Source organism: Pantherophis guttatus, chromosome 4 (genome assembly GCF_059756535.1).
Source record: "Pantherophis guttatus breed Tessera chromosome 4, ASM5975653v1, whole genome shotgun sequence".
In the NCBI taxonomy this organism is placed as follows: Eukaryota; Metazoa; Chordata; class Lepidosauria; order Squamata; family Colubridae; genus Pantherophis; species Pantherophis guttatus.
The window spans coordinates 25,445,566-25,513,655 of record NC_142066.1 but is presented as its reverse complement, the minus strand read 5'-3'; the positions used below and the strand labels follow the sequence as shown (position 1 = coordinate 25,513,655).

The 68,090-nt window shown below is 41.4% G+C and overlaps 2 protein-coding genes across 2 annotated transcripts; both read left to right on the top strand.

Annotated features, from left to right (window-relative positions):
* The first annotated feature begins 11,639 nt into the window (after window positions 1–11,639).
* LOC117666859 (integrin alpha-X-like) lies at window positions 11,640–57,699 on the top strand. Its single transcript, XM_034419863.3, has 27 exons — window positions 11,640–11,698; window positions 17,280–17,394; window positions 17,994–18,124; window positions 20,051–20,184; window positions 20,566–20,719; window positions 21,270–21,420; window positions 21,778–21,851; window positions 23,927–24,059; window positions 25,817–25,965; window positions 27,958–28,092; window positions 29,402–29,617; window positions 30,960–31,090; window positions 39,200–39,360; window positions 40,724–40,878; window positions 42,891–43,022; window positions 45,194–45,267; window positions 47,164–47,308; window positions 48,118–48,222; window positions 48,325–48,404; window positions 50,070–50,153; window positions 50,277–50,355; window positions 53,637–53,744; window positions 54,883–54,963; window positions 55,263–55,379; window positions 55,985–56,077; window positions 56,254–56,364; window positions 57,556–57,699. The coding sequence occupies exons 1-27, from the start codon at window positions 11,654–11,656 to the stop codon at window positions 57,676–57,678; spliced, it is 3,216 nt and encodes a 1,071-aa protein (XP_034275754.2). The 5' UTR covers window positions 11,640–11,653; the 3' UTR covers window positions 57,679–57,699.
* Window positions 57,700–63,754: 6,055 nt separating this feature from the next.
* COX6A2 (cytochrome c oxidase subunit 6A2) lies at window positions 63,755–67,790 on the top strand. The gene is made up of 3 exons (XM_034419799.3): window positions 63,755–63,942; window positions 66,053–66,195; window positions 67,572–67,790. Exons 1-3 carry the CDS (start codon window positions 63,855–63,857, stop codon window positions 67,665–67,667), a joined length of 327 nt encoding a protein of 108 aa, XP_034275690.2. The 5' UTR covers window positions 63,755–63,854; the 3' UTR covers window positions 67,668–67,790.
* The last annotated feature ends 300 nt before the right edge of the window (window positions 67,791–68,090 follow it).

Genomic DNA, 68,090 nt, shown 5'->3' with positions numbered 1-68,090 from the left:
GCAATATCCTTCCCCCAGGAGTGGGGAGGGAATGGGGATTTTGCAGTATTCTTCCCTTGGAGTGGGTGGGAATAGAGAGTTTGCGGTATCCTTCCCCTGCCATGCCCACCAAGCTACACCACACCCACCAAGCCATGTCCACAGAACCAGCAGTAAAAAAAAATTGGATTTCACCACTGGATCAGTGTTTCTTATCCTTGACAATTTTAAGATGGGTGGACTTCAACTCCCAGAATTCCCCAGTGCTGACTGGGGAATTCTGAGAGTTGAAGTTCAAACCACTTAAAGTTGTCAAGGTTGAGAAACACTGTCAAGCATTATCTGGGGGAAGTGCAGTGCATGTGTTTATTAACAAAGCATGTTGGTAGATCAAAGGGATGGGCAAATTGTATATTCCTCTAATGTTAACACAGGAGATAGAGCATCTATTTCTGCAGAAATGTCCTTGCGTTTACATCCCATGTTTTGCAACTTTATCTGCCTTCCCACCTGAATTGTTTCTCAAGCGTCAAACATCCCTGCTACTTAAGAATGAGGGGGAAATCTCCTTCCTCATGGAAATGCCAAATGTGGGAATCACCGAATTCCCAGATTAGCTATCATTCCAGCAGCCATGTTCATTTCAGGCTCATCTGCCTCCTCACTCATTTCCCCTCATGGTAAAGCAAAGGATGAAAGCTGCAATGCTAACCAACATCGGAAGCACACGATCAAAAACGAAGGTAGATCTACAGAGCTGGTCAATGGATATAGTCTAATTTTTCATGGGCAATTAATACTCTATATTAGATTCTAGGCTATGTTTTGACCAATTTTTGTTAACCTTGATAATTTTAAGGTTGGTAGACTTCAACTCCCAGAATTCCCCCATAAGAAGAGTGTGCTGGTTGGGGAATTCTGGGAGTTGAATGCCCAAAGCTAGTCTTGACCCAAAGCTCAATGCATAATCCCCGCACATATTCACTATCTCTCCAGTGTGGCATCTCTTGTGTTTCGTCAGGATAAAGCTGTCATAAAACCCTTTGTCACAATAAGGACATTTGTAAAGTCGCTCCCCTGCATGGAGTCTCTGGTGGATGACCAGTTAGGACCATTATAATGGAAAGACCAGCCACAACTGAAGCAGCCACAGTGTGAGTCTGGTGGTCATTCAGATAAACAGAATTTAGGACAAACCATACCACACATGTAGCATTTCTCCCCCACGTGGCTTCGCTGGTGGATAGTAAGGCATGATGCACAGTAGAACGTCTGGTCACGAACACTTCTGACCATGACCAAATTGGGTTCCAATCAAAAAAATTCATGATTTTTTTTTTCGCGGCCAATTTCCCCTTTCACGCCTTTTTTTTTTGTAAGTGCCAAATTTCCAAAATTAGGTCCAGGTCACGACCAGATGGATTTGCGACCAAAGTTATGGAACAAATTATGGTCGTGACCAGAGGTTCTACTGTCTCTGTGAATCCTTTGCCACAATCTGTACAGTCGCTGTCCTATGTGACTTCTCTGGGTGTCGCCAGGTGGGAGTTGAGACTAAAATTTTCACCACATCCCAGGCACCAGTGGGTTTCATCTCAAGTGTGGACTTGCTGGTGCATTTTCAGAGTTGAGTTCTCAATGAAGTTCTTCCCACAATCGAGGCATCTGGAAAACTGTTCTCCAATGTGGATATTTTTGGTGTTGAAAGAGATGGCCAAAACTTTTCTGACACAGAGAACTCATAAGGTTTTTCTGAGGCTGGGTAACTTTGATGAATAATAAATAAACAAAACCAGCACTTTGAACTGAGTCTGACAGACAGTGCAGATGGGGAGCGACTGGAATAGTATGTACCATAATTCCAATCCTTTCCTACCCCTTTCTCCCAAATATCTGTTTCTCCCACAGACATACCAGTAGTTTACTACTATGTAAAATTATTGCGTAGCTTCATCTTAAGTTTCTCACTAATTAACCTTGATTTATCCCTAAACTTCTGAACATTTTGTCTTATGGTAAAGGTTTGTATTGATCTTCCTATAAAAAGAAGAAACTACAAAAACTAGGAAAGGGCTCACCGGAAAAGAAGAAAATAAAAGAGAGGAAATTCTTCTCAGGACATAAACAGAGTGAGAATGTTGGGTTTTTTTGGCTAAGAGAATTAACTTCCAGTTCACATGGTCCTACTTTTCATGTCTTTTTCTGTCCTGTAAAAAATTGCCCAAATTCCTTCTCTGCAGGGAAGGGTCAAAAAAATTCAAGACAATGGTTGTCCTAGTGCAATCATAGGTGATACTGACAAAAGTCGGTGGTTTTTAACCATGTTACCATCTTAATTTTGTGTCCTCTGCAGCCAATGTCCCTGCTTCACATTTTAAGATGGCTACCCTGCTGTATTTCCTGAATTTCCATTCAACTTTTTTTTTTTTTGCATATGATACTGTAGAAAGTTAGCACCCACCCCTTTCCTAGGAAAATGAGATATTTAGGAACTATTAAAAGGGCAGAATATTTCCCCTAAAAGGGAGGAAGAAACTCAGCCCTCCCCCACCCTGCTCGACCTTTGTCAAAAGGCCATTAAGGCCTCGGCCAGTCTATTCTACATAACAAAGATCTACCTCCTTCAGGCAGAGCCATAATAGGAATTGCCCAAAGACCTTTCATTACATCATCACCCAGCAAGAGTCAACCAAGCCTGGGACTCAAAAGACAACCTACAAAGTTATCCCTGCATGGCCCCATGGGAGTCTGACAACCAATCAGAACACAAGCTCAAATTCAAAACCGAACAGAGGGTATAAATCTCTCTCTCTCTCATATCCATGTGCTTTTTGCACAGAATCTCAAACCATGTGGTCCTGTCCACCATTAAAAACCATCTTTCCAAGCAGTCTCCATGTTTGCAGTGTCTTTCTCCCCACTTGATACTGAACCCAGATGGAGATTTCTTCCAACAATACATACAAAAATTACAAGAAGTTGCGTTCACCATAGTGATAAACTAAGGTTGCAACCCTTCAGAGAGAAATCTCTTTCAGAAAATAAGAGGAAGCCAATATCAGCTTCCCCAAATTATCCTGTCACAAGTCATGGCTTTTGAAATGTTGGACTAAATTCTGTTGTGCACTTCAGTTGGGAGCTGGGACTTTTTTTAAAAAAATGGTTATTTTTCTACCCCCGCTTTCGGCTAAAATATTGAGATAGTGTGCATCATACTCCTTTCAACAAATGTTAATACCACAGTGACCACTTTGTCACCTATGCTGAGTGAGAAAAAAAACAAAAAGCTGAGTCTTTCAGCACTTTTCTTCACAGCTAAATTACAGGAAAGGCAAAATTTTTATTTTAAAAAGTGTCACCAGTGAGAGAAACAGAGTCAGCATACTTGAGTTCACCACATCTATGGTTGTGAGCAAGCTGTAAAATGACAGAATGGTTTCTTTCTTGACATGAGTGCTTCCTTTCAGATCAATTCGACGCCATTTCGTTTTGTGAAAAATAAAAATTCATTTCAAGGGTCCCTTAGGATAATTTCAGCCCAGCTGTAATAAATGTACTGCACCGATGATGAGGACCCAGATTTTAGTATACTGTCTTTGATGTAAGCCGCCCAGAGTCCTCGGAGAGTGGGCGGCATAGAAATATGACAAATAAATAAATAAATAAATACATACATACATATATACATACATACATACATACATACATACATACATACATACATACTTGGTTTGGTAATGAAATGTCTGCACAAAAGTCAGAGAGCAACAAGGACCCCACACTTTGACCCTAAACTACACATATTCTCTATTAATAAACATATTGTATGGTAGGAGTGAATTTAAACATTTCTTTCTATGTATCTAAAGTATTGGAGGAATACAGTAAATGCTCCAATTAAAATTTCTTCTACTAAATACTTCACTGTGTGGACCACAGTTATTCAGTCAATACATATATTCGAATTTTGATGTGAGAGAAGTCTCTGAAATTAACATGGACAATTAAGAAAATAAAGAAGTGGATCATCAAACAAATCAACCTACAATTTTGGGCTCCTTTGTCTCTCTGAGGTAGTTCATGATGATGTTACCTAGTTGGGTAATGAAATGTCTGCAAGAAAACAACCAAGCTCAACAAGTAGTAAAGAGCCCTCATTTCAACCCTGTGTCAGGCCTGGAAGCCATCTTTTGCATGGGATCTTCAGGCCTGCCACATTTAGTGCTGTGGAAAACTGGGAGGGGGGGGGATTGTATGGAGCAGGGGAGATATATAGTCATAATAACATTCCTTTCTCTGAGAGTCAAGGACATTCTGCCCTGCATCTGGAGTGGCGTGGCTGGGAGGCATCTCCAGTTGGGATGATGGAGTGATGTCCATGTGATGGACATGTCGGTGCAGGGGAAGGGACTTTGACTTTCTTTTGGGTGGGGAAAACCCGGAAGATTTCAGATTCGGGTTTTCCCAGATGTGCCAATATGACATCTCTAATAAAACGGAACTTTGAGGAACTTCTAGCCTCGGAGTCTTCTTTCATTGGGGGTGTTACTTGGAACGCTAGAGTTCTCATTCAAAGCACAGATAATAATTTGTGAAGCACAAGTTCACAAATTGTGAAACACAAGTTCAAATTACCATACTTTGGGCATATTATGGGAAGACCATATGATTCTCTCGAGAAGGCTCTAATACAGGGGTGGCCAGTGGGCCAGATCTGGCCCCTGGGGTGCTTAGAGCTGGCCTGTGGGGCCACTCTGGAAACAGTGAAGGACTGGCGGTGCCTCTTCCAGTGAAAGTGGAGCTTGCAAGGTTGTGTACGGCCCTCCCGACCTCCATTTTCGCTGGCAGAGGGTTGCAGGAGGCCGTCACAGCCAAAACAGAGCTTGGGAGCCTGTTTTCGCTGACAGAGTACTCAGGCCACCACAGGTGCCCCTGACATGAGTGACGTTGAATTGGCCACACCCACCCTGGCCCCCGGAGGTCAAACACAACCCTGATGTGGCCCTCAATGAAATCAAGTTTGACACCCCTGCTCAGTGGTGAAATGTAAAATTTGTTGCTACCGGTTCTGTGGGTGTGGCTTGGTGGGTGTGGCTTGGTGGTGGGAGTCATGTGACTGGGTGGGCGTGGCCAACTTTAAGAAAAACTTTTTTAAAGCATTTTTTTACTACCGGTTTGGGCGAATAGGTAGTAAAAAAATGCTTTAAAAAAGTAAAGAATAGATTCCGACGATCACAGCTGTGCCACGTGATCATCGGACCCTTTTTAAAAGCTTTTTAAAATGCATTTTTTACTACTGGTTTGCCCGAACCGGTAGTTTTTATCACTACTGGTTCACCCGAACCGGAGTAAACCGGTAATATTTCACTCCTGCCCTTGCTCTAATAAATCGAACCAATAAATAAATAAATAAATAATACTAGAAAGCATAGAAATAAAGAGAAAAAGAAAATGATCAGCAGCAAGGTATAGTGGTGAGGGCATCACTGTTGGACGACCCAAGAACCAGCTTAGAGATAGGTTCCAAAAAATGAGAATATTAGTAGTTCAGGGTTGAATTTGGGAGTTTTTTATGTTCTCTGAGCATGTTTGTTTTTGCAATCATGTTTGCTTGCAACCATGACCACATCTGGAATGTTGTATGCAGTTCTGGTGACCACAATACAAAAAGAATATTTGAAACCTCAAAAGTATGCAGAGAAGAGCAGGAAAGAAGATTAAGGGTCTGGGGGCTAAATTGTATGACAAACGTTGAGGGACCTAGGTAGGTCTAGCCAATTGGAGAAAAGGAGGTGGGGGACACATGATAACTGCCTTCCAATATTTGAGGGGCCAACAAAAGAAGAGGGGATTGACTTATTTTCTAAGGAACCAAGGGACAGAACTAGAAGTAATATAGGTGGAAGCTTGTTAACATCCTAGAAGTAAGGACAATTTTTCTGACAGCTATGCGTTGTGGGTGCTCCATCACTGGAGGTTTTCAAGATGAGATTGGTCAACCATTTTATTGGGATGGTATGAGACTTAAGCAGGGAGTTAAACTAGAAGACATCCAAGGTCCAGCCTTATGATTCTATGATGATTCTATGATTCTATGATTATATTATTGCAGATGTTTCATAACCCAGCTAAGTCACGTCACCAGTGCTGACAATGTGACTAAATACTGTGTTTACACGTACAATGATAATAAAGTTGTTGTTGTTGTTGTTATTATTATTTTTTTCCTGGTTTATGATTCTGCTGGTAAGAAGATCAACACCACAGTGATTTGTGCTCTGCGCTGACAGTTTTGCAAGGATTTTCACTTGTTTTTAAATTTTGTTTTCCCTGATTACTTTTATTAAGGGTTTAGCTGCTTTGCTTGACTGCAATGAGTATGTCAAGGTTCCAAATAATACACCCAATGGAATCAAAACTCCAAGGCAGGCATGTCCCCCAAAGTATAGATTTATTAGGCATGTCATATTGGCACATCTGCAGAAACCTGACTCTAAACCCCCCTCAGGTTTCCCCCTAGTTAAAAGTAATGCTTTCTTTCCCCCTCCCATTCAGTTCATCACATGGTCCAATCAGGTCACAGTCCAAGGATCATTTGGTCTCAGATCCCACCTCCTTGCACCTGGTGGAAAAGCCCTTGGTTCTCAGAGGAAAGAATTTTATTTTTGCTACAATCCCTTAGCTATCTCTACCTCCCCCCACTCCCATTCCCACAGCTTGACTCATCTCCGCTGTGGCAGCCCTGAAGGTAGAGGGGGGAAATGGTTCCAGGGCTGACAGAGCAGGGGTGAAATGCTCCCGGTTTGGACCAGATCGTCCCATCCGGTAGCGATGGCGGCAGGTGGTTCGGAGAACCGGTAGCAAAAATCCCTGCCCCCCCCATGCCCAGCTGAGCCATGCGATCATCAGAGGCTTTTTTTTTTTTACATTTAAAAGCATTTTTTCTGCAACCTCTTCGGCCGAAAAAATGGTTTTAAAAGTAAAAAAAAAAAGCCTCTGATGATCACGCAGCTCAGCTGGGATCGTCAGAAGCTTTTAAAAGCATTTTTTAACAACCTCTTCAGCTGAAGGTTGTAGAAAAAATGCTTTTAAAAATCTTTTTTTTTAAAGTTGGCCACGCCCACCCAGTCACATTAACCCCACCAAGCCATGCCCACAGAACCAGTAGTAACAAATTTGACATTTCACCACTGTGACAGAGTAATCATAAAATTAATCAGCTAAAAAAAGTAATCAGCTAAAAAAATTAAAATAAGCAAAGTTTGTGAGAATGTTGCAATGACATTCTCATAAAATTAAGATTGCCATACAGTATTTGCACTGAAAACCTCATATTATCCATTAGATGGCAGTAAGGATTTATACTTTTATCAATCTCTTTGCTGCCATCTAGTGACCAGCATAATTATATAGCTCCAATCGGCAATTTTATTGTTACCTATTGGTAATATATTCAGTCTCTGCCTGGATGCAGTCCATGAAACCTTACATCATGAAACCTGTTAATCTTTAAGGTATTCCTGGACTTTCCATTGTTTTGGCTGCAACTGAAACAATTGAAACAAAGCACATCTATGCCTTTGCTTAAACAAAAACTAGTTTTAATATGAGTTAGATCTCTGGGGACAGGAAACAAAGAGTAGAGAAGAAGAAAGCTTCTGTCCTGTTTTAACTTAATCACACTAATTCTAAACCACATTTTGGTAATGAACCAAAATCGTCTAGTATGTCTCAGCTTCTCAATCTGCTTTAACACCTATTCCCACCCCTCTTTGTCCTTTGAGGGCTGGACTTCCTTCTCAACATAAAAATAAAACCTCTCTCATATTAGACCTGATTGCAAATCCCCTACAAAGGTCCCTCAAAGATTTCTCTTATCTTTCTTTCCTTTGGAACCAACCTGACTGCAAACTAATTTCTTATCCTCCCAGGCATGGATTTTCCATCGATGCTTTTCTACCTGGGCACAGGTGAGTGTCTCAAGCAAGGGAAATCCAATCCGGGCATTAATTGGGGACCCCCTCCCTTTCTCACCAATCCCTTTATCCTAATTAAGATCCTAAACATACAAAACATGTAAAGTCCAACTGCAAAATTCAGCGACTTTCAACCACAAAATCCGCATTTCTTTTCCTAAGTGTTGGTTTAAAAAGCTTCTTTAAAAGTCACTAGCTACAGTCTGGGGCAAATTGACTTGAGACTCAGTCACCAGCTTCGCAAACACACCTACTTGTGCTAACAATGTCACAGGGCAAAGCAATTTATAATAACCCTTTTTGCTTCTCCTTTCTAAAGGAGGGAATCATAATACCCCAGGCAGCTAAAGGATATTTCATCTGTGAAATGGGTAACATTGATTTTTTCTTTTAACAAGGTATCTTTATTTTGCCACTACTAGCCTACTCTGTCAGCAAAAAATATTCCTAATTTTGCAGTAGTGGTGAATATCGGTAGTTTGGGTGTAAAATGAGGGTCAGGGTTTGTTCTCCGAGCTTCTGGATGGCTTTTCAAGCATTTTGTTACCAGGCTAAGTAACATCATCAGTTATCCCTGGTTGGCTGTGTGGTTGATTTGGATTCTAGGGTTTGTAGGCTGGTTGTAGGTCAATGTGTTTGTTGCTGGAATTGCTTGTGGAGTGCCAGGCTTCAATGAACTCACGAATGTGGCGGATGGTAACATGGCTGATGATTTTTGTCTTGCTCCAATCAAACGGGTACTGTTTGGTGGTCAGTGAGGGTAGAGATTAAGGACTTGGGATCGTGGCGTTTGACTGCCAGCTGGTGTTTGTGGATCTTGGTTTTTAATTGACGTGGTGTTTGTCCCACGTAGAATTGGTGGCAATGGTTACAATTGATCTTGTCAATTGCATCATTTCTTTCATTCTTCAGTATTTTGTCTTTGGCTCTGGATAATTTCTGGCAGAATGTGGCTGTGGGTTTGTATGCTATTGTTATTCCTAGGGGTTGGAGGATTCTGGCTATCATTTCTGACACCCCTTTTGTGTACGGTAGGGTTAAAATAGGGAAATAGGGGACACTGATATCCCCTAAACGCCGCTGAAGATGTTACCTAGCCTGGTAATGAAACATTTGGAGACCAACCCACAAGCTCATATTCCTTATTCTGCCTCCTTGATAGCGGGGGGGGGGGGGAGGCGGGGATTATATTCCGTGTCTTCCTGAGGGAATATAATTTGAGGAAAAATGTGTGATTTTAAGAGGCTCAGTGAAAGTCTCTTTATCTCCAACAGCGTGGGTGCACTGGTGCTACGGATTCACTGTGGATGTGGATACCCCAACAATCTTTGAAGGCCGAAGTCAGAGTTTTGGCATAAGTATCGCCCAGATTAAGAATAAGTAAGAAGAAATTGATTTTTAATTTGGTTTTTACACTCATTGCAATGCTCAGACTGGCTTGTTTCAACTCTCGTTCTCTATCCTTACTTCTTCCTTGCCTGCAGTCCTGTTTCTTGGAGACAGTCACTGATTTGTTCCAGGCATTGCTCTTTGTAGAACAGAAACTGTACATATTAAGACATGATATTGATTCAGCTCAATTTCAGATCTTCTCTGAAGAATCTGACAATGGAGTTAGCAAAATATTAGTCTATGTTCATTGACTCACCAGGCAAATCCCTTGTTAATAAAATAATAGCTGTGAAAAATTTTGTATTTTTATATAACTTACTGTATTATTTCTAATTTCTCTCACTCTGATCTATCTATCTATCTATCTATCTATCTATCTATCTATCTATCTATCTATCATCTATCTTTATCTTTTTCTCTCTCTGTTTCTGTGTCTCTGTCTCATGTCTCTGTCTCTCTCTCTCTGTCTCTCTCTCTCTGTGTGTCTCTGTGACTCTGTCTTTGTCTCTGTGTCTCCCTCTCTGTCTCTGTCTCTGTCTCTGTCTCTCTGTCTCTTCTCTGTCTCTCTGTCTCTGTCTCTCTCTGTATCAGTCTATCTATCTATCTATCTATCTATCTATCTATCTATCTATCTATCATCTATCTTTATCTTTTTCTCTCTCTGTTTCTGTGTCTCTGTCTCTCTCTCTCTGTCTCTCTCTCTGTGTGTGTCTCTGTGACTCTGTCTTTGTCTCTGTGTCTCCCTCTCTGTCTCTGTCTCTGTCTCTCTGTCTCTTCTCTGTCTCTCTGTCTCTCTCTCTGTATCAGTCTATTATCTATCTATCTATCTATCTATCTATCTATCTATCTATCTATCTATCTATCATCTATCTTTATCTCTCTGTTTCTGTGTCTCTGTCTGATGTCTCTGTCTCTCTCTCTCTGTCTCTCTCTCTCTGTGTGTGTGTCTCTGTGACTCTGTCTTTGTCTATCTCTTTGTCTCTCTTTGTGTCTCCCTCTCTGTCTGTCTCCCTGTCTCTTCTCTGTCTATCTGTCTCTGTCTGTCTCTGTCTGTATCAATCTGTTATCTATCTATCTATCTATCTATCTATCTATCTATCTATCTATCTATCAATCATCTATCATCTATCATCTATCATCTATCATCTATCATCTATCTATCTATCTATCTATCTATCTATCTATCTATCTATGTCTTCTTAAGTTTTCACGGGTGTGTATATGCAAAAAATTAAAATCTCTGGTGTTTTCCCGCGTCATGTTAAATAAGTTAGTTAAAATGTTTAAAATTCTGGTTAAAATCCTAGCTTAAAATCTTCCAAAAATCCTTACAGAGCACTCTGCAAGGTCCTTTAAAACTTTAGCTAAAATTCTACCAGTACCTTAAAAGTTTTTCTTTCTAGCAACGTTTCAACAAGCTCACAACCCTGTCATCTTCAGGCTCTTGTTTAGTTTAGAAGCTATGGGTGTGTTGCGAGGTCGGATATCTATCTATCTATCTATCTATCTATCTATCTATCTATCTATCTATCTATCATCTCTCTATCTATCATCTATCATCAATTACCTATCCATCCATCTCTCATATTTTCCCCAGATCAGCATAATATTTTCTGCATATTTTGACAATTCATCAATATCACCCATTAACTGCTTTCTTTCCTCTTCTCTCTTGCTAGAGACTGCTACTCCTGCCTATACTGCTTTGTCAGCAGCCCACCATGTTAGAGGGGTTGTGCAAATATTAATCCTGTTCTCTTCCCTCCCTCCAGAGTGCTTGTTGGGGCCCCATTCGAGGCAGGACGGGTGAATGAAATGGGCAAACTCTACCAGTGCACCTACCCTTCGGGTGACTGCAAAGAAATTAGCATCCCAAGTAGGTTTCAAGAACCCTTCAATTTCCCAGCTGGATGGTTGCATTCAAGGCAAAGAGTGGAGTTGGGAATTCCAATTCTACCCCTTTGCAAGGACTGGAGAAGGATCTGGCCACAGAGGAACATTCCTGGGTATCTTTCAGAGGAAAGAAATTGCATTTCCAAAGAAATTCAGAAGAACAGGCGGTGAGACCAAAGGGTAGCAAGTTATAGTCAGCTGCTGAACCTAAGTTACAGCGAATACTTTAAACCTTAGGTGCCTTACACAAGGTTCTGTATCGAAATGAATTATTCAGAGTCCTTCCTGCATTTTTTTTTTAAAGTTGTACACTTGCAGGTAGGGATTTATGGTAGAGAAGCACTAGGTAAACTGGATAATGGCATAATCTTCATCCCTGCATATTTCTTATAGGACCAAGAGATGCTTTCAATATGTCCTTTGGCTTGACCTTGGCTACCCAGAATGATCAGGTCCTGGTAGGTATATAAATACACACTGCTCCCAAACTGTGAAATGAATTAGAGTATATCATTCCTACCACCAAATTATTTCTTTAATAGTGCAGAACATAGGAGGGACGCTCCTTTCCATCTCTGCTACTGTCACCTACGTTAAAGGATTAAAGCTGGAATAAGAAAAGATTATTCCCTTTGGGATTGTACATAGCAATAGCACTTAGACTTATAAAATGCTTTACAGTTCTTTACAGCCTTGCTAAGTGGTTTATAGAGTCAGCATATTGGCCCCAACAATCTGGGTCCTCATTTCACCGACCTCAGAAGGATGGAAGGCTGATTCAACCTGGAGTTGATTAGGATCGAACTGCTGGCATTGGCAGAATTAGCCTGCAATACTGCAATTCTAATCATTGTGGCTCCTTAAAATAATTACATGTAATTATAAGTATTGGGGAAATTGCTATGGTATAATTATACCATAGCATTTTTCCAATACTTTCTTCTGCTCTGTCATATTCCCATCATATGCTAAATAATAATAATTGTTTCCAAAGCCTTTTTGGTCCCCAAAAATACGGCAGCCCCAAAAACAAGCCCTAGACCCATTTTCACACCTGTGCTTACTCCAAAAATAAGCCCTAGTTAAGTCCTGTCCACTGTGTCCCACCGTCTAGTTTTATGAGGTAGGGTGAGGTACATGTACAAAAATCAGGCTAGGATGGGGTGCTGGGTAGAGCTGCCCCTCGCGCCCTGCACCCGCTTACCTTAGGACTGCCACTGCCAGGCCTCCCACACTCCAACACCTGTCACGCAGCTGCCCAATTTCTCCTGTGGCTGCTTGCAGAGCGGATGCCATGTGGCTCATCACACTGGTGCTGCCACTTGTGGCAAAAGGCCATGTGATACATTGTGCCGCTGCCGCAGCTCGCACACACAATGGCACTACACACCACAAAGCCTCCTGCCATGAGTGGTGGCATGGCACAATGAACCATGCGTAAGGTGACCAGATTTTAACATTGGTAAAGAGGGACATTGTGGGCGTGGCTTATTTTGTGGGCATGGCTAGCTGGTCATGTGACTGGGTGGACGTGGCTAGCTGGTCATGTGACCGGGTGGCCATGGCTATGTGTATAGGGTAAGGTGAACAGATTTTAACATTGGTAAGAAGGACACCATTGTGGGCGTGGCTTATTGTGTGGGCGTGGCTTGGAGGCATGTGACTGGGTGGGCGTGGCTAGCTGGTCATGTGACCCGGTGGCCATGGCTATGTGTATAGGGACTACTCAGAGGGCTGAAAAGTCATTTCTGACAGGTCCTCACACTTTTGACTGGTCCTCACACTTATGACCATCCTCACATTTATGCCCGTGCAGCATTCTTAACAACCATGTCACTCATTTCACAACTGCTTCTCTTCACCATGGTGACAAGATAGGGCAAAAACATAAAATGTGAGGACAGTCGTAAGTTCGAGGACTGGTCAAAAGTGCGAGGACCAGTCAAAAATAACTTTTTCAGCCCTCCGAGTAGTCCATATGCACAAAAGGACTAACCAGAGGGCTGAAAAAAGTCATTTCTGACAGGTCCTCGCACTTTTGACTGGTCCTCACACTTATGACCATCCTCACATTTATGCCCGTGCAGCATTCTTAACAACCATGTCACTCATTTCACAACTGCTTCTCTTCACCATGATGACAAGATAGGGCAAAAATGTAAAATGTGAGGACAGTCGTAAGTTCGAGGACTGGTCAAAAGTGCGAGGACCAGTCAAAAATAACTTTTTCAGCCCTCCGAGTAGTCCATATGCACAAAAGGACTAACCAGAGGGCTGAAAAAAGTCATTTCTGACAGGTCCTCGCACTTTTGACTGGTCCTCACACTTATGACCATCCTCACATTTATGCCCGTGCAGCATTCTTAACAACCATGTCACTCATTTCACAACTGCTTCTCTTCACCATGATGACAAGATAGGGCAAAAATGTAAAATGTGAGGACAGTCGTAAGTTCGAGGACTGGTCAAAAGTGTGAGGACCAGTCAAAAATAACTTTTTCAGCCCTCTGAGTAATCCATATGCATAAAAGGATACAGTAATAGAGAGGGATGAAGGAAGGGAAGGGAAATTAGAGTAGGAGTGACGGTAAGAGAGGGAGGAAGAGAGGAGGAGAAGGAGAAAGGAAGAGGAAATAGGGAGGAGAAGAAGAGGGTGGGGCGAAGAGAAAGTAAGAAGGAAAGAAAAGAGAGGTGGTAGGTTTGAGGAGAAAGATTGCTGTACAATAAAAAAGATGAAAGGGAAGAAAGCCAACCCCAAACAAATATAAAGATATTAAGATAAAGAATGAATGGTTAAACTTTAAAGAATAAAAGAGAACAAATATGAATAAATAGCAATAATTAGAAACACACATACAAACATACAATGTATTTTCTTTGAACAGAATATTTGGCTGGTTCACAAATTTAAACAGTGTTTAGTCATTTCAATTAAATTTACAATTTCTATATTTCCTTTTTGCCATATTTATTCCTCATCTATTTTTTTAAAAAAACAATATTACCCTTCATCCTCATCTCTAATCTTAATCAAATTCAATTTTCCCCTTATATTCTATATTATACCCCTTCCCATTGTCATCTATTTTTATATCCATCCTCACATTGGTTAATTATGTAATTATGTAATACAGTTGTTTAATACAAATTCAACATTTTAATATAAATCAATTAGTTATATAACTATCTTTTTTGTATATTAATCAATATGAACATGAATATTCCAATTATTTCCATGCAATCCAATTTCTTACAAATCAATTAATTATATTTACCAATAATAATAAACCAAATAATTTCCCCCATATATTCCTCCAAACCACAACTTAACCATTTCTGCTTTCAACACAGTATACAATTAATAGTATCTCAATTATTACAATTCCCTAGTTAAAAAGAGCTTTTTTTTCTTTTGTGTTTTAAAATCTTGAATCTAAAATCTTGAATTTAAAATCTCTTTTGCCCTAAATAATTTCCCATTGTTTGCACCTACCTTTTTTGGTGAGGAAAAGGAAAATAAATCTGCTGCCTAATTTTCCAACGTTGCAAGCAAACAGCAAAGCCAACAGCCTGTTTTACTTTCAGTTTCATTTTGAGCTTGGTTTGCACAAAGAGAAGAAAAAAACTGCTGAGCAATTTAGCAAGAGCAGAGCCTTGCGCAAATCAGCTGAGAGGGGGAAGCCGAGCTAATCAACTAGGGCGGCCCTTTGAAGCCCCACGGCAAGAGTTTAAACAGGTTTTTTCCCTCTAGCCATCAGCGGGGACTCAGGAGGCAGCCGGGACTCAGGAGGCAGAATGAAAAATCGGGACTTTTTTAAAACGCCACGGGACGCGGGACAAATTGCTCAAAAGCGGGACTGTCCCGCCAAAAGCGGGATGTCTGGTCACCTTAACCATGTGGCATCTGGTTGCGAGCGGCTGCAAGCAGCTGCAGAACAAATCAGCCAGCAATGCAACAGTTGTCGGGACGTGGGAGGCCTGGCTGCAGTGGTCCTAATATAAACAGGTAAGACATCCCCTGTAAATAAGACCTGGTGCTAATTTTGAGGCCCAAAAGAAAATAACACTGGGTCTTATTTTGGGGGGAACATGGTAGATAAGGAGAGACGGAGGGAGGGAGAGGGAGAGAGGGAGAGAGAGGGGGGAGGGAGAGAGGGAGGGGAGAGAGAGAGGGAAGAGATACAGATACAGATACACAGATACAGATACACAGATACAGATACAGATATTTTTGTATTTCTTCCTCTCCCTGTCTGCCTTTATTCTCTTTTGCCAAGTAACTATTTTTTAAAGGATTGCTCTGGTATTTAAATATCAAGCCATATTTTTGCTAGCTAGACTACATGCTGTATGTCCTTGCTTTGTTTTGGAAATAGGGCTGACGGAGTGTTTAATGGGGATAAACTAATTGGAAATTATCATAATTTGCGAAGACTTAAGATATTTTCAGTGAAGCTTTTTAAAATGAAGTATTAAGATTTTAACTACTGTTTTATATTATTTGACGGGAGAAGGGTTCAATCTTGATAGGAAGGAAGGAAGGAAAAAAGGAGGGAGGGAGGGAGGGAGGGAAGGAAGGAAGGAAGGAAGGAAGGAAGGAAGGAAGGAAGGAAGGAAGGAAGGATAATAATATTGTTACTGGGCCCTGAAAGATAAATATTATCAAGACAGCTAACAAAAGAGGCAATGATGGCTTTTAAATCTTACCTAAAAGCAAACCACCAGCTAAAATTCTTTTACCCAGCACCCCCAAATTTCAAAATCCACAGCTGTGGAAACCTATTGCCCCTTGTAGAAAATATTCCACCAATAGGACTCCTGCAGTGAAAATGTCCCCCCCCTTTCCCCCCCCCCAGAAGTGTGTTTTAAACCCAGGTCAAGAATAATAAAATTCTAGTCAGGAATGTATGTATGTACAGTATTATTTTTAAGTTGCCTTTTGGCAAGGAAAGGGATGTTAATATGACATACCATTACATAAGTCTCAAAAAAGCCCTAAAAGTTTATTCATAATGCCAAAACAAGAGGCAAAGCCATAATTTAGAAACAGAATGCAGAGCTAAAATTGGAATTAATGTACTTTCTCAGATAATGAATTAAGGGACTGACATGGTGTTTTGTTGACCACAAGTCAAAAAGAGAGCCATGAAAATATCTACAGACCCCTCACATCCTGGACATAAATTGTTTCAACTTCTACCCTCAAAATGACGCTAAAGAGCACTGCACACCAGAACAATTACACTCAAGGACAGTTTTTTTCCGAATGCCCTCGCTCTGCTAAACAATTAATTCCCACAACACTGTCAAGCTAATTACTAAGATAAATAGATAAATATTTACTGTCAAACTATTTACTATTATTCTTGTTATCTTTCCTAGTAACTACTGTATCTCTTCCCACTTATGACTATAACTATGTTGCTTGTATCTTTACGAATTATACTGTTTTGTTTACTAGTACGATTTGATTGCTTATTAGTAACCTATGACTATCACTAAGTGTTCTATTTTATGATTCTTGATGAATGTATTTTTTTTCTTTTATGTACACTGAGAGCATATGCACCAAAGATAAATTCCTTGTGTGTCCAATCCCACTTGGCCAATAAACTATTCTATTCTATTCTATTCTATTCTATTCTATTCTATTCTATTCTATTCTATTCTATTCTATTCTATTCTATTCTATTCTATTCTATTCTATTCTATTCTATTCTGTAACATGCCATCAGACACAAAGGCATTGCCCAAGTGAGAGCTTTTTCTGTAGGCTAAACTGTGAAGACCTCACATCCTGGAAGAAGACTGTTGCCTCTGTTGTTGCCAAAATAATAAGTTTGCCAGGAAGGGATCAAGCTCAGTTTGGGAACATCTTTATCTCCCTCCCTCTCTCTCCCCTCCTCCCTCCCTCCCTCTCCCTCTCTCTCTCCCTCTCTCTGTCTCTCCCCTCTTCCTTCCTCTCCTCCCTCTTCCTTTCTCTCCCTCTCTCCCACTCCCTTCTTCACTCACTCTGGTTTCCATCTCTGTTTATTTAAGGTCTGTGGCCCCACGGTGCACCGGGCCTGTGGGAGAAACCTGTATGTAAATGGCTACTGCTTTCTGTTGGACCAAAATCTTCAAGAAAAGGAACATTTTCCAGAATCATTGCAAGGTAAGATCTGGAGAATGGGAGGGAGAAAGTGGGGGGGGGGGAGAGGGAGGAAGGAGATAGGAAAGGAAAGAAAAAGGAATGAAGGAGGAAGGGAGGGAGGAAAGAGGAAGGAGGGAGATACGAATGAGGGAGGGAAGGAAGGAAGGAAGGAGGGAGGGAGGGAGGGAGGGAGGGAGATATGAATGAGGGAGGGAAAGAAGGAAGGAAGGAGGGAGGGAGATATGAATAAGGAAGGAAGGAAGGAGGGAGGGAGATATGAAGAAGGAAGGAAGGAAGGAAGGAAGGAAGGAAGGAAGGAAGGAAGGAAGGGAGATAGGAATGAGAAGAAGGAAAGGAAGGAGGAAGGGAGGGAGGGAGGGAAGAAGGACATGCAAGGCTAAATCTGGACTTGGATTCTACCTGGGGCACAGCAGCCACAATGTGCCAAAGTAAAGCAGAAGTGATTTTAAATAACATTAAAAAGTGTTACATGAGAGCCTTAACTGAACAACATCATGGCGGCCAGTGGAGGTTGCTATCATCGATGGGCCTGGAATGGGAATAGCGTGATGAGTCCTTTAAATATATGTCTGCCCCTCTCTCCATATATCTACCATCAGAGTGTACCCACCACCCAACTGATATTGCCTTCCTGATTGATGGCTCCTCCAGCATCAACGAAAAAAACTTTGAAAAGATGAAGCAATTTGTTTCTGAGGTCATCAGGAATCTCTCTGGCAGAGATACACTGGTAAGGGCCATGGAGAAAGGGCCATGGGGAGGGTCCACTTTGCCAAATTCTCCACTGACCTGGGCCAAGTCACATCCTGGTCCAATGCTATCCAAGTATCACTTGTTCTACTTGTTCCTATCATTTGCAATGGTTGCTAACAACATTTTCTGTTGTTAAAGAGCAATAGCAACAGCACTTAGACTTATATACATATTATATTCATAGTGCTTTACAGCACTCTCTCAGTGATTTTACAGAGTCAGCATATTGCCTCCAAGAATCTGGATGCTCATTTTACCCACCTCAGAAGGATGGAAGGATGAATCAACCTTGAGCCCATCAGGGATCAAACTCCTGGTTGTGGGCAGAGTCAGCCTGCAATACTGCATTCTAACCACTGCATCACCACAGCTCTTCTATTCTAATAAATACTATGAAACCATGGTGGCACAGTGCTTAGAATGCAGTATTGCAGGCTAATTCTGCTGACTGCCAGCAGTTTGATTCTGACTGGCTCAAAGTTGACTCATCCTTCCATCCTATCAAGGTCAGTAAAATGGGGATCCAGATTGTTGGGGGGGGGGGGAGGGATGTCAATATGCTGACCCTGTAAGAAAGGGCTGTAAAGCTCTGTGAAGCAGTATATAAGTCTAAGCGCTATTGTTATTGCTGAAGGGCTAGGGTAAAATGGTGGACGGAATCAAAAGAGGCAAGAGGAGAGATGGAATGTTGCGATGCAAACATTCCAACCCAGAATTAAGGACAAATTTCTGGACAGTTAGAACAATTAGTCCGTGGAATGACTTGCCTCCAGAAGTTGTGGGTGCTTCAACAAAGGAAGTTTTTAGAAAAAAAACTGGACAACTATTTGTCAGAAATGATATAGGACCACTTGCCTGAGCAAGGGGATGGATGAGAAGACTTCCAAGTCCCTTCCAATGCTGTTATTCTGTAAAGTGTGACAAGGGCCTGCTAAGCCCTTCTGAGTCTTTATTGCTCAGGTAACAGTTGTCTTTGCTATTTGGGGAAAAATTGATATATTTATACCATTTATAATACAGATGGCTCGGTAGTTAATAATGCCGAGTTTGTCAGCTGGAAAGCTGACAGCCGAGGTTCGAAACCCGAGTGCTGTGTAATGGAATGAGCTCCCATTCCTTGCTCCAGCTCCTGCACATTAGCAGTTTGAAAGCATGCGAGTAGATAAACAGGTACCACTTTGGTGGGAAGGTAACAGTGTTCTGTGCATCCTGGGGCATAGGCATGCTGGCCACATGACCATGGAACAGTGGTGGGTTGCCCCCAGTTCGCACCAGTTCTATAGAACTGGTAGTCAAACTGGCGGGAGGCTCCGCCCACCGACCTTGACGTCATCAAAATGTTTCTGCGCATGTGCAGAAGAATGTGCGTGCAAGTGAGCAAGCGAGCACACGTGCGCGGCCCCGTTGCGAACCGGTAGTAAAGGTAAGTAGAACTCACCCCTGCCATGGAAGTGTCTTTGGATAACACTGGCTCCTTTGGTTAAGTAATGGAGATAAGAACCGGACACAACTGGACAGGGGAAACCTTTACCTTTATAATAAAAATGGCAGGGCTTCAGTCAGGTTTAAGGTGACATTTACTCATAATCATCGTGAAATGTTATTTTATCTTGGTTTTTTAAAGCCTTAGATGATAGGTCTTTTAGAACAGCAAGCAGTACAGTACTGAATTGGCCCAGTCAATACAATTTCCTTTAAGCATCGAGAAGGGATAAGAATTCTTTTGCAAAGGATCCTCTTATGCTTCCATTGATATCTAAACTTGGAGAAGATGATTAAGTTTGTTGGTGACCTGGGTGGACCTGCAATAGTCAAAAGAAAAGTGCTACAAAACAGTATGTTTCCAGGGCACCATGCAGGCAGAACACAACATAATAACCATGTGCTTCTTTTCTTGCACCAGTTTGCTCTCATGCAGTTTTCAGGGAACTTCAGGGAACATTTTAATTTCAAAAGTCAAGACCCCGCACACCTTGTAATGGAAGTGGAGCAGCTTTATGGATGGACCAAAACAGCCACAGCCATCCGCAAAGTTGTGTATGTCCTGTCCCTCCCACTAAAATACTGTAATTCTTCTTCTTCTTCTTCTTCTTCTTCTTCTTCTTCTTCTTCTTCTTCTTCTTCTTCTTCTTCTTCTTCTTCTTCTTCTTCTTCTTCTTCTTCTTCTTCTTCTTCTTCTTCTTCTTCTCCCTCTCCCTCTCCCCCTCCTCCTCCTCCTCCTCCCTCTCCCTCTCCCTCTCCCTCTCCTTCTCCTTCTTCTTTCTCTTCCTCCTCCTCCTCCTCCTCCTCCTCCTCCTCCTCCTCCTCCTCCTCCTCCCTCTTTTCTTTTCCTCACCCTACTTTCCACTGGTCAATATTCTTTGAAAAATATTAAGTAACTGAATCATTGTTCATTCTTTCTTCCCTTTTCTTCTCAAGGAGGGAACTGTTTATTGCAGAAAAAGGATCCCGGAATGAGGCTACGAAGATCCTTATTGTGATAACAGATGGAAGCAAGCTGAATGATGCTGCTGAATATTGGGAGGTGATACCAGAGGCTGAACAAGCTGGGATCATCCGTTATGCCATTGGGGTGAGAATCTTCTTAGGAGCCTCAGTGACCAAATATGATAGTCTTGTATTTCAGTTACATTGACCACCAAAAGGTACCATGTTGCCTGTGTTGTCCTTATTGGAAACCGTCACATGCAGCTGGCCAGATGTCATTCTTTGGGGTTCAAACCTTCTACCCAAAACTGAACCCACAGCTCCTTGCAATTTAGATTACCAAAGTATGTACAATCCATTAGATTTAGGGATTATCCAAATCCTGGGCTCACTACCAGAATGAGTTTGATACAGTGGTGTTGCCCCTGGTTCACACCGGTTCTATAGAACTGGTAGTAAAACCAGCAGGAGGCTCCGCCCACCGACCCCGACGTCATCAAAACGCTTCTGTGCATGCGCGGAAACTTCTACACTTGCGCAGAAGAGTGTGTGCGCGCGTGAGCGAAGCAAACCAGTAGTAAAGGTAAGTAGAAATCACCCCTAGTTTGGTACACTTCATTTCTCTGCCATGCTTTATGGTTGCCAATTGCAAACAACTGTGTCTGAAATACCCTTCCTTCTTTTCCCACGTTAAGGTTGGCCACGCGTTTTCAACAATCAAAGTCCAGCAGGAACTGAAAGACATCGCTTCTGAGCCAGACGATGACCACGTTTTCAAAGTCAATAATTTTAATGCTTTGAAAAGCATCCAGGACCAGTTACAGAACAAAATCTTTGCAATTGAAGGTAACTTTGGGGCTTTTTAAGGATGCAATCCCAGGTCCATCTTTTTTGTATTTTCTAGCATTCCTCCCGAGGCAAGTTCATATGCAAATTTTTTCCTGAAACAAGGATGAAGGCAAGAGGTGTAATTTTGAGAATAGCAGAATGATCCACTTGCAATAGAACTGATCTGTTTCTTACATTTTTGTGTATACTGGTCTGAACAAGCTTCTGACTTGAAACTAGCAATTTGTACCTACATTGAAAATTCAATTAGCCATTTGTTGATTTTCTGGACTAAAGAAACAACATGCAATTTTACCCTATCCTTACTGAAGGCATTCTGTCCTGTTTCCCTTCTCCCGTTGTGTCTCCCCATAGGCACCCAGTTCCAGAGTAGCAGTTCCTTCCAGATGGAAATGTCCCAGGAAGGTTTGAGCGCCCTGCTGACCCCGGTGAGTGTTTTTGAGCCCAGCATGGATCATAGAAACATAGAAGGGACCTTGGAGGTCTTTTAGTCCAACCCCATTCCCAAAGCAGGAGTCTTTATACCATCCCCTACAAACGGTTGTTCAATTTTTTCCTTGAAAACCTCCAGTGATGGAGCACCCACAACTCTAGGAGGCAAAGTGTTCTATTGATTAATTATTTCCACTGTCAGGAAATTCTTCCTTATTTACAGGTTGGATCTCCCTCTGATGGACTTCCATTCTCTGCATTCTTGGAGACAATCTCTTAGTAGACCCTTAGTGGTGGGCAATGAATATCCCCCCTTTCCCCCCTTCCTGCTTTTCTCTCTCCTGCCCTCAATAACAATCTCTGTCTTCTCCAAGAAACCCCCCAGAAATCTTACAGTAATAAATTCTATATTGGAACATTGCAGTGGGGAAATGTAAAATTTGTTACTACCAGTTCTGTGGGCGTGGCTTGGTGGTGGTGGGAGTAATGTGACTGGGTGGGCGTGGCCAACTTTTTTTTTTTTTAACTTTTAAAAAGCATTTTTTCTACAACCTCTTTGGCTGAAGAGGTTGTAAAAGAAATGCTTTTAAAAGGGTCTGACGATCCCAGCTGAGTTGCCTGATCGTCAGAAGCTTTTTTTCTTTTAAAAGCATTTTTTCTACAAACTCCTGGGCCAAAGAGGTTGTAGAAGAAAATGCTTTTAAAAGCCTCTGATGATCCCAGCTGAGCAGCGCAATCATCAGAAGCTTTTTTTTAAACTTTTAAAAGTATTTTTTTGGCCGGAGAAGTTATAGAAAAAATGCTTTTAAAAGTAAAAAAAAAAGCCTCTGATGATCGCGCTGCTTAGCTGGGCATGGGGGGAGGGGGTGCACGGATTTTTGCTACTGGTTCTCTGAACCACCTGCCGCCATCGCTACTGGATTGGGCAATCCGGTCCGAACCGGGAGCATTTCACCCCTGGAACGTTGCTCAAAATGGCCAGTACCCGGATTGAACAATGCTGCTGAAATCACCAGAGATAGTTTAGCTTTGCAGAACTGTCTTATGAAATGCATCTTTTTCCAAAGTTTTTCAATGTTTTTTCTAGGAAAAAGTTATGTGAGAATGGAGCAATGGAGGGAAATTAGAGCCAGTTTGATCCAGGGGTTAATGCATCAAGTTAGAAAATGGGAGACAGGGAGTTCAGATTCTGTCTTAGCCATGGAAGGGTGACTTTGGGCCAGTCATAACTATCATAAATGGATCACCATGTGACTCGGCCTGTTTTGCAACCTTTTTTGCAGCGGTCGTTAAGCAAACACAGCAATTGTTAAGTGAACTCATGGGGTGTTTGTTAAGGGATGATTTTTGTCAGAAACCAGAAGTAAACACATTGACAAAAACATTGTAAATTGCAGTCACATGACTGTAGGATATTGCAAACAGTCATAAATGGAAATCTGTTGTCAAGTGCCCAAAATACGTGCTTTGCAGGGCGGGGGGTGTAGGTCTGGATATGAGAACTTCAAATCCAGGTCATAAGTCCATTTCGGGGGATCTGTCATAACTTCAAACAGTTGCTAAGCCACCAGTCTAAATTAAGAGCTATTTGTAGCAACCTGCAACCGTAAGAAGTTAATCTTTTCTTAAAGCTAACTTTTCTTTTTATTTGTCAGCTGCCATCTTATGCTTGCTTGTGCTTTGCTGCTATACAGTGACAGACTGCCATGAACTGTGGGGAGAGGGAATGAAGGGGGGAATGCTTGGGGAAATGAAAGTAAGTGCTACATCTCCTCAAGATGCTGCTTCAAGGTCACCCAGCTGGAAGTAGAAGGGTGCTGCATGCCAAACTGCGCTCAGGCTGACCATTATTAAAACATCTTGCCGAAGTAGAAATAGGGATTTTGGGGCGCAATTTTCAGTTCTGGCTTTGCATTACTGTAATACACTTGATCTCTAATAAACTATACCTTTCTCAACAAATGGAGCAAAGGTTCATTTTTGTTTAAAGGTTCAAGTTGTGGCAGGTCTGACATTATTTTTTCCCCCAGATGATCCTATAGTGCTATTCTAACTTTTTGCTGTGATTTAGCAAGGCCCTGTCATTGGAGCTGTGGGAGCCTACGACTGGTCTGGAGGATTACTTCTATATCAAACCAGCAACCGAGACCCAGTATTTATTAATATCTCCAGCACCCTCAAAGATATGAATAATTCCTATCTTGGTAAGAAATATAAGCCAAAATTCACTCCCTCCATCATGTTCTATCTCTCTTTCCAATAGGGCATTCTACTGAAATTACTATAATTAGACTCTTTTACCTCTGTTATTTTGGACAGTACAAGGCTTTCTTCTAACAAATTTGACGATTTTCAATTTAGTTCAGTGGCAGGAAGGAAGTTCACTACAGGTAATCCTTGATTTACGGCCATAATTGGGACAGAAATGTCTGTTGCTAAGCAAGGTGGTTGTTAAGAGAGTGGCACAAAACTTTTTTGCCACACTTGTTAATTTAATGACTGCAGTGGTTAACTTACTCATAAGGTTGTTAAGTGAATCTGGTTTCCCCCACTTGAGTTTGCTTGTCGGAAGCCACTTGGGAGGGTTACAAATGGTGATTATATGACCCTGGCATGTTGTAAATACATGCCAGCTGCCAAGCGTCCACGAGGATGCTGCAAGTGTGAAAAACGGTCATAAGTCACTTTTTTCGATGATGTTGTAACTTCAAACAGTCACTAAACAAGTGGTTGTAAATTGAGGACTACCTTATCTGAATTTTTAGATCATTATCCTCCACATTTTTTTTTTTATTTGATTTATATGCCGCCCTTCTCTGGAGACTCAAGGCAGCTTACAAAGCGTTAAGCAATAGCCTTCATGCTTTTGTATATTTATACAAAGTCAGTTTATTGCCCTCACAAACTGGGTCCTCAATTTACCTACCTTAGAAAGGATGGAAGGCTGAGTCAACCTTGAGCCTGGTGAGATTCGAACTTACAGTAATTGCAGACAGCTGGTGTTAATCACAATGCTATCAGTCTGCTGAGCCACCAGGCCCATGAACCTATCCCAAGCTTGACTGTAAATTTAAAGGGTTCTCTATCATCATGTGAGGTATTTTATTTATTATATCTCTCCATGTACCCTGTTTCCCCGAAAATAAGACACCCCCTGATAATAAGCCCAATTGGGCTTTTGAGCACATGCAGTAAAATAAGCCTTCCCCCGAAAATAAGCCTTTCCTGAAAATATTTAAATGTAATCAGGTAAGATGGCAAGAGGAACCCCATCTTGCTCCACGCGCCCCAAAATAATAAGACCTCCCTGAAAATACGGCTAAGCGCTTATTTCAGGGTTCAAAAAAATATAAGATAGGGTCTTATTTTTGGGGAAACATGGTACATATGTACATTCAAACTAAACTGTGTTGTTTCTCTATGTCATATAATATATGTGGGTATACTGTATGTATAATTTTGTATTCATTTATTTTGTCATGCTTATGTAATGTATATTGGAGATGGTGACCTTCTGAGAGCAGTAGGCAACGAAATTTCATTTTAATGTATGCTGATTAGAGTACATTTCAAAGTGACGATAAAGTTATTCTAAGTCAGTGATGGCTACCCTTTTCTGGACCGAGTGCCCAAAGCGCGCACATGTGAGCGCAAATGCACGCATGCGCATGTGCCCAAACCCCCCAGATGCAATGTGCACATGGCCCCTCTGCACGTACCCTGCCCCCCATGCGTGCTCATGCATCCCCCTGCATGCGCCCCACCCCCCGTGCAAGCACGACAGAGACTCAACGACCAGCTGGCTGGTGGGAGGTGCGCATGCATGCGTGGCGGAGCTGAATTGGGGCGACGGCTCACGTGCCCACAGAGAGGGCGCTGCATTTCCCCTGTGGCACGCGTGCCGAAGGTTCATCATCACGGTTCTAAGTCTAAGTCTTTAGTTGTCTCATCTCCCCTTTAGGCTATTCTTCTCAGCCTGTCCGGTTCCATGGGAGGAATGGTCTGGTTGTGGGAGCTCCTCGCTATGATCACATCGGCAAAGTTGTCTACTTTGAGAAAGAAGCCCTGAGTAGAGAATGGCGGCTGAAGATGGAGGCAGTTGGGGAACAGGTATGAACGGAGATAAAAGAACTCCGAAAGAATTGAAGAGAGCATGGATAAAACCTCTGAAGGAGGATGTGCATCAGGTTCCACCCAAAACATTACTCAAACATGAAGGCTATTGGGCAAAGATTCAAGGTCCCATACAGGTAGCCCTCGACTTATGACCACAATTGAGCCTGAAATTTCCAATGCTAAGTGAGACTTGCCACAATTGTTAAGTGAATCACTGCGCTTGTCTATGGAGATTCTCAGTTATCCAGGCCATGGTTGTCCGAGAGGTGCTTTTTTCAAGGGGCAACTGGACTTTCTTGTTTTTCTTTGAAGACGTTTCGCTTCTCATCCAAGAAGCTTCTTCAGCTCTGACTGGACAGTGGGGAATGGAAGGATTTATAGTAGCTTCTTGGATGAGAAGTGAAACGTCTTCAAAGAAAAACAAGAAAGTCCAGTTGCCCCTTGAAAAAAGCACCTTTGGAACAATCACTGTGCTTGTTATTTATTTATTTTATTTATTTATTAATTAAATTTATATGCTGCCCCTCTCCGGAGACTCAGGGCGGCTAAATGAGTAACATGGTTGTTAAGTGAATCTGGCTTCCCCCCTTTGCCGGTTAGACGGTCATAAAAGGTGTTTACATGACCCCAGGACAATGCAAATACATGCTAGTTGCCAAATGTCCAATTTGGATTACACGGCCATGGAGATGCTGCAACAGTTGTAAATGTGAAAAACGGTCATAAGTCACTTTTTTCAGCGCAGTTATAACTTTGAACAGTCACTAAACAAATGATTGTAAGTCAAGGACTACCTGTATAAACATGCATGTTTTCAGGTTCAAATCTTACATCTTTTTCCTGCCTCTGTCTCCCAATGGACCGAGAGTGGATTGGTTCTGAGAGGAAGAGGCCACTGACAATGTTCAAATGTTATTATGAAATGCATCTGTCTATCTCTGTCTCTCTGTACATCTGACTTTGGTTCTTCTGGCTAACACAGAAGTAAGATCATACTTTACAAGTTTTGTCTGATAGATAAATACTCCATATATCAGTGGTCGAACCGGTAGTGGCGGCGGCGGGGGGAGGCTCTGCCCCAGTGGTGGGCTCCACTGACCTTTACCACCGGTTCGCAATGGGAGCGTGCGCGCTTCTGCACATGTGCAGAAATTTCTGCACATGCGCAGATCGTCCATGATGACGTCTGGGCAGGTGGGTGGAGCCTCCCGCCACCATTACTACCAGTTTGCAAGAACCGGACCGAACCAGGAGCAATCTACCACTGCTCTGCCCATCTGCCCGGATGTCATCACGGACGCTCTACGCATGCGCTCACAGTTCTGAACAGGTAGGGAAGGTAAGTGGAAACCACTACTGCCATAGATGTTAAATCTTTCTGGCATGTCTCCTTAGATCACTCCTTTATAGCTTGAAAATATGTTGATATAAAAGTTCCATAATTCCAACAAAGATGAGGAGATGATGGGACTGGTAATCCCAAAATACCGGGACCTACCCGGGCTATTAAATACTTGCCATAGCTTAATTTTAGGTCTCAAAGATTGAAATTTTGATTCTTCTGCTGGTTAATCTCTTTCAGGAGAGGCGAGAATTCCTGCTAATGGGAAGAGGAACTTTTCATAGCTTTGTAGAGGGTTTCATAGCTGAAAGATAAACAAATCTTCACTTTGTTTCCGGTTGATCTGCCAGAAATAAATAAGTTCAGCTGCCAAGCGCTAATATAGCTGATTTTGCAGGGTTGCAAAGAACCAAGTAGAAGGGCACTAACTATCTGAAAATGTATCTTTTTCCTTTATTGCTGCATGCTTCACAACATATGGTTGCAGGCTTAAAGATTAGACTCTTCAAGTCTAATACTTCTTGCACCCAGCAGTAACATCTCTGCTTTTGCAATTAGAACATGAAACATGCAAATAATGGCCTTGCTCCGTTGTTTTTTTTAAAAGTAGAATGAAATTAAGAGGTGGTTATTTGATGCAACAGGTTGGTTCTTACTTTGGAGCAACTCTGTGCTCAGTGGACCTCAATCAAGACACAAGCACAGATTTAGTTTTGGTTGGAGCTCCCATGTACTACGATGCCACTGCAGGAGGAAGAGTTCACGTCTGTCTTTTTAAGGTAGGAAACTTCTGGATCTATGAAACACAGATGATGGTTAAAGATGGACAGCTCTAGAATTTCTATAATTTCCAACATCTGCTCAAAATTCCTAGATGTACACTGTAAATCAGGAGGAGGAGAAACTGAGGAGAAACTTTTATTTTTATTACAGGTAGTCCTCAATTTATAACTGGCCGCCTAGTGATTATTTGAAGTTACAATGGACCTCCCCAAAATTATTTGTAACTTGATTCTGGTCTGCATTTGGTTGATCAGCAACCATCTTGCATTCACAGCTCTCTGCAGCATCCTCTGGTCACATCACCACCTTTATCACACTTTTGCCGAAAACTGGCATTTTCTTCTGATTTTTGGCAAAACTGGCCCATGGAGAACGATTGGTTCCCTTGACATCTGTGTCAGTTGCTTTACAACCATGGCATTTGCTTAACAACCACTGTAAAAAAAAAAAGAAGTCATAAAATCAGGCCGGTGCCATGGGTAACCCACTTTTTGACTGTCACGACTTATGACCGTTAACGGGCAGGCTCCTTTACCATTGCATGTCGAGGACTACCTATATTTCTTGATATTTTTTGAAGGCTGAGCTCCAATACAGCAAACAAATATTTGGAATGAGTGTGACACTTGACATAAACATTTTAATTTGGCAGTGGAATCTTCCACTTGTTGCCTCTGGGGAAAACTCTGTTTTAAACACAGACTCCATCTTGAAAGAAAGAGAGAGGAAAAAACTGTGTATATGCCAGGAGATGTGAAATACTGAGGATCTATTTATGTAATCAACCCCAAATGGGTTGGGAACCATATTTATTTTCTCTGGGGAATTCTAGTAATGATGGCTTATTATGCAATACAAGGAAAGGCTAGGTGTGCAGAACTTTCACTACACTACAAGTCCCAAAATTTCTTGGGGAATTATGACAGTCCAGAATGGAATAAAATTGTATCCTAATGTAAATAATATGTTCACAGATGTTTAATAAAATGTACTAAAGTAGTATAAAAGCAGTAGGAAAAATTCGTAAAGACCATATTGTGGGGGCTGTTCTCTGAGAAATTCATCTGCATTCCAGAGGCCGTATTCAGCCGGTTCGAGCAAACTGGTAGTGGTGACTGCGGGCCCCTGCCCACCCACCCGGATGTAATGCCATCCTATTTAGCCACGTTTTTGAGGCTGAAGGTGCATGCGCAAGCAAAGCACATATGTGGAAGGCCAGGCATATGCACGGAAGGCAAACTGGTGGCAAAAACACGTAAAAACCACCACTGCTGCATTCCAGTGTATTTTTCTTAAATTTTGCAGAGTGAAGCATTTTCCTGCACAGAGAGCAACTCAGCTTTGAAAGGAGAGCCAGGACATTTGTTTGGTCGCTTTGGGGCCAGCATTGCAGAAGTGGGTGACATCACTGGGGATAAATGGACAGATGTAGCCATTGGTGCTCCGTTGGAAGATGAGAACGCAGGAGCTGTGTACATCTTTTCAGGGAAAAGGGCATCCATCAGGCACAGTTATGTTCAGGTGAGCTGACCCTCGGGCCCTCTCTTCCCTCTGGAAGCAAGACTTGGAGATGCCTTGAAGACACCCAGATGTGCCTTTGCACAACTCTTCTCAACAGTCATCATCTTTTGTTCACTCCCTCTTTGCAGAGTCTCAAAACCACGTCCTTACACATGACACAGACCTTTTTGTGTTGCCATTAAAAAACAAAAGCATGAACACCAGGGTGGGGTGATGCCCAGGTGCTGAGAATGCTCCAGGGTGTTTCCTATTGATTTACTGGGAAGACTCTACCCTGTACCACTCTACTCTGTATATGTGTGTGTGGGGAGCTCTGAGTACCTATGACTTCAATGAATCATTCTCCCATTCCCACCAGCACATGGCCTGCCTTTCAGCCACTACCACAGAAGGTGGTTGGAAGGAAGAGGCATCTAGATACACCCATTGTGTCTTCTAGCATCAGCACACCATTACTGGGTTAATAGTAATATGTCAAGATTCTGTATTGCAACAACCATGAATAGATGAAGAATATCTAAAGATGAATCTTTGATGATATTATCTATCTATCTATCTATCTATCTATCTATCTATCTATCTATCTATCTATCTGCTATTTAGTATACTGTCTTTGGTGTAAGCCGCCCAGAGTCCTCGGAGAGTGGGCGGCATAGAAATATGAACTAATAATAATATCTATCTATCTATCTATCTATCTATCTATCTATCTATCTATCTATATCTATTATCTATTAATCACCTGTCCCTCTATTATCTATTATCTTTCATATCCATCCATCCATCCATCCATATCTATCTATCTATCTATCTATCTATCTATCTATCTATCTATCTATCTCTATCATCTATCTATCTATCATCTATCTATCATCTATCTATGATTTATCTTTCACGTCTATCTATCTATCTATCTATCTATCTATCTATCTATCATCTCTATGATTTATTATTTTTCATATCTATCTATCTGTCTATCTATCTATCTATCTATCTATCTATCTATCTATCTATCTATCATCTATCTGTCTATCTAATATCTATCATCTATTATCTATTAACTTTCATCTCTATTTACTTGTTACCTCTGTCTCTCTCTATATATATAACATACATATATACATTCGAGATGGCAAATATACTTAACATCATTGCCCTGAAAAATTACTTATGACTGTCCTCACACTTATGACTAACACAGCATTCCCCTGGTTATGTGATCACAATCCTGGCAACTGGCAACTGGCTTGCATTTATGGCCGGGCCAGTATCCCAGCCCCATGTAATAGCCCTTTGCAACCCCCATTTTTTTCCTTGCTTACATTCCTTGATCTTTCCACAGCGCATTGAGGGACTGAAGTTTTCTGGAAGGTTTTCTTATTTTGGCCAAGCTATCAGTGGAGGAAGAGATCTTACGGGGGATGGTCTGAAGGACATTGCTGTGGGACAACAAGGAAGAGTTTTGTTGTTGAGGTGAGAAAGGGTAACAGCCCCATTTCCAGTTCTTCTGCTTTCTTAAATGTGCATAATCCTCAGTAAATAGAGATGTTTATATTAAGGCATGCTTATATTTATATATTGGTTTAATGTTTACATTTCTTATCTTCTAAACATAGAGACTCAGGATTCCTCCCATTCCTGTATTTGAATCAACTCATAATCTGCTGGATTGGTGAATGTAATGCTGAGCTGTCACATTGGAAAAAATGTTAGCATAAAAATAGGGGGTCTACAAGTTAGTCAGTTTCCCATTGGCAGGACCTCTCATTTATTCTGTCTTCTGGTTCCGTGGGCTCAGTCTCTTCTGTAGAAGTTGAGATCTCCAGGTCTTTGCTTTCTAAACTAGCAAATCTATTGTTTCTCACTAATCCAAAAACAATGAAACTGGAGGAGGGGGACATTGGCTTCAAGACAGTTTTTGAACCCTGTCATTGCTGCTGGAAGAACATGGTTTGACCCAGTGGAAGAAGTAAGGATAGTAAGAGTCTGGAGTCACGGGACTTCCGGCGGTGACGTAGGGCTGTGGCGGCACAGGAGAGAAGCGCTCTCTCTCTGTTGCCGGTTTCCTGAGCTTTTGGTGCCTTATTCGGCGAAGACCGATCTTGGAGAGATCGGGAATAGAGAGGGGAAACTTCGGGGGCGGCGAGGAGAGGTGCGATCTCCCGCCGTACCAAGAAGATCCCTCAATCCAGGCTCGGGAAGAAGTTAGCTTGCGAGCGCAGCTGGCCTGGAGGCCCGACAAGCCGATTAAGACCAGCGGGGGAAGCGGAGGAGTGAGCACAGTGCAAAACGGACGAGGGTGAGCAAGCGAGGATTGTCACTTTGGAGTATTTTGAAATACTTTGGCGCAAACCCGAGGAGGAAAAAATTGTTCCGGAGGGGCAGCACGGAGAAGAAGATCTCAGAGCACAAGGGGGCGGCAACTGAGGAGGTGAGCAGAAAGGAAGAGGACGAGACAGAGACAAGCGGAGAAGACTTTAAATAGTGAAGACGAAGGTGAGGAAAGGTGGATTTGAAGTACAGAGATTTAAAGACTTAGAGAGAACGAACATTTATTATATCCTCCTTTTTTTTTTGGCTGCTCTAACGGAAGGAGAGAGGTATTTTGGCAAAGAATAAATTGTGGACTGTGACTGTGCAGATTGGAGATTGCCATATTGGAACAGGAAAGACCTCTCTTTTGTTGGAATTACGACGAAAAAGACTTATAAAAGTCATAGAAAGTCATTGAAATATATTACTCTTATATAATCCTCTCCTCTTTTAAAACAACAACAACAACAACAACAATATATAGATAACTGCTTTGTTATTGATATTTATCGGAATTAAGAATCATAGTGGTATTTGGGTTTATTAACAAATAAATTAGCATATAGTATATAATAGTACATGCAATATATAGTATATAATAAATTAGGATTCATAATAATCGTACTGCTATAGAAGGAAATAGTGGGAACCAATTGAATTAATTGTTTTGTAAAGCCTGTGATTATTTACTTTTATATATTTATATTTATATCTATTTAAATTCTTTTATAGTGTTATAGAAGGAAATAGTGGGAATTAATTGAATTAATTGCTATAGCATACAATAGTACATGCAATATATAGTATATAATAAATTAGGATTCATAATAATTGTACTGCTATAGAAGGAAATAGTGGGAACCAATTGAATTAATTGTTTTGTAAAGCCTATGATTATCTACTTTCATATATTTATATTTATATCTATTTATATCTATTTATATCTATAATTAGCTATTTAGACTAACCTATATTAACATATTGTAATACCTATATTATATATTTTTACTGTATTTTTTATGAAGAATTTTATAAGAGACAATTAATTAGTTAAAGCAATCTTACTTAAAGAAAATAGATAAAGTAATGAGGGACCATTGAATTGCATTCTCTATAAGTGAAAAGGAAAGGGAAAGAAAGAAATTACATAAAAGTTGGATGGTGAGTTGGGAGAAAGTTGATAAAATACTGGTGGAACAATATAGAATTCTGAAAGAGATGACGAGCACCACCACGACAACGTTGAAGACTGCGAAAAAAACGACATCAATTTTAGCTGGACCATCGGCCTCACCAGTATCACAGAAAACTCTAGAGGGAATGTTTGCACCAGAGAAACAATCCAGCACATCCAGTTTGCCAACAATGCAAGCCACTTTAATCTCAATACAAGAAACAATGGTCAAAATGCAAGAGTGCATGACCAGAAACCATGAACAATCTAGGAAAGATATGGATGAGGTAAAGAAGGAAGTTAAAAATGACATCCAAAAAATTGATGAAAAAATGGACTTGATCCAAGAAATTATCCAAAGAAATGATCAAAAAATAAAAGAAATAGAGCAAAAAACTGAATTGACAGAAGAAAAGTTGGAAGCGTTGGACATAAAAATGACGGGATTAAATAAAGAGCTTGAGAACACAGTAGCTCAGCTGGAGATGGAAAAGGCGGCATTTTTTCTGCGTTTTCAAAATGTAGCCGAAGAAAGAGAAGAAGATTTGACAATGATAATGGCGGAGATGATAGCTGAGGCTCTCCAAAGAGAAAGGGAAGAAATAATAAATGAATTAGATGAAGTGTACCGCGTACACACAAACTACGCCCGACAACACAAACTTCCACGGGAGGTACACATAAGATTTGTGAGAAGAAAGGTGAGAGATATTGTTTATAAAATAACAAAGGATGAACCTATGCTTTACAAGAATAAAGAAATAGTAACTCTGAAACAAATTCCTAAGAGAATAAGAGACTTGCGAAAAGACTACTGGTTCCTGGCCACGTTGCTAAACAGGAGATATATACCTTTTAAATGGACGATACCTGAGGGAATGTTGGTAACGTGGCGGAGAAGGAAAATAAAGGTGGATTCGCAGAGTAAGGCAAAAGAACTATACGATCAAATGATGGCCAGTGAGATAACAAATGGCAGCAGAGAGGAGAGAGGAAGAAGCATTAAAGGAAATCAGAGTCAGGAACGTGAAAGAACCTCACCACAGGGAGGGAAAGAGGAGGAAGGAGAGACTCAGGAGGAAGGAGGAGTACAAACAAGAGGCAAAAAAAAGGAATTAGAAGAAGCAAAGAAGAAACAACAGGAAAGTCAGTAAGACATGGAAAGAACTTTAAAAATTCTATCAGTAAACATAAATGGCCTCAACTCACCATCTAAATGACACCAAATTTTCAAAAAGATTCTGAAACAAAAGTCCGATATAGTATGTCTCCAGGAGGTACACATAAGAAAACAAGATATAAATTACATACAATATAAGAAATTAGGAATAACATATGCATCACTGGCAGAAGAAAAAAAAAGAGGAGTAGTGGTATACATTAAGGAAGGGATAGATAGTAATATAAGATATACAGACACTGAAGGTAGAATTGTGATGGTAGAGTTAAAACTTGACTTCAAAAATATATTGCTGGTAGCGATATATGCACCAAATAGCAAACAATTAGAATTTTACAAAAAAGTACATGAGAAAATCATAGAGTAAAAAATGGAAAATGTATGTTTAATTGGAGATTTTAATGCCATTTCGGATGTTAAAAAAGATTATAAATCTGACCAGCAAAATAAAAGTAGGAAAAATATATTACCTAGAACTTTTACAGAAATGGTGGAAGAGTTAAACATGATAGATAGCTGGAGGTTTTATAACCCCGAAATCAAGAATTTCACATACTTCTCGAATCCACATAAGTCCTGGTCCAGGTTAGACATGGCATGTGTATCTGGTATGTTAATGAGAGAGATAGAAACTGTAGAAATCTTATCAAACGATTGGGCAGATCATAACCCATTAATGATGATTTGGAGGGGGCACCAAAGAAAGAAAAATAGATGGACAATGAATTTACAGGTAATGAAAGAGAAAGAATATAAGAAATATATGGAAAAGGAACTAGAATTGTTCTATAAGGAAAACACAAAACAACACACCTCCCTACAAAATTTATGGGACACCACTAAGGCGTATGTAAGGGGCCTTACAATAGCGTACAATGCAAAAAGGAGAAAGGAGAGAGAAAAAGAATATAATAAAATACGGGAGGAAATTCAAAATTGGGAATATAAATTGCAAGGGAATCCAGGTGACGAAGAAATAAGGATGAAGTGGATAGCGGCAAAACATAAGCTCAATATATTAGAACAAGGGAAATACGCACTAAATTTGAAATATATAAGGCAGAATCACTTTGAGCACGCAAACAAACCAGGGAGGTGGTTGGCGTATAGGTTAAGGAAGGAAAGGGAAAAAAGAATAATTCAGAAACTACAAGATGATGAGGGGAAGATCCAACAAAGCATAGAGAAAAAGAAGGAAATAATACTTCAATACTATCAGAGGTTGTATGGGAAGGACACAGCAACAACAGAGGAAATTGAACAGTACTTAAAAGGAGAGGGGGTACAAATATTAACAGAGGAGGAAAAAGAATTACTAAACAGGGAGATCACGATGGGTGAATTAAAAGAAGCATTGAAGAGACAGAAAAATAACAAAACACCGGGGACTGATGGCTTACCAACAGAATTTTACAAAACATTCGGAGAATTATTAAACGGAATATTATTAGAAGTATATAATGAAGCCCTGTCGGAGGCAAAACTACCAAACACATGGAAAGAAGCGTATATCTCCCTAATACCAAAAGAAGGGGCAGATGCCACATTGATAAAAAATTACAGGCCAATTTCTTTGCTGAACACAGATTATAAGATTCTAATGAATATAATTGCCAATAGAATGAAAAAAATATTACAAAACAAAATACATCAAGACCAAAACGGTTTTCTGCCCACAAGACAAATAAAAAATAATTTAAGGATGGTAATGGATGTCTTAGAGTATTATGAAGTGCATTCAGAGAGACAGATAGCCCTGATCTTTCTGGATGCACAAAAAGCGTTTGACCAAGTAAACTGGCAATTCATGAAACATCAAATTAAAAGTATGAATTTCGGCGACAAATTTATAAAAATGATATCATCAATATACCAGGATCAGAAAGCATGTATATTAGTAAACGGGGATCCAACGGGATTTTTTGGAATAAATAAAGGAGTAAGGCAAGGATGTCCGCTATCCCCTTTGCTTTTTATTTTAACGTTAGAAAATCTATTAATTAGAATTAGGGCAAATAAAGAGATACAAGGGCTAAAGATTAAGAAAGAGGAGTACAAGGTCCAAGCCTTTGCGGACGACCTTGTTTTTTTTGCAGAAGACCCAATAGAAACGACCCCCAAGTTAATAAAAGAAATTGAAAAATTTGGAAGAGTAGCAGGACTAAAAATCAATAAAGAAAAAACAAATATGATAACAAAAAACATGACAGCAAAGCAAGTAGAGCAACTAGTAAAGGTTTCACAATTACAGGCAACTAAGAAGGTGAAATACTTGGGGATCCATTTGACAGCTAGAACTGTAACAATAAAACAAGATAATTACGAACCCTTGGTCCAGAAAATTAAAGAAGATTTAGATAAATGGGGGAAACTAAAGTTGTCCCTTCTGGAGAGGATAGCAGTAGTAAAATCTAACATACTTCCAAGACTCCTTTATTTATTCCAAACGATCCCAATAAAATTGGATAATAAATTTTTTGATAATTTGGATAAAATAACCTCAAAATTCGTATGGGAGGGGAAAAAATCGAGAATAAAATTAAACATATTACAAGACGATAAAATTAGGGGTGGTTTCGGCTTTCCAGCGTGGCAAAAATATTACAGGGCTGCCAGTTTACTATGGATCAAGGAATGGATAACTTTGGAGAATCAAAGATTGTTAAAGCTCGAAGGACATGACCTAATGAAGGGATGGCATGCCTTTATTTGGAACTTTGGAAACAAATCATATAAACATTTCAACAATCATACCATTAGGAAATCTTTAATTAGTACATGGCAACAAATTCAAAGTAAGCATTATATGAAAATCCCCGGTTGGTTGTCAACAATAGAAGCAATTACCCACCCAAATACACTATCAGAACAAAAAATATTACGATATAGAGAAATATTAGATACACAGGGCAAATTAAAAACTAGGGAAGAATTAAAAGAACAAGGAACAGCAATAGACTGGTGGCCCTATTCACAAATAAAGATAAGATATAGGAAGGATCAGGAGGAGGGGGGAATAGATTTGAAACAAAACAGGTTGGATAAATTATTAGAATTTAAAGAAGGGAAATTAATTTCAAAAATCTACAAATATTTACTCGAATATGATTTGGCAGAAGAATTAGTGAAAGGGCAGATGATAGCATGGGCGAGAAACATCGGGCACAGCCTACAGCTAGAAGACTGGGAAAGAGTTTGGGAAACTAATTACAGCATGACAAAATCGGTGGCCTACAAAGAAAATCATTATAAGATGTGGTATCGATGGCACCTGGCCCCCGCAAGACTTGCGAAAATGTACCCAAATGTAGATCCGACCTGTTGGAAATGCAGAAAAACACAGGGAACCTTCTACCATGTTTGGTGGCTTTGCCCCGTCATTAAGAAATATTGGAACAAGGTAAGGATATGGATAAGAGAAATTACAGACTGTGAAATTGAATTAGAACCTGAGATTTTCCTATTGGGCATGATCAAAAAGAACATCCGAAATGACATAAAATACCTAATACTTCATATAATCACAGCGGCAAGATTAGTATTAGCACAATTCTGGAAAAGCGATCGATTGCCAACAGATCAGGAATTAATACAAAAAATATATACATGCGCAGAGATGGATAGACTAACCTTAGAGTTACAGGATAAGGAAGACTAAATATTATGAAACATGGAATAGATGGTACCAATGGATAAACCAAAGGAAAGGAAATGGCTAGAGATGAAATTTAGAAGAAATCAATATAACAAAAAACAGCACTGTCAGAGGTATAGAATATGGAATACTTTATTGTATGTTTATATATATGTACATATAATATATATATTTATATAGAATAATGGAAATTAGTTAATAGGTGACGTTTATGTACTATATATGTAAATTTGTCTCTCAATTGTGAGAAACTTGTACGTGTTTTTTTTTTTAAATGTTCTTTCTTTTAAACAGTAAAGTTTATAAAAAAAAAAAAAGAGTCTGGAGTCACTTGCTACGTGGTAAAAAAAAAAATGCTCCTCAGAGATTGGGGAGTGAAGCCAGTGGCTGTGTGATGTACCCTCAATTTAGATCAGTGTTTCTCAACCTTGGTATCTTTAATAATTCTGGACTTAAACTCCCAGAATTCTCCAACTGAAAGGAAGACAGCCAGACTAGGGAATTCTGGAAGTTGAAGTCCAGATGTCTTAAAGTTGCCAGAGTTAAGATATATCAGCTTACGGTAGTGGCCAAAATTGTGGAAACCTTTTGGAAAAAGTGTATTTTTTAGTTTTGATGGCTAATAACACCACTTTTTTTTGAAATTTAAAGATAATCCTATTCCACTGCTGGAATGGCCTGGGAATGGCCCAGACCTTAACCCAATTGAAAATCTATGGAGCCAACTAAAGAAACTTGTTAGTCAGAAGTGACCCAGCAATAAAAGCCAGTTAATAGAAGCAATCATTCAATATTGGTTTCACATTATAACAGCTGCAGAACTAAAAGACTTGGTTCACTCCATGGGAAGACATTAAAAGGCCGTAATCCATGCTAAAGGTTACCCAACTAAGTATTAATTGACATGACAATTTTTGTGTATCTCATTTTTTTCTATGGGGATAATTTTTATATCTCGTTTTTTCTATGTGTTTCACTTTTCTTCTTTATACTGTAACTGCTGTTCTAATAGCAAATCCTTCATAAAAGTTATTGCATTACATTTTTGATTAAATTATCTTTCCATTGATATATAATTTTATGGTACTACCCTCCAAAAAGTGGTGTTATTAGCTAGTTTTAGAAAATACACTTTTCCCAAAAGGTTTCCACAATTTTGGCCACTACTGTAAATGTTTTGTGCTGGCTCATGTTGGTTGCTGATTCCTGAACACACAGTATCTTAATGAAAATGATCTTCCCTTTTCTTATTGATTCCAGGTCTCGTCCTGTTCTGCGAGTGAATGTCTCCATTGTGTTCCACCCACCTTCCATCCCAACCTCAGTCTTCCAGTGGCAGAGGCCAACATCTCAGGAGAATGTGACCAGCATGGCAGAAGTGTGCTTTACCATTTCAAAAGTCACTCAAGATTTCCTAGGAGGTGATGAGAAATGCTGTAGTCCTTTGGGGTCCTACAGCAATCCACATCCTTCAAACCCATGCAGGGCAGATTCTTGGTTAATTTAAATATGTAAAGAAGTGCATGATATATAGGCCTCTTATTGGCCTCCTGCTTCCAACACCATGTCGCTGGTTCATTTTTTCTAGGATTTCTCCATATTTACTGAGGTAACTTCTCACTACCTCCTCCTGCGCTGAAGAATCTAATACAGTGCTTCTCAACCTTAGCAATTTGAAGATGTGTGGACTTCAACTCCCAGAATTCCCCATGCAACATGGAATTCTGGGAGTTGAAGTCCGTATACCTTAAAGTTGTCAAATTGAGAAACATTGGCCTAACTGATATCAGTTACCACTATGTCATGTTTTAACTTTTTATTTAACTTCCTCATTTTAATATTTTCCTTGCTCACAGCATGCTCACCTCCCTCTTGTAGACATTGGATAAAAGTAAAAGAATAATCCGTCACCAATTGTATTTATCTGAATGTTTGCAAGATGGCTTTTGTGCCCCCAGATTATTCATTATTATTATTACATTAGAAGAGAATAATTGTAGCTCAGGATTGAGCTTGGAGTCCCTCGTAGTCTCTGAGCTTGGTTGTTTTCTTGCAGACATGATGAAAACTCCTTAATTGCACATTATAGGGACAGACTTCACCATAATTTCAACTGGAAAACTGTGAGCATCCTAGACAAGTCCAAATTAGAGAATTCCTGGAAGCCCTTCACTCAAACAAATCAGCCATCAACAGGCACACGGAGATAAACAACATCTACATACCAATTGAAAGAGACAAAAGTTTAAAAAAAGAAGCAAAAAGACCAAAATACTTCTTCTCCAGCAATCAACACCCACTTAAACAGATTAACATCAAGATTAGCACTAGACCAGCAATCAAGCAGTTAACAACACCCCAATCAATGACCTACCAAGTCAGACAAACAACTGAACAGTAAACAATAGCCTAAGGAACTACCAAGATCACACTGACAGACTAAGTCACTGTCTTGTATATAAACAGAGAGCAAACCTCACTCCCTTTCTAGCACTGACGATGTTACCTAGTTGGGTAATGAAAATTTGCAAGAAAACAGCCAAGCTCAAAGAACACCAAGGACCCCCAAGGTATCATTAAATTCAGATGAAAAGTTGACATTGTCATTTATCAAAAACTTCTGTGCAGAAATATGGGGCAGGGACAAGTAAAGGGAAAGGAATTACCATCCTTCTTCTCCTGATACAACAAAACTTTTACACTCTGCTGAGAGTAGACATTCTTCTAAGAACAGCAATCCATGGGCAAAATTTTGAAGCTCTTTCTTTTTCTTTTTCCACCTAGATGAAATCCGTAGTGAGCTTTCCTATAGCCTGACCCTGGATTCTCATAGAATAAAGGCCCGAGCCTCCTTCACAGAAGTGAAGTCTCCCACCATGCAAGCAAACATTTCTGTTGGACTTGAGCAGAAGTGTCAGAGCTACCAGATTGAACTATCTGTGAGTTGGTATCATGTCCTGACTATCTTCCCATAAATATCTTTGGAGAAACTGAAGGTCTGTGGTCAGAGCACGACAATTTTTCTGCCTTTTTATATCAATCGGTTGGGACCTGATTGGTCTCGCTCACCCTGGACACCTCCACTTGAAGCCTCAAGCTACCTAGATCAGGGATCTCCAACCTTGGCAACTTTAAGACCTGTGGACTTCAATTCCCAGCTTTGCTCTGTGAGTTGAAATCCACAAGTCTTTGCTTCACTGGCTGAGGAATTCTGGGAATTGAAGTCCATAAATCTTTGCTTTGTTGGCTGAGGAATTCTGGGAGTTGAAGTCTACAAGCCTTAAAGTTGCCAAGGTTAGAGACCCCTGACCTAGATAACTACCAAGAGCAAGTTCTCTCCTTCCTTTGTAAATCATAAAACTTGCCCCCATCCATGACTGGCTTATACACATCTCAGTGCTGAATTTTAATTAACCTCACTGAAGATTCCTGAAAGACAGGAAGTCAGTTGAGGCAATATTTCCGGAATGGGCCTGTTTTGTGCCATTCTGTGCAGAGAAACCCTGATAAGAAATATAACATTGTAAGAACATGTCTTCTGGAGATATATATATATATATAGGTAGTCCTCAACGTACGATCATAATTGAGCCCAGAATTTATGTGAGAAATTTGTTAAGGGAGTTTTGCCTCATTTTACGACCTTTCTTGCCACAGTTGCTAAATGAACCACTGCAGTTGTTAAGTTAGTAACAGGGTTGTTAAGTGAATCTTGCTTCTGCATTGACTTTGCTTGTCAAAAGGGGATCATATGACCCCAGGACACTGCAACCGTCATAAATTTGAACCAGTTGTCAAGCATTTGAATGTAAATCTACACTTAAGCAAGAAAAACAAAATGCATAAGTGCAGTATATGTGGTACCACATTCAATAATAGTAACAGTGAGAGGGATCTTGGAGTCCTGGTGGAAAATCATTTAAATAGGAGCCAGCAGTGTGCAGCAGCTACCAAAAAAGCCAACACAGTTCTAGGCTGCATAAACAGAGGGATAAAATCAAGATCACATGAAGTGTTAATTCCACTTTATAATGCCTTAGTCAGCCTCCAGAAGTTGTGAACGCTCCAACACTGGAAGTTTTTAAGAAGAGATTGGACAACCATTTGTCTGAAATGGTATAGGGTTTCCTTCTCAAGCAAGGGGTTGGACTAGAAGACCTCCAAGATCCCTTCCAACTCTGTTATTCTATTAAATCACATGGCCATGGGGTGCTGCAATGGTCGTAAGTGTGAAAAATGGTCATAAGTTACTTTTTTCAGTACCATTGTAACTTCGAACGGTCACTAAACGAAGTGTTGTAAGTTGAGGACTACCTATTTAAAGTTGTTGCAGTTTTCATATGGCTGCACAGTTTTATTACTTCTTTGGGGCGGGGTGGGCAGTGAGAGTCTTTGGATACAGCAAAAAAAATATTTGTGGCATTCACTTGGATACTGAGGGCACTCTTGGCAATGTTGTGCCCTCTTAAAAAGAAGTATAGGTACTCCTTGACGTACGACCATAATTCAGCCCAAAATTTACGTTGCTAAGCGAGGCAGTTGTTAAGTGAGTTTTGCCCCTTTCTAGCCGCAGTTGTTAAGTGAATCACTGCAGTTGTTAAGTTAGTAAGCGAATCTGGCTTCCCCATTGACTTTGCTTGTCAGAAAGTTGCAAAAGGTGATAAGGACAATGCAGCCGTCATAAATATGAACCAGTTGCCAAACACCTGAATTTTGACCATGTGTCCATGGGGATGCTGCAGTGTAAAAAGTATGAAAAACAATCATAAGTCACTTTTTTCAGCGCCGTTGTAACTTCGAATGGTCACTGTACGAATGGTTGTAAGTCGAGGACTATCTGTAATTCATTGTTTTGATGACAGAAAAAAAAGTGGTTCATTCTTTTTGCAGAAGGAGCTGATTACAGTATGCATTTTTAGATTTTTTTTCCCCCCTGTGTTGCCTCTCTCAGGTTGGTGCTGAGGATACCGTGACCCCCGTCACTTTAAGGTTGAATTATAACCTCACAGGAAAATCCGTTGCTAAAGTCCCAGATCTCCTGCCCATCCTGAGCAAATGTTCGAAGCCAAACTACATAGCCGAGGTGACTGTCCCTAAGATTTATCATGGTACCCCAAAATCCAGCAACAGTTGGAGCCATTGTGTCGTAGTGGTGAAAGTGTTAGACTAGGATTGAGGGGGAAACAGTGGTGGAATGCTGCCAGTTTAGCAACTGGTTCAGTGAGTGTGTGCTTTGCGCATTCGCACGCACTTTGCACACTTGTGCGTCTAAGGCGCTTGTGCGCAGCGCTGAAAATGGAGCATTTACAAGTTCAGCTGCTTATCTTCCAAGTCAGCAACGGTAAATAGAACAATGCGGGGGGGGAGGAAATCAGCTGTGCTGTGCGATTGAGATGAGCTACAGAGCAGGAAATAAAGGACAGGATAGAGTGGGGCTGGGTGGGTGGGGCCAACTGATTGTTGATGCTACCAGTTCGCCCGAATACCATCTCTGGGGCAGGGGTGGGTTCTACTTACTGCCGATTCACAACAGGGCCGCACACACTCTTCTGTGCATGCGCAGAAGTGTTCTGATGACATTGGGATCGGTAGGCGGAGCCTCCTGCCGGTTTTACTACTGGTTCTATAGAACCGGTGTGAACCGGGGGCAACCCACCACTGCTCTGGGGGGAAAGCCAGATTGAAGACCTTTTCAGCCATGAAAGCTAACTAAGTATCTTTGGGCCAGTCCCCTGAAAGCTGGAACAGGATTGTGGTTACAATGCTGGCCAAGGAATTGGAAATCCAGGTTTTCTTCTACCCTCAATCATAGAAATGTCCCAAAAGTGCTTTTTCAGGAGGCAACTGGATTTTCTTATTTTTTTTTTTTAAGATGTTTTGCTTTTCATCCAAGAAGCTTCTTCAGCTCTAACAGAATAGTGGGGAATGGAAGGATTTATATTCCCCACTATTCTGTCACAGCTGAAGAAGCTTCTTGGATGAGAAGCAAAAGGTCTTCAAAACAACAACAGCAAGAAAGTCCAGTTGCCTTCTGAAAAAACATCTTTGGGACCATGACCCAGATGACTGAGACTCTCTAGACTTCTCACTTATAGAAACTTCTTGGAGCATTTTGGGCCAATCCTTCTCAATCCAAGAACTATGTTGTATAGTGGTGAGAAGATGTTGGAGTAGGAGTGGGGAGACCCAAGTTCATGTCCTTCCCCCATTCTGGCCACAGAAGGTCCCTGGGGCCTTTGGGCCAGTCTCTCTCTCTCTCTTTTAGTCCAAAAACCAGGGTTTGTAGTGATGAAGGTTACACCCAAGGTGTTTTTTCAAAAGGCTATTGGACTTTGTTTTTTGCTTGAAGATGTTTCGCTTCTCATCCCAGAAGCTTCTTCATTCTGAATGAATGGTGGAGAATGGAAGGATGTGGAATGGAAGAATGGAATCTTCTGGGATGAGAAGTGAAATGTCTTCAAGAAAAAACAAAGAAAATCCAGTTGCCTTTTGAAAAAGCACCTTTGCATCAACTATGACCTGGTTGACTGAGAATCTCCATAGACATTTAGTGGTGAAGTGGTTGGACTAGAAGCAGAGAGAGACTCAGGATCTGGTCCACCCTCAGCTGTGGAAGCTCACCGGGTGACTTTCAGATCCAACCCTCTCTTTGAGCCCAACCTATCTCATAGGGTTGTTGTGAAGACAAATGGGAGGAGGAAGCATTAGGTATGCCCCCTGGCACTCTATACACAATTGAGTGGTGGGGAGGAACAAAGCGAGTTAGACTTGTAAGGTAGTAACAGAAGATCACATATCAGTAATGAGTGGGGCTACAGCAGAGCAGTGGGGGCAGCCAGCAGCTGTCACTTTCAGAAATTTCTATTTAGCAGAAAGGAAGGGGAAGCTGGTCAGATGCATATGAGCTGTAGGCTACCCTTATTAAATGCCACGAACTCTCGGGGTGATTTTGACTTGTCTTTCAGTTACTGTACAGTTACTGTACTGTAAATTGTTGTCATAGGTAAGGAAACCAAATCCATAGAAGAAAAGAATATTGGTGCAAGGTTCAAGAAATAGAGTCAAACCATCAAAATTGAGGTGTACTTTGTCTTTAAGGTCTTTCTTTCTTTCTTTCTTTCTTTCTTTCTTTCTTTCCTTCCTTCCTTCCTTCCTTCCTTCCTTCCTTCCTTCCCTCCCTCCCCCCTCTCTCTCCCTCCCTCTCTCTCTTTCCTTCTTTCTGTCTCTCTCACTCTCTTTCTTTCTTTCTTCCAGCTCCCCTTTGAGAAGAACTGTGGGAATGATGGGCTATGTGAAGACATTTTGCAAACCTCGTTTACTTTCTCAGGGTAAGAGAAATATTTTCTCCCACAACTTCTGCCTTACATTTCTGTTATCTATGGCAGTCTTTCTCAACCTTGGTAACTTAAGCGGTATGGACCAACTCCCAGAATTCTGCAGCCAGCCAGATTCTGAATGTTTTACCAAATTAACGTTTCTAACAACTTGGGAAGGTTTCTATGACCAAAACATTTTTCAGTCCTTTCTGTTATGCAAAATTGTTATAAATTCATCCAGCCACTCTGCATTATCATTCCATAGAGAATTTAATTTTTAAAAAAAATTATCCACTTATTCCTTCATTCTGATTGGTTATATCTATAGTACTGCTTTGTACAGTCTTATCACTAATCTGTACATATACTGTGCTTGTTAGATCAAACAGTACTGCTTGGAACTCTATTAAGTTAAAAACATAACAAGATGCCTTGAAACTTATTTGAATGGAATAAGCTCTTACTGATTTGGAGTTGCTTGGCTAATAAGCACTCTTGATAAGATTTCAGTTAATCTTCAATTAAAGAGAAAGGGTTGGATCAAGCCTATATTACGTGCACTAAGACCTATTGAGAGCAATGTGGGAAATTGCTCATGATAAATATAAGGGCCACTGAGATATTTTACGAGAAGAGTCCTCCATTCCTCTAACCGCAATAAAATACTTTATGCCACCAGACTCCAGATTTTGGTCTTAAACAATTTAGAATACGCTGACTTCAGTCTGACCTAAGCATAGTACATAAAATTATCTGCCACAATGTCCTTCCTGTCAATGACTACTTCAGCTTCAACCACAACAATACACGAGCAAATAATAGATACAAATTCAAGGTAAACCGCTCCAAACTCAATTGCAGAAAATATGACTTCAGCCTGGAATGCACTACCTGACTCTGTAGTTTCTTCCCCAAACCCCCAAAACTTTAACCTTAAACTATCTACTGTTGACCTCACCCCATTCCTAAGAGGTCTGTAAGGGGCATGCATAAGGGCACCAGCGTGCCTATCATCCCTGTCCTAATATTCCTTTTTACTCTTACTCTTTTCATGTATTCAAATTATGTTTATACTTTTACCTGTTATCATATATATGCTTGATAAATAAACTTATGATTACGATTATGAAATTCACCAGTGACAAGTGGCAAAAGGTGTTTTCCTTTTTATATTGATGTATGCAAATCCAAGTAATCTTTGACCTATGAGCACAATGGAGCCCCAAATTTCTGTTGCTAAGCAAGTCATTCGTTAAGTGAATTTTGCCCCATTTTATGACCTTTCTTGCTACACTTGTGAAGTTAGTAACTCAGCTGTTAAGTGAATCTGGCTTCCCCACTGACTTTGCTTGGCAGAAAGGTTGCAAAAGGAGATCACGTGACCTGGGGACACTGCAACCATCATAAATATGAGTCAGTCAAGCATCTGAATTTCGATCACCTGACCATGGGGGTGTTACAATGGTCATAAGAGCTGTGGTGGTGCAGTGGTTAGAGTGCAGTACTGCAGGCTACTTCTGCTGATGGCCGGCTGCCTGCAATTTGGCAATCGAATCTCACCAGGCTCAAGGTTGACTCAGCCTTCCATCCTTCCGAGGTGGGTAAAAGGAGGACCCAGATTGCTGGGGGCAATAGGATGACTCTGTAAACCGCTTAGAGAGGGCTGTAAAAGCACTGTGGTATATAAGTCTAAGTGCCAAGTGCTAATAAGTGTAAAAAAAGGTCATAAGTCACTTTTTTCAGTGCTGTTGTAATTGGAAAAAAATTATAATTGTTGTAAGTCAAGGATTACCTGTATAATTGTAAGTACTGAGTCTATTGATTTTCTATTACTGATTCATCAAACATCCTTCATAATCTGAGACTTCTAACCAGGACACAGAGATTCTTTCCTTCACTCCCACTCAGCCTGCAAACTTTAGATGTGGGTTTGACTCCCGAGTTCACCATAACAGCCTCCCTTCAGAACCACGGGGAGGACTCCTATGGAAGCACTCTACGCTTCTTCTACCCTGCAGGGCTGTCCTATCGCAAAGTCACCTTGCTACAACAGGTAAGAGAATAAAGGATGCCAGCAGAGGTGCAGAATAGAGGCAGATCTACTTGGATTGCTATACTGTATGTCATGGTATGTGGAAAAGGCCTAGGGAGACTAGATAAGATATGCTTTCTAGGGAACAATCAGATAATAACAGAATAGAATAACAGTTGGAATGGACCTTGGAGGTCTTCTAGTCCAACCCCCTGCTCAGGCAGGAAACCCGATACCATTTCAGACAAATGGTTGTCTAATCTCTTCTTAAAAACATCCAGTGTTGGAGCATTCACAACTTCTGGAGGCAAGTGGTTCCACTGATTAATTGTTCTAACTGGCAGGAAATTTCTTTAGTTCCAGGTTGCTTCTCTCTTTAATTAGTTTCCACTTCTTGTCCTGGCCTCAGATTTGCTTTGTAGAATAGCTTGACTCCGTCTTCTTTGTGGCAACCCCTGAGATATTGGAACACTGCTATCATGTCTCTCCGTGTCCTTTTTTTCATCAGACAAGACATACCCAATTCCAGCAATTGTTTTTTATATGTTTTAGCTTCCAGTCCCCTAAGCATGTTTGTTGCTCTTTGTTGCTCAGATAAGAGACAGCATAGCCCAGAGCTGCATATTGGGTAGACCAAGAAGTTCAGAAGGGACTCTCACTAATCTCTCAAGCTGTAAAGGGGACGGTGGGAGAATTGCACTTTCAGACCCGATAGATTCTGTTAATGTAGCTTGTAAAGTAGAATTTGTTTGTGTTTGCTGTCTGGGCTACCTAGGAATGCTGAAATTATGTTCCACCTCTCAAAACTTTGTATGTATCCCCTGTCTTAGGCCAGCAGAAAGGTGTCACGAGTCCAATGCCCTGCCCTGGAAGAAGAGCCCAGCCATAATGCCATCTGTAAGATCAACCACCCTATTTTCTGGAGTGGGGCAGAGGTGAGATCTGCTTCCTTTTTTCTATTTGTGTTGACTGCCAACAGCAGTTGAGGAAGTCTGCAGCTGTACCCCACTTACTCTCTCCATCTTTGCATGTTTCAGGCTATTTTTGTTGCCACTTTTGATGTCTCCCCAGATGCTAGCCTAGGGGACACGCTGCAGATTGTGGTCAAAGCTGACAGGTATCATCCGTGCTCCTGGGTTTTATTGGTTAATAGAAGTCAACATTATTCAGTTGCTTTTGAGGGTGGAGGGAGGGAGGGAGGGAGGGAGGGAGGGAGGGAGGGAGAGAGAGAGAGAGAGAGAGAGAGAGAGAGAGAGAGAGAGAGAAGTCCTTGGTGCTCTCTGAGCTTGGTTGTTTTCTTGCAGACCTTTCTTTCTTTCTTTCTTTCTTTCTTTCTTTCTTTCTTTCTTTCTTTCTTTCTTTCTTTCTTTCTTTCTTGGTTCGATTTATATGCTGCCCTTTTCCGGAGACTCAGGGCGGCTTACAATGCGTTAAGCAAAAGCCTTCATACTTTTGTATATACCTGCTTAGTAGGGCTTTCGGGGCCCCCTAAGCGGTGCTCTTTTATATACAAAGTCAGCTTATTGCCCCCACAATTCGGATCCTCATTTTACCTACCTCGGAAGGATGGAAGGCTGAGTCAACTTTGAGCCTGGTGAGATTTGAACTTGCAGTAATTGCAGGCAGCTGGTGCTACTTAATAGCACTTTAGTCTGCTGCGCCACCAAGGCTAGTCAACTCTGCACTGATGATGTTACCTAGTTTGGGTAATGAACCATCTGCAAGAAAACAACCATGCTCAGAGAGCACCAAGGATCCCCCTGATATTAACTATTTCAAGATATAAATTATTTGGGTGCCAGTCCTCCAGCGTGAGAGACTCTACTGCACAGCTTTCAAGCTGTTTTATTGGGGTGCCCTGAGATTTCTCTGAACACTTATTACAAATTTCTCATTAGGAAAATGAAAAACAGAAGACCTTGAGGTCAATGAAGCTATTGCAGTTGAGTATTCACTGCAGTATGTAGAAAACTAATGAAACCTAAATAGGTTGTCCAGTGTTATATGTAAGCAATAGCACTTAGACTTAGATACTGCTTCATAGTGCTTTTAGCTCACTCTATGCAGTTTACAAATGTTGGCATATTCCCCCAACAATCTGAGTCCTTATTTTATCGACCTTGGAAAGATGGAAGGCTGAGTCAATTTTGAGCCAGTCAGGATCGAACTGCTGGCAGTCGGCAGAGTTAGCCTGCAATACTGCATTCTAACTATTGTGCCACCAGTCTCTTGGGGACGTGTGACTTCAGTGGAGATCTAGAACTAGCAGAAAGTAAATTCAGGTAGACTGTGATCCTCAAGGACCAAATATTTGAAAATGCATGAATGTAAATCATATTTTTAGTAAAACACCGCTGGACTCCTTTATAATTATGAGGGCAGCAAAAAAAAAATATTTAGCTGAAATGGATTTACAAAGATGTCAAAAACACTGTGTACTTATCTATAGTATGGTATTTTTATCATACTGGGATTTAATTTTTAACTTACCTGTACTAATTTTGTAGGCTTCTTGCTCAGTTTTTCTCCCAAGGCTATGAAATATTATAAATTTTAAAATTTCAAGAATACTGTCCCTTGGGGAAAATGAAGGAAGATTTATATTAATACAGATGGAGAAGCAAAAAAGTAGCTAAAGATTCATGCAATATATTATGTCAAAGCATTTTTGCTACAGTGCATGATGGGGACCGAGATGTAAAAAGCACCATGTGATAGAATAATATAGATTGTTTTAGAATTTCCTGATGAAATAAAATCATTTTTTCTTCCACTTGTTCAGTGAAAACGGGGGCAACAGCACCAAGGATGTTAGTTATGAAGCCACTTTGCCTGTCAGATATGCTGTAAACCTCCTGATCAACATGTAAGTGATATTTTAAAAAGGAGACGGAATGTGGACTCTGCAACCCACATCCTTCTCTCAAGGATGCTGTCTTAGGTATCTTCCATTTCTACCAAAGTTCTTTTTTCTGTTAAATCTTCTCAGGGGCGAGGAATCCACCAAGTATATGAACTTCACCGTTGGCCAAGAAGACGCACGGAAGAGCGTTGAACACCGATATGAGGTGAAGGGCAAAAGGCATAAGAAATTGTAGTCTGGAGGTTGGTGGGAAGAGGAGAAAAGTGGGGCTAGGGAATTTTGGGATTTGAAGTCCACACATCTTAAAGTCATCAACCGTCTTTAAATGGTGTTCTTTTAAATAGGGTTGTGTTTTAACTTAAGGCAGCAAAATAGGTGATATTCCTGGAGTTGTAGAATAAAACGGTAAAGGTAAAGGTTCTCCTCGCACATATGTGCTAGTCGTTCCCGACTCTAGGGGGCGGTGCTCATCTCCATTTCAAAGCCGAAGAGCCAGTGCTGTCCGAAGACGTCTCTGTGGTCATGTGGCCGGCATGACTAAACACCAAATGCTGTTACCTTCCCACCAAAGGTGGTCCCTATTTTTCTACTTGCATTTTTTATCTGCTTTCAAACTGCTAGGTTGGCAGAAGCTGAGACAAGTAACAGGAGCTCACCCCATTACGTGGCACTAGGGATTCGAACCACTGAACTGCCGACCTTTTGATCGACAAGCTCAGCATCTTAGCCACTGAGCCATCACATCCCTTTTTAGTTGTAGAATAGATGCATGTTAAATGAGGGGCATGGGAAGTTTCACATTTTTGAATATATGTAGACTTATATATTATTGTCCACCTTCAGTAAATAAATAAAAAAAAACAAACAGCATTGTTGAGAGCAATTGGCTTAAACCTTTTAACAGAGGACTTTCTGCAGGGACTTCCTTTTGTAGATAGTCCTCGACATCCAACCACAATTGGGATTAGAATTTCCATTGCAAAACAAGGCAGTTGTTAAGCAAATCACTGCAGTTAATCATGTGGCCGTTAAGCAAATCTGGCTTCCCCCATTGACTTTGCTTGTCAGAAGCTGACGGGGAAGGTCACAAAGGGAGACCACATGCTGCAACCATTATAAATATATGCCAATTGTCAAATGAATGTTGATCATGTGACTTGGGGATGCTGTGACAGTCATATGTGGGAGAACCAGTCATAAGTCACTTTTTTTCAGCGCCATTGCAACTTCAAATGATGGTTAAACGAATTGCTGCAAGTTGAAGACTTCCTGTAAAGCGCACGTATTTTAAAATATCATCAATCTTTTTCTATTCCTTCCGCATGGGCGGAACATCTACAAACAGGGGTGGGCTGCTGGGGGTTCGCAGGTGTTCCTCTAGGTAAGATTCTGTGCAGTTCAGAGAACCCCCAAATCCCACTCCTGGCTGGCCCCGCCCACCCCACCCCTCCCAAAACGCTGTCTGTTTTGGAGGCAGTTAAGTACAGGGCACACCCGGAGGCTCAGGGAGGGCAAAAAATGGGCCTACCGGAAGCTTGGGAAGGCTGGAAACTGCTCCGTTTCTGGCCTCCAGATGACCTCCGGAGCCTGGGGAGGCCATTTTCACCCTCCCGGAGGCTTGAAGAAAGCCTCTGGAGCCAGGGGAGGATAAAAACGCCCCCCCCCATGGTGCAGGAGGCCAACCCCACCATGGCCACGCCCATCCAGCAACCGGACAGAGAACCCCTTGCTAAATTTTTTGAAGCCCACAAACAGAATAATTTACACCAGCAGACCCCAACCTTTCCAGCTTTGAGGCTTGGTGGGGTGTGTGTTAGTGGTGGGTTCCTCCCGGTTTGGTCCGGTTCGACCGAGCCGGTAGCGGTGACGATATGACGTCACCGAACCGGTTCTCCCCCCCCGCCCACCCACGTTATTCTTACCTTTTATTTGGTCCCACCCCCAATCTATTGCTGCCTCCTGAGTCCCAGCTGATGACTAGAGGGAAAAAAACTGTTTAAACTCTTGCCGTGGGGCTTCAAAGGGCCGTCATACAGCTGAACAGTGTTAAAAGCAAACAAATGAGTTCGGTCGTAAGTGCGAGGACTTGGTCGTAAGTGTGAGGACCTTCCAGAAATGACTCTGACCAGCTAGCCATGCCCACCTAGTCACATGACCTTCAAGCCACACCCACAAAATAAGCCACGCCCACAGAACCGGTAGTAAAAAAAATTAGAACCCACCCCTGGTGTGTGTATGTGTGTAAGGGGGGATATTCCTTGTGTGTAGTCAGCTGGCTTGAGCGTGCAGCTCCAATTGAATGAGTGGTGAGCGCATGCACACATCACTCGTGAGAAGGGAGCTTCATGCGTGAGCACAAGTGGCCACCACTCACACGAGGGGAGCTTTGAGTGAGGCCAAGCAGCCACCATTCATACAAACAAAGCTTCTGTGCGAACACCCTCTTGTCTGCCATCTGTGCAGCCCAGTTCTGACCAGGCTGCGGCCCAGGGATTGGGGACCCCGATCTACACCATAATGACAGCCTCAGTTTGAAGTCTAACATAAAGTAATACTTAAACATAGGAGCCTTGGTGGCGCAGCAGACTAAAGTGCTGTTAAGTAGCACTTAGCTGCCAGCTACCTGCGATTACTGCGAGTTAAAATCTCACCAGGCTCAAGGTTGACTCAGCCTTCCATCCTTCCTAGGTAGATAAAATGAGGACCCGGATTGTGGGGGCAATAAGCTGACTTTGTATAAAAAAGAACACCGCTTAGGGGGGGCCGAAAGCCCTACTAAGCAGGTATATACAAAAATATGAAGGCTATTGCTTGACTCATTGTAAGCCGCCCTGAGTCTCCGGACAAGGGCAGCATATAAATTGAACCAATAAATAAATAACCAATAAATAAATAAACATAACATTGAATAATTTGTATCGAAATAGTGAGCATTGATCATACCAAGGTTGCTAGTCTTTTGCAGATGAATAGCAAGATCAAAAGGATTAAATAAAATTATAAACCATCCCTGAAAATATACTTGTAAGGTAATGGAGAAGGAACTGAGCCTTTGCTTATCAGGCTCAGTGGCTAAGACACTGAGCTTGTCAATCAGAAAGGTCAGCAGTTCAGCAGTTCGAATCCCTAGTATAGGTCTCCTGCGTGACCAGAGGGTTGGACTAAACGACCTCCAAGTTCCCTTCCAACTCTGTTACTGTTACAAATCGAAAGGAACCTTTGGAGACAAAGTGGAGGAGCCAAAAAGACATGATTAGAGGTGTTTAGAGGACCTGATGATCTCTAAAGTCCCTACCAACTTGAGAGTTCTGTGACATGCTTCCCTTCCTTTCCCTGCTTGCAGCTTCAAGGGCACGGTCTACTTTGTGACATCTGATGCTACCACTTCTTTTCACTTTCTTAGAGAGCAGCACCGGAAGGGAGGGAGGACCTGTTTCTGGTGGAAAATTGGTGGGAACTCTTGATCAGAGGGTGTGTTTTTTCCAGGTGAAGAATCTTCATGAACGAAGCATTCCTTTCACAGTGACATTTTGGATCCCAGTAAAACTGAAAGGGAACCCAATGTGGGATGTGTTTCAAGTAATTCCTTCCGAGGTATGCTATCTATCTTGGATTATTTCGTTGTGGCCTTCTGGTCATTCCACTGAAGAACCCCCTGGCTGGGAAAACATGTGCTGGAGATATTCAGCCTCCGTGAATCGGTTGCTGACCATGCAGTTTATTGAAGCACTTCACCTTGTGATGTGATTTGACCCATCTCACCAGACTGTCCAGCCTGGGCCATTCTGATTCATTAATCTGCTAGGTAACAGGGTGTTGGAAGAAATATCCATCTGGTTCAGTTCCAAGTGGGGAGCAAGACAGTGGAAACATGGAGGCTGATTGGAAAGATGGTTTAATGGAGCAGAACCATCAAACACATGGTCCTGGTGCAGTTGAACACATGGAGTGGAGAGTGAGGGTTATTTATACCTTCTCTGGGCTTTGAACTTGAGCTTCCTGTTCCTGTGGCAAGAGCATGTATTCTATTGGTTGCTGTCAGACTCCCATGGGGCTATGCAGGGGTCATAGCTAATTTTGTAGGTTATCTGAGTCAAGCTTAGTTGAAGCTTGCTAATGCAATGAAGGGGCTTGTTGGCAATTCCTATTGTGGCTGAATGGCTTTGCCCCGAAGGATAATCCCATCATCCTGGACCTGAAGGTTTTTTGTTTTGTAGATAGGCTGGCCCAGTCTTTCTAAATGGACACCAAATATCTGCTTGGGAGGTGGGGGCAGGGACAGGGAGCTGAAGCTCTGAGTTTCTGTCTCCCTTAAGATTTCAATTTCTCTTTTAGAGGAAATATAATATTCTGCCTTTTAAAATATTCCTCAGAATATTTCATTCTTCTAGGAGGGGTGACTTCCCTCAAGGGGAATCTATGTGGGTGTTTAGTGCATTTTTGGAAGGTGTGGTTTTAGATCAGGTTGAATCAGTACAACTCCTCCATCCTCAACAGTGAGAATTGGGTTCCTGTCTTGTTTTAAAGAAGTCCTTTGGTTGAAACTCTGCTAAAGATCTGAGGATCTACAAACCTTGATTGAAGATTCTTCTCGCAGCTTCTGGAACTCACTTGGAACCAGGTTTTGGAGAAGCAAAGGTCTTACTGAGGAGAAGCAAAAGATGTCACCTTTTGTGTTCTGTTCCATCCTTCACCTTCTGTTACTAATGACTGGACCTCTCTTTTTCTGCAGCCTGAAGTGGCCAAGTGTGTCTTGGAGAGAGAAACTCCAGGCTCCAAAGATCTTCTGTCAGATGAGGCACAGCCCCATTTGGTGAGCATGCTGATCCTTTTCTTTAGGAAGAAAAGCTGCATTTCAGGGAGAAGTCATATGTATTGATTTATGAGAATTGCCATATGCCACTTGAATAAATATGACAATCCTGAGGTAGGACTACGGATTTTTGAAAAAAATGATATAATTTATAAAGATAGTTTTGAATTTAATTTTGGACTACTAGGGCAGAATTGCAGTTTGTCAAGGGCCATTTTGTCCTTGTATCATTCTCCACCCCCACCCCACTTTGGCCTTATTGTGGCCTTATCTTTTTTATTCTCTCTCCATCTCCTCAGGACTGTTCCACTGCTTCTTGCAAAATCATCCAGTGTAATGTTTTGTCACTGAAGATAGACAAAAGGCCACTGGAGTTCAAGATCAAAGGAGACATCAATTTCCATTGGACATCCCAGGTTGGGTTTTTTGAAGTGTGAGATATACACAAAATAGTCCTGCTCCAGGCCAAATATTTGATAGCTACTCAATTCAACCAAGTGACCCTGGCTTACAATTCTAAAACAATTTAAAAAAACATTAAAGCAATAAAAGCACCCATAAAATAACAGCAGCCATGATGATTAATCCAATAATAGTAAAGCCATGTAATGGGGCCGTTAACACATTCTGAGTCCCAGACTGAGGTAAACAGCCAAGTCTTTAAAGCTTTGCAGGATAATCAACAGGGTTGGGACCTTCAAATTTCTTTTGCGGAAGAGGATTTCCTGCTCCATCTTGCTTTGTATCTTCTTCTTCTTCTTCTTCTTCTTCTTCTTCTTCTTCTTCTTCTTCTTCTTCTTCTTCTTCTTCTTCTTCTTCTTCTTCTTCTTCTCCTTCTCCTTCTCCTTCTCCTTCTCCTTCTCCTCCTTCTCCTTCTTCTTCTGGATTTTTCTCCTCCTCCTCCTCCTCCTCCTCCTCCTCCTCCTCCTCCTCCTCCTCCTCCTCCTCCTCCTCCTCCTCCTCCTCCTCCTCCTCCGCAAATATCAGATCATCTTTCAGAAATAATGAATCTCTCTTCCAGGTCCAACAGAAGAAAATTATTTTGGTGAGCTCCGGACAGATTTCTTATAACAAGAGAAAATACACACAGCCAGAGGGCTTTCCACAAACTCAGGTAAAAAAGAAGGGGATGATGTGGAGTGTAGACAGGAAGCTGAGCCTCAAGACTTTCTTTCCCAACCCTTGGAGGAAAGTGATGTCTAAAGACGAGAACTGGTCCTTGACACCTGGATGCCTGGGCTGTCAGACTGTGTCCAACTTCTAAGACATTGTCTTCCCCACCATTCCCAGGTGCAGACAGTGGTGGAGCGGATCGAGATCTACAACAGCATCCCTGTTATCATTGGCAGCTCTTTTGGGGGCTTAATCCTTCTAGCTATGACAGCTGCAGCTTTGTATAAGGTGAAGTGGAACCTGGGGAGGGAAAGGGTAGAGAATGGAGTTCTTGCTGTCCCTCCCAATTATATTTTGAATTGTGCAACATGTCTTTTAACATGTCTGCATGTTCAAAAGATTTCTCATCAAAGGAGTTACCGTATTTTTCAGATTATAAGATACTCCGGACTATAAGAAGCACCTGGCTTTTGGATAGGAAAACAAGAAAAAAAAAGATCTGCCTCTGCTTCCCAGCAATTTGCCTCCTTGCAACAAACAGCACACAGCCTGGTCAGCTTCAGCACAGCCTGATTTAGCATGAGCAGCTGATTGGCGGTTGGATCTGCCTTCCGCCTATCATCTGTTCCAGCTGCGGGGATCACCGCTGCCCATCACCGCCCATCACCACTGCCACCTATCGCCACCTCCACATGTCCCATTTTTGGCCTCCGCACACTCCATTTTAAGCCTAAGTGTGTCCTGTTTTCGGCCCGTTCCAGGCGACAGGGATTGCCACTGCCTATCCCCGCCATCTGGAATGGGCCAAAAATGGGGCACATGGAGGCCGAAAATGGGGCGCGCGGAAGCGGCAATGATGATTGGCGGTGACGGCGACAACAGGGATCCCCACAGCCTGGAACAGCTGATCTATAGTATTCCGGGAGGCAGATCCAACTGCCAATCAGCTGCTTGTGCTAAATCAGGCTGTACTGAAGTTGACTGTTTGCTGTTTGCTGCAAGAAGGCAAATTGCTGGGAGGCAGAAGCCGAAGGGTGGGGGCTGGTGGGCAGGCGGGGCTTCGGCAACTTTCGCTCTATAAGACGCACAGACATTTCCACCCACTTTGAGGGGGGGAAGTGCGTCTTATACACAGAAAAATACGGTATATGGCTGTTCATCAACCTTTTGTGGAGTTAGGAATCAAGACCTTGGCCAAATGTGAGGGTATAGTTTTCATAGTCCTCTGAGTCTTGGCAACTCTCTTAAGCACTAAGACAGGGTTTCCCAAGCTTGGCAACTTTTAAGATACGTGGACTTCAACTTCCAGAATTCCAGCATGGCTGTCCGGAGAATTCTAGGAGTTGAAGTCCACATATCTTAAAGGTGCCAAAGTTGGAAAAACATGCACAAAGTGCTGGTATTCTTGTTTTGCTGGAGGAGAAATCTCATGTTTGCTTTCTGTTCCTCTTACTTTCACTTCTCTCTCTCTCTCTCTAGGTTGGGTTCTTCAAGCGTCAATACAAACAGATGCTGGAGGAGGCTGGAGCTGATAATGATGCTGCTGACCAACCCTCACAAAATGTAGAGTTATCTCCTCCTAGCAATGACCCTGTTTCCTAATAAATTTGCGGAGTCTTTTCAGAGGTTCTGGATCTCTGTTTCTTAGCTTTGCTCCTTAGCTTCTCAAAAGTCCATCAATGGATCCATCGATTAAGTTCTCAAAAGTCCACTGAGCAGGTCCAATAAGCTGCTCCATAGGAGCAACAGATCCCAGACTGGTACACATTCTTTAAGTTAGCAAATTTGAGAGACTTTGATTCAAAAAATGTTGCCCTGTGATGCATTGTTTCTACTAATTGAAGGTGACAAACAAACAGATACAAGTTTTAGTAGTAGTTGCTACAAGTAATAGCAGTGCTCAGAACTAGGGGATATAGTTGGTAATGCCTGAATGGAGCCAGCGGGGTACACAAAATGTTGTATAAGTAGGTAAAGCAGTCCTGCCTCCCTTCCAAAGTACTAAAAACAGTAGAAAGCACAGCCAATCGGCAGAAAAGTTTTAATGAACTCATTGGAGGCAAAACAAACACATCTCTTTCACAATTTTAATCAAGCGGTCTTTTCAAATAGCCATGGAATACAAACACTCCTCGATTTATGACCACAACTGAGCCCAACATTTCAGTTGCTAAGGGAGACAATTGTTAAATGAGTTTTACGACATTCCTTGTTTAAGGCTGCACACTTGGAATACTGCATCCAGTTATTTATTTATTTTATTATTATTTTATTTTATTTTATTTATATACCCCCCTTCTCCCGAAGGACTCAGGGCGGTGAACAGCCATAATAAAAACAATGTACAAAAATAGAATTTAAAAGCAGATTAAAATAATTAAATCATAGGCCGAATTTAAAACTCTCATTTTAAAACCAATTTTTAAAACCCCATTAAAACCAAATTAAAATCATTTAGCCCATCAGAGCGGCTTGCTGGAATAACAGGGTCTTCACTGCACGATGGAAGGCACGGAGGTTGGGGATCCTTCATATGTCCGGGGGTAATTCATTCCAGAGGGCAGAGTTTTCCTCACCATGATGTAAAAAAGATGTTGAGACCAGGGGTGGGTTTCAGCAGGTTCTGACCAGTTCTGGAGAACCTGTAGTGGAAATTTTGAGTAGTTCGGAGAACCGGTAGTAAAAATTCTGATTGGCCCCGCCCCCATCTATTCTCTGCCTCCCAAGTCCCAGCTGATCGGGAGGAAATATCCTTCCCGTGGTTCTGAAGGGAGGCTGTTACAGTGAACTCAGGAGTCAAACCCACATCTAAAGTTTGCAGGTTGAGTGGGAGTGAAGGAAAGAATCTCTGTGTCCTGGTTAGAAGTCTCAGATTACGAAAACCACATTCAGGCCAGGATGTTTGATGAATCAGTAACAGAAAATCAACAGACTCAGTACTTACAATTACACAGGTAATCTTAGACTTACAACAATTATATTTTTTTCCAATTACAACAGCACTGAAAAAAAGTGACATGACCTTTTTTACACTTATTAGCACTTGGCACTTGTACGTGCTTTTTACAGCCCTCTCTCAGCAGTTTACAGAGTCAGCATATTGCTGGAGAAATTTCCCGACAGTTAGAACAATTAATCAGTGGAACCACTTGCCTCCAGAAGTTGTAAACGCTCCAACATGAAGTTTTTAAGAAGAGATTGGATAGCCATTTGTCTGAAGTGGTGTAGGGTTTCCTGCCTAAGCAGGGGGTTGGACTAGAAGACCTCCAAGGTCCCTTCCAACTCTGTTATTCTATTCCATTCTCCTGTATCACTGTAGTTGTTAAGTTAGTAGCAGGGCTGTTAACCTGGCTCCCCCATTGCTCATCAGATGGTCACAACCATTGATCATGTGACTCAGTGGTGGTTTGCCCCCAGTTCAGACCGGTTTGCAAGAACCAGTAGTAAAACCGGCGGGAGGCTCCATCCACCAGCCCGGATGTTGTCATAGGCGATCTACGCATGTGCAGAAGCTTCTGCAATCCCATTGCGAACCGGTAGTAAAGGTAAGTAGAACCCACCCCTGATGTGACCTCTGGATACTGCAACTGTCATAAGTAGGAGTCAGTACCCAAGCATCTGGATTTTGATTGCCTGACTATGGAGACGGTCAATGGTCGTAAGTATGAAAACATAAGTCAGCTCTGTTGTAACTTTGAACGGTTGCTAAATGAACTGTTGTAAGTTGAGGATTACCTGTACTGTATGTTAAAACTGGACCAACAAAGGAAAATTCTAGGTTGCCTCCACAGGGTGGGATGAGGATGAAACAGAGGCTGCATTTTGTGAAGAGCCTCAAAATGTTTATTGCGGTGTTTTTTGGGCTGTGGTTAGCAAGATATGCAAATGAACCTTTCAGTTCCTGCCTAAAGTCAGTCCAGCAGATTTTTTTCATGCTTACCTCAGAGAAAACTTAATTACCCTATCAAATTTTCTCCTAATTTAGATATCCATATTTACAGTAACTTGCTCCTGCTTTCAGTTGTCGTTCTACTTTCTAAGCTTTCTTTCTTTCTTTCTTTTACAACTGTATTAGATTTGTTTTTAAACTCAAAAGGTAAAAAATGGGCAGACACTAATAATTAGGAAAAAGAAATAAGTAAGAGAAAACAAAGCCATAAGTCCAGAAATGATGAAAAGAGATATAAACAAATGATTTCCTATTGTCTTTTACAACAACTTTCTATTCTCTTCTTGTTTCTGCTTGTAGCAATTAGAAAAAAAGGTAGGAAACAAGTATACAGATAGTCCTCGACTTACAGCAAATCATTCAATGACCATTCGAAGTTACAGCAGCACTGAAAAAAATAATTCATGACCATTTTTGACACTTGTGGCATCCTCATAGGCACATGATCAAAATTCAGACGCTTGACAACTGACTCATATTCATGACAATTGCAGTCATGTGATCCACTTTTGCGACCTCCTGACAAGCAAAGTCAATAGGGAAGCCAGATTCACTTAACAATCATGTTACTAACGTAACTGCATTGATTCACTTAATGTCAGGGTAATGAAGTTTTAAAGCTGACCAGCTATTGTAAGGCTGTAAATCAAGATGATGATCTGAGGATGAGTTAGCAGGGCTACTGCCACTTTAAGAAACTGTCTATATAAGGGAGGCCATTAGAGGGTGTCTCTCTCTCTCCTCGTGTATCACTCTCCTCGTTGTGTTCTAACTGCATTGTTGTTCTCCGTGTAGAGTTGAAGATTGCTTGCTTGCCTGGTATGTGCCTACCATGTGTATGTCTGTATATAGAAGTCTTGTATATAAACTACTGTTTGTAAGACAAACCTCTGTGTCCTGTAGTTTCCTCCTGGGTTGTCTCAAAATAGCATTCACGCTGTAAACACTCTTGACACTTAACAACTACGGCAAGAAAGGTCATAAAATAGGACAAAATTCCCTTAACAAATGTCTCACTTAATGATAGAAATGTTGGGCTCAAGTGTGGTCCTAAGTTGATGTGATGACCCGGGGCTGGGCAGGGAAGCAACACAGCTGGAACAAAGGTTTAACTCCCTTTATTGTTCCAACTTTCCCCCCAAAAGTCCCACCATTCACTGCAAGTCCAGGAGCCAATCTCTAAACACACACCTCCAATAGTTCCTGGCAGGGGTGGGTTGTACTTACCTCTACTACCGGTTCGTAATGGGGCTGCGCGTGAGCGCAAGTGAAGCAAGCACATATGCGCGCTCTTCTGCGCAAGCACAGAAGCTTCTGCACATGCACAGAAGCATTTTGATGATGTCAGTGGGCGGAGCCTCCTGCTGGTTTTATTACCAGTTCTATAGAACTGGGGGCAATCCACCACTGGTTCCTGGCTGCTATTAGTCCAAAGGAGCAGCCCAGCTCTGAGAGAAGCCAAGTTCAGGGAACTTGGTCCCAGGGAGTCCTCGTCACAGGAAGAGTTCACTGGGACTGCAGCACAACCTGAGTATAACTGTGTCACTGCGAACTCACACATAGCCAGGCCAGGCAAACAGGGCAAAGCACAGCAAAGTATCCAGATGTAGGTAAAAGCATGTGAGACTGGAAAAAGGCAACATTTGTTCCCAACATGCACCCAGATTTAAAGAGACCAACGGCGTCTCTTTAAATCTCATTCCCCAGGTGAGCCTTGTGAAGAGGGGCAGAGCACTCTCCTCCCAAGTTGTCAGGTCACCCTGTGCTGACCCTCCTCCTCTCCATTCTCCGTGCTTGGGGGGATCGGGGTGGGGGAGAGGTATTTGCTTGTCACCAGAGCGCCGTGACTCCTCTGCTCCGCTGCCTGCCCTCTCCTCCCCCCTCGTTTGATCGTCCTACACCCTCTTTCCTTCGCTGGTGACCCTTCCCAGGCCCAAGGGACCAGAGACTGCCTCATCCTGATTTAGAGGATTGGGAAAGAATTTGGAACAAAAATTACACTACAACAAAATCCGCTGCTTATAAGGAAAATCAATACAAAATGCTTTACCGTTGGCACCTAGCCCCAGCAAGGCTGGCTAAAATGTACTCGAACCTAAGCCCAAAATGTTGGGAATGTAACCAACATCAAGGTACCTTATTTCATGCTTGGGGGCTGTGTCCTGAAGCGAAAAAGTACTGGACTAAGATACAAGGATGGCTACCAGAGATAATAAAATGTCAAATAGAACTAAATAGAACTAAACATGGAAACATTTGTCCTGGGAATACTGAAAACAAAATTTGATAGAAAGATATTTGATTTTACACATATTAACAGCGGCAAGAATTGCATTCGCACAATACTGGAAGGAACACAATACACCACCAGAGGGATTGATCATTCAGAAGATATATGAATGTGCCAAAATGGATAAACTTACCCTAGAACTAAAAGAAAAAGATGATTCAGAATTTTATGCGGTTTGGGAAAAGTGCTACACTTGGATAGATAATAGAAATAAAAATTGGAATTATACATAAGGCTATTGAGGATTAGATATTGAATGTATAGAATGTATATATTGTATGGAATGTTGATCCAAAGTATACAAAAATGACACAGTCTGTTGATTATGTACTAGAGTTGTGTAAAGGAAAATTGTAATAAAAATTATTTCAAAAAAAAAAAAGGTGGTCTCAATTCTATTTATCCTAAATGTCACATACAACATAGAATCATGGGATTGGAAAGGACCTTAGAGGTCTTCTAGTCTAACCCCCTGCCCATTGGCAGGAGATCTTTTACCATTCATACCACATTCATTTCATACCCAGAATTATCAGCCTAAATGCTGCCTACAAAATCAGCCACCTGGAACAGTGTTTCTCAACCTTGGCAGCTTTAAGATATGTTGACTTCAGCCCCCAGAATTCCCCAGCCAGCTGGATTGAGAACTTTTCAATTTTCTACATACACAGGTAAGTCCTCTTTACGGTCGCAACTGAACTCAAAATTTCTGTTGTTAAGTGAGACCTTTGTTGAGTGAGTTTTGCCCCATTTTTTGACATTTCTTGCCCCAGTGTTTAAGTGAATCACTGGCATTGTTAAATTAGTAATCCACTTGTTAAGTAATCTGGCTTCCCTGTTGATTTTGCTTGTCAGACGGTCACAAAAGGGGATCACATGACCCCGGGACACTGCAAACGTCATAAATGTGAACCAGTTTGCCAAGCATCTCAATTTTGATCACATGACCATGGGAATGCTTCAAAGGTTATAACAGTGGGGAAATGGTCATAAATTACTTTATTCAGTGCCTTGTAACTTTGAACAGTCACTAAATGACCTGTTGTAAGTCAAGGACTAGCTGTATAAAACACCAATGAGCACATATCAGTCTTTGCTTGCAACAGGCCACTCATGCTCTACTAGAACATTTTAAGTGCTTACTCTAATAATATTTCCCCGGTTGCTCTCTTTGGGGACTGGACTTTCTGCATTTGCTTTCTGCTTGGTTTATAAATAGACCCTGAAATCCACTGTAGGGAGGGGAGGATTGTTAGTTCCCGGGTCTCATGCCAATCTAAGTGAGAAGTTGGCTCTTTGTCCTGGGTTGGGTGACAGCCTTGTGATAGAAGCTCCAAGCTAGGTTGTGTTTCTGTCTCAACTTCATTGGTCAAAGAGGATCAGATGAACACAACTGTCAGGTCCAAGGAGGAGGGAGAAGGGTGAGTGAAAGAGCAGCTGGACAGGAAGGCTTTGACCCAGCAAAGACAGTGACCAGCCACAGGGAAGAATTCAAGGTCTCCATTAGATCTGCCATACAAAAGTCCTTGGGTTTCCGGAATGTTTCCCAGGTGGAGAATTGCTCAACTGGTGGCTCAGACAAGGAATTTTGCTACATCGGCAGCTGGCCATGAAGAAGGATCTAGTGGTAAGTGAACTCAGTAACTATTACTAGTAGACTACTACTATTATTACTACCAACATTGACAATAACTCCAACAAATACCCCGGTCAGGGCCGGAGTATTTACGAGACCGCCTTCTGCCACCAATAGCCTCCCACCGGCCAGTACACTCGCACAGAGAGGGCCTCCTCAGGGTGCCGTCCGCCAAACAGTGTCGGCTGGCGACCCCCAGAGGGAGAGCCTTCTCTGTGGCGGCGCCCGCCCTCTGGAACAACCTCCCCCCAGAGATACGTACAATATCAGACCTCCGGACTTTTCGTCGGGCCCTGAAAACTTATTTATTTCACCTAGCCGGGCTGGCTTGATCCCACAGTTTTGGTTAATTTTAATTGATTTTAATTGGGTTTGTTTTAAATTGCGGCCAAAAATATTTAATTATTTTTAAACTGTTTTTAAATTTTGTATGTTCTGTTTTATTCTGGCTGTTCACCACCCTGAGTCCTGCTGGAGAAGGGTGGTATACAAATTAAAACAAATAAACAAATAAATAAATAAATAACAATACCTGGAGACAGCAGAATCAAGGAAAAAGAATAGGGGAAAAAAGATAAAATAGAGAGATCTGATATTTAAAGATTCCTTGATACTTGACTGGAAGTTGAATTTCCCACAAATATCAATCAAAATGAGATTTGTTTGTTACTTGTGTTGTTCCTTGATGTACAAAACAATAGCAATAGAAAAATTGTGTAACTCTCGGGAACACATCCCTGTTTCATTAGTGTTTTTCATTTAAGGAAAAACAATGCACACTTTTAAACTGAAAAATCCTTTATTTTCCTTAGAATCGGTCCATAACGTCCCATAACAGATTGTCCTCTACTTCCCAGCTTAATTCCCCTCTCTTCTGCCAACGTTTTACTTAAGCAGAGCTCACTGCCTTTTATTTCATTTCAATGTATTTTAAGATTTAAAGAAGAAAATAAATGACTACATAAAAGAAAAAAAGAAGAAAACAAGCCTGTCTATTGATAAACGAGCTGTAATCCTGCAATATAAAATAGTTATGTCGATAGGTGCCGAAGACAGTGTTTCCAGTGAAATACATTTTAATTATCTAATCATTGAGCCTTTTTATTATCTAATCATTAGCTGGAATGCAGCATTGATGGCGTTGCCTAGCATTTGTCTTCTGAGAAAGCATTTTGGCTTTTGATGTATTGTCCCACAAAAAAAAAAAAAGGGGGGGGGACAGCAGAAATGACCTTGAGAATATCCTTTGCTGGTTTCCTCAGAACCAAAAATGCTGGTGACTTGAAGTTACACTGGGAGGCTGTTAACTGAACAGAATAACAGAATAACAGAGTTGGAGGGGGACTTTGTAGGTCATCCAGTGCAACACACACGCACACACACACACCATCCAAGTAGGAGACCCTGCACCATTTCTGACAGATGGCAATCCAGTCTCTTCTTGAAAGCTTCCAGTGATGAAGCTCCCACAACTTCTGAAGGCAACTTCTGTTCCATTGGTTGATTGCTTTCACTGTCAGAAATTTTCTTCTTATTTCCAGGTTAGATCTCTCCTTGTTCAGTTGCCCTCCATTATTCCTTGTCTGGCCTTCAGGTGCTTTGGAAAATAGCTTGACCTCCTCCTCTCTGTGGCAGCCCCTCAAATATTGGAACACCACTATCATGTCTTCCCTGGTCCTTCTCTTCACTAGACTAGCCATGCCCAGTTCCTGTAGCCTTTCTTCATATGTTTTAGTCTCCAGTCCCCTAATCATCTTGGTCGCGCTTCTCTGCCTTCTTTCTAGAGTCTCAACATCTTTTTTATAGTGTGGTGACCAAAACTGGATGCAGTATTCTAGGTGTGGTCTTACTAAGGCTTTATAGAGTGCTGTTAGTACCTCACTTGATCTTGATTGTATCCCTCTGTTAATGCAATTTAGGATTGCATTGGCTTTTTTGGCTGCCCCCTCACATTGTTGGCTCATATTTAATTGGTTGTCCACTAAGACTTCTCTGTTAACCAGAGGAAGTCCAGATCCTATTTTTTCATGCAACTTAATACCCATCTAGCATCCTCTGCCCTGCACCCTTGGTTATTTTGTCTTTCCCTTTTGCATATCAGCTAGATTATGGAAGATTTTGAGCTTTGTGGTGGCACTTCCTTCAGTAGGCATCTGCTGGCTGAACGTGCAGCTGAAAAAGAGAGATCACCCCCATGAACGTCCTGAATTCATTCCATATCGTCACCTGAGGATTCGGACAAAGGTAAAAACGTAGCAGGAGAGGGAATCGAAGTGCTTAGGCCTTTCAACTGTATTTGTGAAGGACTTCTTCCTTCTGAAACTAAAGCATAGTCAAGAGTAGATCTTCTCCCTTAATGATCCGGTCCTCTGTAATTAGGATGGTGACAACTTTTTAGCCCTAAAGCTTCATGTTCTGAAGCTCTGCTCATAAGGGACCCCAATTTTTTTTTATAGTATTAACTGAATAGCACTTTTATTTTTCTGGGTGAACTGAATTTTCATGTACAGGTAGTCCTTGATTTATGGTCACAATTGAGCCCAGAATTTCCACTGATAAACAAAGTAGTAGCTAAGTGAGTTTTGCCCCATTTTACCATCTTTTTTGCCACAGTTGTTAAGTGAATCATGTGGTCATTAAGCGAATCTGGCTTCCTCCATTGACTTTGCTTGTCGGAAGCCAGCTGGGAAGGTTGGAAATGGTGGTCACATGACCACAAGACAGTACACCTGTCAAAAATACATGCCAGGTGCCAAGTGTCTGAATTTTGATCTTGTGACCATGGGGGATGCTGCAATGGTTGTAAATGTGAAAAACTGTTCATAAGTCACTTTTTTCAGTGCTATAGTAACTTTGAATGGTCACTGGCTGTAATTTGAGGACTACCAGTATTTAATTGCTTGCTATGTTGTGATGGGTTTTCAGTTGAGGTACTGATATTTAAGCAATTATTGACAAGGGAAAATAACTATCTATATTAAGATCCAGAGGCAAGTGCAAGTTGTGGGTTTGTGGTACAATGTTCATGAATTATTTTATATATATATATATATATATTTGTTTATGTAAGTTTTCACGGGTATATATGTGTGTACAGTTAATATCTCGGGTTTCTTCCCGTGTAATTGTAAACATATCCCTAAAAGAGTAGTAGCGACATGCAAGTCTTGGTGTATTCGGGTCTTTTCCTGTGTAAGATTGAGAATATCTTGGTGACGTTTCGACAAGGTCCCACTCATCATCTTCAGGCTGGTGTCTTCGGCTTCGTGACACCAGCCTGAAGATGACGAGTGGGACCTCGTCGAAACGTCGCCAAGATACTCTCAATCTTACACGGGAAAAGACCTGAACACACCAAGACTTGCATACCTGTACCTGTGAAAATCTACAAATTATATATATATATATATATATAAAATCAAGATGGCAGCCATGGCTCACAAGGGAAGCCCCACCCCCTTTTAGAATATTCATTACATGTGTGGCATACATTAAAAAGGGGTGGGACTCCCATCATGGCTTCCATCTTAACTTTTCTGACCTCTCCTCCATAGCCTATCCTGATGTGTCTCCCCAGTGAACTTTCTTTCTGTATTCCCTTTTTCTCTTATTTATTTTAGGCTTATCCATGGGGTGATGGAAATCACAGTTTCTTTCACAATCCCCACACCAACCCACTACCTACCGGCTATGAAGATGTGGGCAGCCATCACTGAGGCCCTCTTAACCTTTTCTTCTTATTATTACTGGCTTCCTCTCTCTTAGTGAGAAGGAGTTATAGCTGTTCAACGCATCTTTGAGACAGGTGTCTATCTGTCAATAAAACGCATTTCACTGAACATAGCGCATTCCTGTTATTTCAAAGGAGTTTGTGGATAGTGCTACCAAACAGCTTTGATTTTGAGGGCAAAAGAGCACTTATCCAGGTTCTGCTGAAGGAGATGCAAAATCCCTTTCAACAGAAATCTGATTGCTATTGAAAACTTCGGGCCATTTCCATTCTGTTTCCATATTCCGATTCTTTGCAAACCACTACAAAGCCCATTTTTATTTACTTTCTTTTGACTACGAAGGCAGAGAAGATAAGGTGTCAGTCTACTATCCTTCAGATGACTAACAGGAAACAACAGGAGATTTAT

Excerpts from the sequence above, each read along its gene's own strand:
- LOC117666859 (XM_034419863.3), top strand. The coding sequence starts at position 11,654 with ATGTCCTTTGGCTTGACCTTGGCTACCCAGAATGATCAGGTCCTG. Across the intron at positions 11,699-17,279 it reads CCCAGAATGATCAGGTCCTG|GTCTGTGGCCCCACGGTGCA; the intron begins GTAGGTATATAA and ends TGTTTATTTAAG. Across the intron at positions 17,395-17,993 it reads TTTTCCAGAATCATTGCAAG|AGTGTACCCACCACCCAACT; the intron begins GTAAGATCTGGA and ends ATCTACCATCAG.
- COX6A2 (XM_034419799.3), top strand. The coding sequence starts at position 63,855 with ATGTTTCCCAGGTGGAGAATTGCTCAACTGGTGGCTCAGACAAGGAAT. Across the intron at positions 63,943-66,052 it reads CCATGAAGAAGGATCTAGTG|CTAGATTATGGAAGATTTTG; the intron begins GTAAGTGAACTC and ends TTTGCATATCAG. Across the intron at positions 66,196-67,571 it reads ACCTGAGGATTCGGACAAAG|GCTTATCCATGGGGTGATGG; the intron begins GTAAAAACGTAG and ends TATTTATTTTAG.